Raw genomic sequence first — 72089 nt, 5'->3', positions numbered from 1 at the left:
CAACTCACCATTGCTACATAATAACAATTTGATAATTTCCTTAACATTATGTGAAGGATGGAAAGGAACTAATAGAGTTTCAAATACAGGCAACTTCCAATTGCTCAGTACATTGACTTTCTGATTGAAGAGTCTAATATCAGAAGCACCCCAAATTTGAAGTCATGAAACACAGAATAATGGAGTTGGATGGGACCTTAGGTTGAAGTCTCCATGATTTCTAGTGTAATCCCAAGAATGTCCTCAAAGTCAGTGCCACAGTAAGATGAGTAGTATATAAATTTAATAAAGAAATAAATAATTTAGGCAATCTTATCACTTTAACAATATAAGCAGCTTAATTAATTCATTTCAATCATTGGTTTTAAACTTTTTTTTCTCTATGCCCCACCTAAGCATCTCTAAAATCCTGATGATTGCCCCCCCCCCCCCATTACATATAATTCTTACTCAAAAAGTGAACTCTACTCACATGGAGGAAGCCTAAAAGGCCATTAACTTGGTTTAAACAAAGTTCAAATTGCCCCCATTAAAAATCAAATTACTCCTCTGTGGGGCGTGGGGCCCACATTGGGAGCCCCTGATTTTAACTGAAATATTTGTTGATATCACTCCTCCAATATCTGAGAAGGTTAACATACTTCACACCAATAGTCTTTATTTTTGCAACTTATCTGACCAAATATTTAAAGAGGAAGCAGTGATTTGGTCACAAACCTTCACATTATTGAAAAGTGAATAAAATAAAATAAAAAATGGAATGATATAAGCATGGTTTATTTTAATTTAAATTAGATATTTTTAAATAAAAATCATATTTCCATTTTTAACTTTTATTTCCCAAAGGTAAAAATGTTTTTAAATAATTTACAATTATAAAGAATAGTGTACTCTCTTGGGTTCACCTCTGGAGAAAGAAGCTAATTAGATATTCTTCCATAGGTACTCCTAATATAAAATATAAAGAAAATTTCATATCCAGTTAATTGTTGATGATTCCTGTCTCATTTATTTGTGCTTTGTTTGGAAGGAAAATAAAATTAAATGCAATTTTATTTTTTATTCATTTGTTAGAGAAATTGCTTTATAACTCCAGCTACAATGAAACTTATTCTATAATACAGGAAGAAATGAGATATTGGAAATAAAGATGCCCATAATTGTCTGCTCAGCCTATAAAGTTCCAGGAATGGATGATTCACTTTGAATGGTGTTACATTGAACTGAAAGGAAGAAAAAGCACGATTGCAAATATGACAAAAATTAGATCTGGGCAAGGCAAAATAATGTAACTTAACCATAAATGGATATCATAATAAACCTTAAATGGATTACCTAATTAAAAGAGTTCTGAAGAAATTCTGCCTTAGCTCCTGAAATACTGGACTGGATACAGTATTTGCATTTTTATATTTGTCATGTCTATTCCATTTAAGGTATACACCTTTTTCCCCCTTCCCTACCCTACAAAGCATGCATGATGTTTTCATGTGTCTCCATCTCTCTCCCTCCCTCCCTCTCTCTGTGTATAGTTTTCAGCAAGAACTGTCTGAATATGCAATTAATGGAAATTATAGATTATTTACAGTATATGTAAATTAATTGAATTTCTAAATGGTAGTAAAAATAAATTGAAAGATTAAAAATCTAGCAATAAATACTCGATGAAGAAAAACATTGAGGACAACCATAATTCTCAATTTCATTGAAGAATGAATCAGCATTATGGTTGCCCTCAAAAGGCCATCTGCATGTAAGACTATGTATCATATTAGTTTAGGAGTGCATTATGTCTAAGTCTCAGTAGGAAGTCTGGATTTCTGGGAACATAAGGGGGCTGCGGGACACATGATGGTGTGGTGGTCAGTCTCTCCCAGCAGGCAGGTCATATGATAGGATGGTATTCAGGTGACTGGTCAACTCTTCTTCTGTCTCTCATCCCTCCCCCTCCCCTTTCCCTCTCTCTCTTTAATGAAATAATAATAAAGCCACCTTCTGATTCTTTTGCTGATTTGATGGTTTCTTTTTGCAACTAGAGCAATACATTATCTTTTGCTCTAGAAACAAACTCTCATACAAAGTATGTGTATAATAATTAATTCTTTATGACAATAGCATTACTAATTTTATTCCATATGAATTTGGATAAAGATCACACTAAGTGCTTTGGTTTGTCTTGGTGTGTGTGTGTGTGTGTGTGTGTGTGTGTGTTATCAGTTCATAAAAAATTAAGAAAATCTACAATATGTTGGCATGTAAGTAAAAAAAATTAATAAGGTTGTCTACATTTATTCTTTTAAGAGAATCGTAATAATTTGTTTGGAACAATTTCAGGAGCATATCAATCATGAAAAAAAATAAAAGAAAGATGAGTTAGGAGTCTATATTTGTTTCTTCTATTTTAATGTATTTTGAAAATAAAGGCAATATCAATATGATTTTCCATAGTTCTTTTATTTCAGGAAGAGTTATTTGAAACTACGGCATTAAAAAATGAGACATATATCAATGAATTCATTTTGCTTGGATTTGGAAACCATCAGATGTTAAAGATTTTTCTCTTTCTAGTTTTCCTTCTCATCTACATCGGGACCATGACTGGGAACCTACTCATTATTCTATTAATTGCCCTCGATCAACACCTCCAGACTCCCATGTATTTTTTTCTTGGAAGCCTTTCATGTTTGGAGAGCTGCTGCAGCTCAAATATCTTACCACAGATGTTGTCTAGCTTTCTTACTGGAAACAATATGATTTCATTTAAGGGCTGCTTTGTACAACATTATTTGTTTGGCTCTTTTGTATCTGTGGAATGTTACCTGTTATCTGCAATGTCCTATGATAGATATTTAGCTATATGCAAACCTCTCCATTATGTCACCATGATGAATGGCAGAACTTGTTTCAAATTGATAGCCTTCTCTTGGGTTAATGGTTTCATGGCAACTGCAGTAACCCAGTTTATCATGTCTCAATCAGCTTTATGTGATAATAAAATTGACCATTTCTTTTGTGACACCTTCCCAATCATAGACCTGTTTTGTGGTGACACCCATGCCTTCAAACTCTTTCTTTATACTTTAAGTTCCATATTCACTTTTCCACCATCTATATTAACTCTAACCTCATATGCTTTTATCATTTTAACCATAGTAAGGATGCCATCTAGTAGAGGAAAGCAGAAGGCATTTTCCACTTGTTCTTCTCATCTCTTGGTAGTCACTATTTTTTATGGCACACTGATGAGTATCTATGCAATACCAAATACCATAAAAGTAAGTGGTCTTCATAAAATGTTATCTGTTATCTATACCATCCTAACTCCCATGCTTAATCCTGTAATATATACTTTGAGAAACAAAGAGGTGAAAAATGCCTTCCAAAGATTTATTTCAGTTTTCTTTCTAAGAATTTATAGAAAAATCATATAAGCAAACATTTGAATGTGCCATTTTTATGCCATTCTACAGATGGAATTTCATTTTACATTTTCATAATGTACAAGAACTAGTTTTCATTTTTTGCTTAAAGTTATCCTGCTTTATTATTATTAAAACAGATGATCGGTGATTGTATTTTAGTTATTTTTAATTCTCTGTCTCTCTCTGTCTCTGTCTGTCTGTCTGTCTGTCTGTCTGTCTGTCTGTCTCTTGTGTGTGTGTGTGTGTGTGTGTGTGTGTGTGTGTGTGTGTGTGTGTGTCCACAAGATAACTGATTAGGTGATGACCCATTTTCTTGTTCTCTCATCAATACCAAGGATATGTTAAGAATTTTGGCCACTTTCTATCACCCTTTCAGGAAAATGTAAATATATGTATATAACAATCTGGGATAGACCAGTAGTAAATGTTAATTCACGAGGTTCAAAGAAGAAGCCTTTACCATTCAATGGATTATTTAGGGATGATACTAATTTGTATTTTCTAAAGTTTTAATATGGGAGATTCTTTCTACAAAGATTTTACCTTTCCTCAGTATAAGTACAAATAATATAATGATTTAATTAGGGGTTCAATTGGAGAATATGAAGAACAACAGAAAAACATTGGTCAAATTGATATTGTATATCGTTGCCAAAAATCATTGGAGAAATTGGAGATTTTTTTTGGAAAAAAAAAGATTAATTACTATTGCTGGCATACAGAAAGATTGTTTACTTGGGAGATAAATAAATTATATTATATCCTATTGGATGCCTATATATTTTTCACAAATAATACATTAACACAATTTAACAATAAATTATGAATTTATCCTGCCCCAAAAGAAGATGAAAACTATCTGTCATTCTTATAGCATAAGCCCTGCCCATGTTAATGTTCAAGTTGACATATAACTTATTAATGAGAAGGAGGGAAGAATAATGGATGCATTTGATGAACAATAGATATTGATAGCCACCAACCAAACCACTGGGTAATTCTTATATTCTTTGTCTATTTTAAATGGCACACAGAGCCATGTTGCCTGGCTGGAAATCTGAACAACTGATCTTTTGTTTTCTGGCATGCACATGCACACGACCAGCTGATTGTTGCCCACGCATGTGCACCAAAAACTGTAGGACCAACTGGCCGGTCGCATGCATGGGAAGTTCATTTCCCCACATATGCATGCCCCCTGGCAGCTCCTCTTCCGGGTTGTGTCCCCGACGAGTGCACAAGCACTCCCTTTTCGACACTCAGTGCCAAAAAGTTTTGCCATCACTGATATCTATATTATATCGCTTCTATTATATAATAATGTACAATATAACTAGAGTAGAATTTTATTATGTGTACCACACAGTTAGTGGTGTGTAAGACACTAGACTAGAGAGAGGTAAGCCTTATTTTAGACCTACATCATGAACCAAACGTAGCTTGATGTCTTGGGCTATTCATGCTCAATCCTAAAATGGAAAATTGAAAAGAAACTATGATATATTCCTAAAAATAAAAGCTTGTATTCTTATTAACAATTGTATTAACTATATTTATTTAAAGATTGCATTGCTCATAATACTGGCTGTTAAATTTATGAATTTGATCAGCGACCTTAATAAAAATGTATTTATCTAAGCTTCTAATTGTTCAAGTTTTTTAAATGAATATATTTTTTTCTAATACGAGTGTCCATTCTTGCTATGAAACTGAATAATGAAATATATCATGATATTTAAGTGACAGTTTTCTACTTCAGGTTTGTATTGTAAATGTTTCGAACAAGTCAGAGATAAGGTTTATGCCAAAATATTTCAATGTCAAATGTCATGTTAGGATTTCCCTCACTCCACTCAGTGAATACATTTGTGTGTGCTTGTGTGTGTGTGTGTGTTTTAAAAGGTAGTTTCATATCAGCATATCTACAAGTCCATACAGGCAAATTAATTGTTGCTGTATCCTTATGTATAATAAGCTGCATAATCTCTCTCTCTCTCTCTCTCTCTCTCTCTCTCTCTCTCTCTCTCTCTCTCTCTCTCTCTCTCTCCTTCCCTCCCTCTCTCTTCCTCTTTCCCTCCATCTCTGTTCCTCTTTCCCTCCCTCCCCCTTCCTCTCTCCCCACATTTCTTTTCCCTTCCTCTTTCTCGGGGAGGGGGAGGAGCCTGCCTTTCAAGAAATCCCTGTTATACTGGGGGAAAGAATCAATTTAAAATAGTGTAGTAATTCCTAACAATAGTATGTGCTTTTCTGACAAAACAAAAATATTGGTCTTTTTTTCTTTCTCCTGTAGATATTTACAATAAAATGAAACAGCCATTTCATGCAAGGAATAAGATTTCTGCATTCAAGTAATGACTTTTATTATAAAGCATAGACATGTCCTTGTAAGGTAGTATTAAGCATACAGTACTTTGTGGAATTAAGATGTTTAAGAGATTTCTATCACACATTTCCTTCTTTGAAATATTGTACCACAGAGGACCAAACATTTTCCCATATTAATGTGTAAGCATTAAGAGCTCACAAACTTTTAAGATAGAATAAAGTATAATGTTTTGATCAAATGGATCACTAATTATTCTTAGTTGCTGTTAATTGTTCCTTCTTCAGTAAATTTTCCCTGAGGACAGTTAATCGAAAATACATTAACCATAATGCCAAGTAAACTGGTACTAGATGGATAAATGAATCACTATATATAAAACATACATGTCTGGATCTATATTTTCAAATGTTATAAAAGATGTTTCAGGAGAAAAGAAAGATGAACCTAATTGGCCATTAAAGTTATATGGTGATGCACAATTCTCAAATTTCAAATACCGATAATGGATGAGGTATTTTTGTTTTGCTTTATTTTTTGCTACAGTACTGATCTGAATTAAATAAATGAAATACTGCTTTAATTTGTTCTAAGTTGTTTAGTTTAACCCTAGTCAAATCAATGTAATAAGTCTTAGGGTAAGTAACATTAGAAGAATTGAATAGTGGTTCTTGAAATTAAGGAAGAAATATTTCCCTGTATAAATAAGTAAGTAATGACTACATGATACTTTACTTTTTTTCTTCCTAATTCTGTGATTTAAAAAATTAAGCCTGTGTAACTGATTTCTTTCAGAAACAGTTAGTTGAAACATATATCTTTGAACCTCAAGAGTGAAATCCTTAAAATGGAGCAAAAAAAACAATAAACAAAAAACAGTAGGGCCATTTTGCTGTAAGTTTGAAAACTCAATACCAATGTTAAAAGACTGAAAATAATTGATTTTTAAAAAATAATGTAAACTACATCTTCAACTAATGTACCAATATTTATTCTCCTTTCATATTTCATGATGTATTTTCATGATGCATTTATTTTGTATTCATTTATTCTACCTTTGCTCAAAATATTCTGAAACTTCAAACATTTTCCTAATGCATTGTTAATTACATGTTTATATTGTGCAGAGAAAAATATTATAGAAGGCCATATACAATGGAGTTAGTAGATAGATAGATAGATAGATAGATAGATAGATAGATAGATAGATAGATAGATAGATAGATGATAGATAGATAGATAGATAGATAGATAGATAGATAGATAGATAGATAGATAGATAGAATTGTTATATAGATATATTTTGCTGGGAATCTTAAAAAGAAATTTCCAGCTATCTTGTTTAAAACAACTATAGTTTCTTTACTGTACTCTCTGCATTGGAATTAATGGAAATGAGTTATTATAAATTTGTAAGAGCAAGCACTTTTAAAAGATTTGCAACATTTATGAATGCTACAATAATGGAATTAGTAGCCTTGATGAAATATGAGTTAGACTTCTGTAGATGTTTCTTATTTTCATTATCACATATTTTGAAATCAAAGAAAAAAAATTCAATATAGGTTGTTGGTTTGAACTTTGAGCTTAGCAATTTGGTTGCAAACTTTTCATCACCATTCAAGGAGACATTATAAGTGCATTATGAATTGTTCAAATTCAAAATACAAATTCAAAATGTAGCTGACAATGTTTTCTCGAATGGTGATGAAATGTTTGCAACCAAATCACCAAGCTCAGAACTCAAACTAACAGTCTAATTATCAACCTGAATTATTAATATTCAAATACAATTTAAAATGTCTATATATCTGTTATTTTATTTTCCCAGGGAAAATTTATTACAGAATTCATAAATCAGACTTACAACATTGAATTCATTCTTCTGGGATTTGGAAACCATCAGATATTACATATTCCTCTCTATCTGCTCTTCTTCCTCATCTATATAGGGACCATGGCTGGAAACCTACTTATTATTCTATTGGTTGTTCTTGATCAACACCTCCACACTCCCATGTATATCTTCCTTGGAAATCTGTCATGTTTGGAGACCTGCTGCAGCACAAATATCTTACCACGAATGTTATCCAGCTTCCTTACTGGAAGCAACATGATTTCACTTAGGGCCTGCTTTGTACAACATTATTTCTTTGGTTCTTTGGGAGCTGTGGAGTGTTATCTGTTATCTGCCATGTCCTATGATCGTTATATAGCTATATGCAAACCACTCCATTATGTTATCATGATGAATGATAGGATGTGTTTCAGACTGACAGCCTTCTCTTGGATGAGTGGCTTTCTGGCAACTTCAGTAACGCAGTTTATCATGTCCCAATCAGTTTTTTGTGATAATAAAATAGATCATTTCTTTTGTGACACCTTTCCAATCGTAGACCTGTTTTGTGGTGATACTCATGCCTTCAAAATGTTTCTTTATGTGTTATGCTCAATATTTACTTTTCCACCATCTGTATTAACCCTAACTTCTTATACTTTTATTGTTGTAGCCGTAATGAGAATGCCTTCTACTCTAGGGAAACAGAAGGCATTTTCTACTTGTTCTTCTCATCTCTTGGTAGTGACTATTTTTTATGGCATATTGATGAGTATTTATGTAGTACCAAATGGCAATAAACTGAATGGACTTCGCAAAGTCTTATCTCTTTTTTATACTATCTTGACTCCAATGCTCAATCCTATTATCTATACACTGAGAAATAAAGAGGTGAAAAATGCTTTGAGGAGGTTGTGTTATATTTTTGTTCACATTTCAAGAAACTATTTTTTTAAAAAAGCATAAGCATATTTTATAACAGAAAGTTCAATTGTTGAAATACAATATGTTCAAGATGTTTGATAGGCATGCATTTATTAAATTACTGTTCACTTTAAATACTCTTTGTAAATGTCTGTTTTCATCAGAAAAATAAATGATTATATGTGTGTTAAAATGATTGTATGTATGTATGCATGTATGTATGTATGTATGTATGTATGTATGTATACACACACACACACACAGGTTATGTGGAAAAATTATAAGGAATGCACTTTACATTTTGGCATTAATATTATCTTTCAAACCTAATTGACTAATATGGCTTTGCCAAGCATCCAAAAAAGTTTGGTATAATATTTTCTTACCAAATAAATAATCATAAGGTTTGGTGAATTGCAGCTCATGATCAGATATCAAAGATAACAAAATATTTATCCTTTTAATGATATTGATTAGTTGGAAGAAAAAATATATCATGTTACTTTTGATTTGGGGCTATAGATTAATACATCTTTCATCCTACAATCTGTTTGTTTGTGTGTATGTGTATAGTTGCTTTGAATCACTGTTGACTGTTTGTTGAGTCATATGTTTCTGCAGCTTTCTTGGCAAGATTCAGAATGATTCACCACTGCCTCCTTCCTAGGATGAGGAGAGAGATTGACTAGCCCAAAGACCCATATGGCAGAAGTAAAACTTTTATAGCCTCCTGGTTTGTAGCCTTGTGGCTTAACCACTAAACCAGCCAGCCTCTCACAATGATATTATTTAGGAAATTTTATTTCTTAAAAACCTTTAGATAACTTACTTGATGAATAGAGATGAATCAATCTTTTAAATTTTGAAAACTGTAAAATGACTTATATTTTTAAATGTCAATTTGTTGGGATATTAACCATCTTTGCAATCTGGATTAAAGTAATTAAACATCCACATAGGGATCCCAGAATTGTTTGAGCATGACATGAGAGAAGATCTCTAGCTAGAATTCTCAGTAGAATGATCCCAAATTCCTCAAGAAAGTAGGCAAAATATTATGGACATATTCACTACATGGCAGAACTGTAGCCAGTTTTTTGTGGCCTATTTATTCTCTTGGAGATCATAAAAAAACTCAGATGCCATGGACTGATATATATGTATGCTGAAATGTATGGCTCAGGCTCTGCTAAATATACTTGGACTGAAAAGGAAAGTTGTTATGAAAAAGAAAATGATTATTGTTTTATGGGTATACAATGTACAATAAACAGCCCATTTCAGAAAAAAGAAAAGTTTATTTGGTGATTCTTATCTCCCTACTAACTGTTTGTATTTGAATCTGTACCAAATGGATTTTGGTACGTTTCAGCAAATATCATGTTAAAAGTTGACTTGATTATTATCAGGTTGGCATTCAAGGGAGGATTCCATGCATACCTTTGGCCAGAGTTGGATCTCATATTTCTACAACCTAGTTTGTGAATATGATGTATGACGCATGAAAGAAGGGAGGAGATAGATGAGTAAAATTCAAACACAATTAAGCAAAAGCCAGTTTAGGCTCCACAGAAGATCAAGCCAAGATGTTGATCCTAATAAATGAATGGGTTTTTTGTTTGAAATTTGTTTCGAGGCTCGTAAATTAATTAGGTCATCCTTTGGGAACTTCACAGAGAGCCTAAACTGACTGAAGTGCTTCCAACATTTCTCATTTCTCCTCTGAAAGAGAATGGATTTTTTTTTTCTTCTGCTTTTTGTTGCTTTATTTTTTTTGACTTCTGGATTAAAACCTTCCTTTTATTTTAACAATTCTTCCTATTACTTGTTAATAAATTTCATTAAAAGAAATCTAAAGAACTTTGTTTTCTATAAGCCAGAGATAAATATTAGAAAGTGAAAAGTAGCAACACTGCCACTTGGAGGTCAGAGGCCAGAGTTTTTGAACCAATGTATCTCTTCTCTTTCCTTCTATGATTTCACTGACTTTGTAGCTGAAGGGTTTGCAACTTGTTTATAGAAACTGATAAAGAGCTAAGGGCATGAATTGTTTTCACAGGTGCCTTTGAGAACTATTTTGGCAGGGAAAAGAAAGGGGAAACAACAGAACCCTTCTCCTTTGAAGAGCATGTAAGAACTTGTGTCCAAGTCAAACTAAAATAAAAATATAAAAGAGGTCTGGAAGGCTAGAGTGGCAGTGGCTATTTGTTTTTGTTTTTTTAGTTTATTTCCTCCTTCTTTTTTGGAAACATGGATCAATATTCAGATGAGGTTATACCTTAAAATTCCAAAATATCTTGGATGAAATTCAAAATATATTGGAAAGATATGGGAGCATTAAGAAGAAGATGGAAGACTAGGCTTCCTCACAGCAAAAGATGAAGGGGTTGGAGCCCCAAAAATTAAAGAGGAGAATGAAGACATAGACGATAAAGACAAGACAAAAGATTAATTTATTAATTGAGCAAATGTGGGTGAAAGTGGAAAGAAGGGAATATGGAAAAGGGAATTCGACGAATTGGAGCTCTACCCCAGATTCCAAGATACAGAAAAAAAAGAATTGTAATGATGATGGACTTAAGAAGAGAATTTTTTTCAGAAGCAAGGTTGACAACCAAAGACAAGCTAATTTTAGTAGCAGCTGGAGGGCAACGAGATTACCTGAGAGATCCTTCAAGCAATAAAGTGCGGAGAGAAGTCTATAGAAACCTTATAAAGGAGATAAAAAGAAGACTGACACCACAATTGGCAAGAGAGATATGTTTTGTTACTGGAAAGATACAGGTTGACAATGAAAGTTGATAATTAAAAAATAATTGATTTTGGTGATTAATAAGTAGGAATTTAGTAACTCTTAGATTGTTTTTGTTTTTTATTAAATGTTTATTTGTTAACAAATAATTAACTATAATAACAATAATGAAATGGTAATGGATACAGCTTAATAATACATACATGTACTGGCAAACTAGTAAAAGAAATTTGGATATAAATTGCAAATTGTGACTTGGGAAAAAGACCTATATTTTTTAAAAAATATTTAGAACTTGTCATAAAGGTGTAAGGTTTTTTTTGGGGGGGGGGGTCTGATGAGAGGAGATGGGACATAAATAGTAAATGATTTTTAGCCAATTCTAATAACAACAAGGAAATGTCAATGGACATTTTTAATAATATATACATGCTATGGTATTGGCAAATGTAACTTGGATGTAAATTCAAAACAGTGAGTTGGGGGGAAAGTGGGGGAAAGGTTTAGAAACTTTATTAATTGACTTTTACTTAAAATATGTTATATAGGTGTAATGTTATTGGATGATTTTTTTAAATAGTTAATGAATGCCATTATACTGTTGTGACTTTAAATATGAATGATTTGAGATAAAAGCATGTTCAAATAATTGTAGTCAAATGAAAATTGTGGTACATTGATAGTAACATATACAAAGATTTTTGATTTAAAGTGTATAATCTAATATGAAAATGCATGAAAGTTATCTGTAACCAATCGACACGTTTTCTACAAGATTTGATTTGATTTGATTTGATTTTATTGACATTTGTAGGCCGCCCTTTTCCCTGAGGGGACTCAGGGCGGCTCACATAAAATCAGGGAAGGGGAAATGCAGACAATAACAAAGACACATATAGTAAAAACAGTAACCAACATGCATTCATCATTCGGGAGGGGCAACTATCTTCATCCCCAGGCCTGACGGGCTAGCCAGTTCTTCAAGGCTGTGCGGAAGGCCTGGACGGTGGTGAGGGCACGAATCTCCACGGGGAGTTCGTTCCAAAGGGTCGGGGCGACTACTGAGAAGGCCCTCCTCCTTGTAGTTGCCAGCCGACACTGGCTGGCCGATGGAATACGGAGGAGGCCCAATCTGTGTGATCTTATTGGTCGCAGGGAGGTGATTGGCAGAAGGCGGTCTCTCAAGTATCCAGATCCACTACCATGTAGGGCTTTATGGGTAGATGTAATGAAGGATGATTCTTTTTTGTGTTTTTGTTCAATTAAAATAAAATAAAAACTTTTTTAAAAAAAAAGTCGATAGTGGGCTGTGCACCAACAACATGAGAAAGCCACCAGACCCAAAAGAGAGAGGACAATGTCACCTGAAATGAGCCAGCCAACGGGAACCACAGCATCACAGCAGGCACTGAGACCAGCCCTCCCTCAAAGTCTACTGAAATGGTACAGATGTGGGGGGATGGGCTAATGGCAGCTGAAAGCCCAACCCCAGCCCCCAAACCAAGGCCAAACCTACCGACCAGAGCATGACCAGAACGAGGGCCCAAATGGACCACCAGCATATCCAGGAAAGCCCACCAGGCTGCAGAGGCCCCTTCCCCTCAGGCAAAAGTGGTGGAACCCCAGGCAACCACAACCAGTCGCCAATCATATCACAGTGAGAACAAGTGAGAAAATGACCCAATGGTGAGTGAATCAATTTACCCTTTCCTTTTTCCAATGCATCTCACAGCCCCAAACACAGGAAACCAGGGGGGATTTTCAAGTCCTGATAGATTCAGGCTGGATAAGGTGCTTGATCAACCTAACCACAGTCCTGAAACTGGGGATCAGAGCAAAAAGACTGGCCTCAGTACAAATGAGAACAGGAGCACATAGTGGATGCCATCATTCCCTCTACTCAAACAGCTGCCCAAGTAACCACAAGGTGCAACGCCATGATCAGCAAGACCAACCAGCAAGCAACCTAACCATGAGACTCAAAACTGAACTGCTAACCAACTCCTGGTTCCAAAACAACCAATATATCTTGATGAAAAGAGATGAATTTGCATGGAAGTGGATGAAACGCTACATCCCAGAATCCCTATGTACCCTAGTTCTCCAGAGGAGTCACAATGCCAAACCGGCAAGCCACTTTGGGTTCCTGAAGACTTTACACTTAGCCTGGAGGCAATTCTGGTCGCCTGGCATCAAGAAAAATGTGGATAGTTAGTTGAAAAGTTGCACCATCTGCACCACAATGAAGAGACCACCGGGAAAAGCCCCTGGAGTCTGCAAACAGTAGCAGAGCCAACAAGGCGATGGGAGGAGATTGCAATGGACTTTATAGGAGGGTTGCCAAAAAGTGCGGGAAACACGTTGATTTGGACTGTAATAGATCTGTTCTCCAAACAGGCACACTTCATACTCTGTAGTGGAATACCTTTAGCTCACAAGCTGGCTAAACTGTTTATGAAGCATATCTACTGACTGCATGGAGTACCTCGGAGAATTATCTCAGATAGAGTGGTCCAGTTCATGGCTAAGTTCTAGAGGGAGTTCCTGTGATCCATTGGGTCATCTCAGGGTCTTAGTTCAGCTTTTCATCTGAGCACTAATGGGGCAGCAGAGAGACTGAATGCCATGATAGAGTACTACTTGAGGTGCTACATGAACTATCTGAAGTACAATTGAGCAGACCTTTTATCTTCTGCTGAGGTCATGTACAATAATGCTGTTCACAGTAGCAAAGGACTCATGCTGTTCAAAGTAGTGAGTGGCATGGACTTTGTCCCAATGCCTGAGTATCCAAGAGACTCCCTCCCACCTCAGTCAGCTTGACTGATTGGATGTCAATACTGAAAGCAACTTGGAAAAATGTCAAAAACGCACTGGCTAAAGCGGCATGAACCTATAAAATACAAGCAGATAAATATCAGGCTCTGCAATGGCCATTCCTGGTGGGAGAGAAGGTTTACCTCTCCACAAAATATTTGAGATTAAAACTGCCTAGCAAGAAACTGGGGCCAAAGTTTATGGGATCATTCCCCATAGTAAAGATCATCAACCCAGTCCCAGTGCAATTGAAACTGCCTTGGCATTTCATAGTAGTCTCTTAAAACCGGTGATTGGATCTACTTTGCGACCACTACGCAGGGAGCACCCGGGCCCTATGATCATGGGGGCCAAACCCATTATGAAGTTCAATGAGTCTTTGATTCGAAGTGGCACAGGAGACAACTCCAATACTTAATCAAGTGGAAGGACTACCCCTTAACAGAGGCATCGTGGGTAAAAAGTAGGAATATCCAGGCTGGTCGCCTTATACCAAAATTCCATGTAGAAAATCCAGGCAAGCCTGGGGGAGGAACACACCCCTAAATTATATACCTGTACTCAAATTGTCTTTGTGTCACACAGGTCACTTTTGGAAATGAGGGGAGCAGTATGTCAATTTATAAAGCGTTGTGATGACTATTATCAGGTTGGCATTGGAGGGAGGATTCCATGCATACCTTTGGCCAGAGTTGGATTTCATATTTCTACAACCTATTTCATGAATATGATATATGATGCAGGACAGAAGGGAGAAGATAGAGGAAGATAGAGGAATAAAGTTCAAACGCAATTAAGCGAAAGCCAGTTTAGGCTCCACAGAAGATCAAGCCAAGATGTTGATCCTAATAAATGAATATTTTTGTTTGAACTTTGTCTCGAGGCTCGTAAATTAATTAGGTCATCTCTTCACAGAGAGCCTAAGTTGACTTTTAAAAATCTATCAAGATTTTGGAACTCAGCAACCTAAAGCAGAGGGGCTGTCCCAAAGAAAAAGATCTATTTACCTATTTAAATTATCTCCCTAAGACCTATCAGATCCCACAGATTAGGCCTCCTCCGAATTCCATCTGCCAGCCAGTGCCAACTGGCAACTCCCTGGGGGAGGGCCTTCTCTGTGGCTGCTCCAGCCCTCTGGAACAATCTCCCCATGGAGATCTGGACCCTCACCACCCTCCAGGCTTTCCGCAAAGCCACTAAGACCTGGTTGTTCCGGCAGGCCTAGGGCTGATGAATTTCCAGCCCCATTTGAAGCTGCGACTGTTGTTCTATTTTAATTTGTTTGTCTTTTATTTTCTTATTTGTATCCCCTTCCCTCTTGGTTGTTAGCCGCCCTGAATCTCTTGGGAATAGGGCGGCATACAAATTGAATAAACTACAACTACAACTAACTACTACATCTAGTTTTATGAATTTTTCTTATCAAATGATATTTGCAATTAAGTCTAGGATTCACAATTATAATATAATGCTTTGGGAAAAAAGATGCAACTCAGTAATCCTGCACCAGAGGCCAAAATGCAAAAGATTTCTACAGCAACCATGTATTTCCCTTTGGAGATTAAATAAGTGGGTACAAAGGAGATCCAAACACTGCAAAATACCAACAAGCTGAATGTAATGAATTTGGCCTCATTAACTATGCTGTCATTAGCTAACATTAGCTATCAGGCTATCCTTGCAAGGGAAGCTACAATAAAACTAACGAAGGCTAAGAAGCCCACAATAGGTACCTAAGGACACAATAAAACATGGCAATTGATCCTTCATTTCACTTAACTGTGTCCATTGTCCTCTGGGGCGTGAAATCTAGAAAGGGGGGGGGGACTAATTGATACCCAGGCAACACAGATTACAAACTCTTTTCTTCAGCCAGTTTTTTATCTTGGTTCCTGGCTATATAGCTTTGAAAACTAAAATGACTATGGTAGTTTTGGCCAATACAGAGGAAACGGCAGCAGAAAAGATGAGGCAAACATTATTTGTTAAAGAATACATATCACTCTCCATAGGTGATGTCCTGGTTTTTATTTAGCCATTTACAAACTGCTCTATCATAATGAATGACAAAATGTGTTTCAGAATTATAATCTTCTCTTGAATTAGTGATTTTCTGGCAACTGCAGTAACACAGTTTATCATGTCCCAATCAGAATTGTGGTAATAAAATATACCATTTCTGCAGAATTGGACACTGACAAACAATCTCCTAAGTTTTTGAAATCTTAAATTGAAAATCTTCCTTTTCCCCAGCCTTCCTCACCCTGCTTTTTCCCTAGTGATCTGCATATGTCTTGGGAGTAAAGGAACTTTTTCCTTCTCTGATAAAAAAAAAATCCTTCACAAAACATCAACTATACAATTTCATTTAAAAAATCCAAACAGTCACATGAATGTAATATTAATAAGAAAGCTATTAAAGGAATGCAACAATAAACAAGGCATTAGGATTAAGACTGAATCTCTGTTCAAGTTTCCACCAAATTAGAGACAGTGGTAACTACTTTATTAATAGACAACTTGGTAACATATTCTAATCTCAGTTTTTGTAATATTTAATCATTTTTATGGGGTATATTTCCTTCATTTTAGATATTTGTCATGCTTATTTTAGGTACAGGTTTCATAATAAAACAAAATAAAATGTGAGAATGAATTTATAATATCTTAGTGGGTTTACAAGTACAGCCAAAAGTTCTTACATTTCACAGAGAAAGAGGTTTTAAATTGGAAATAAATATATCCAACTTTCTTTATTATGTTTAATATATTTATATCTAATTTTAAAGATTTCATTTTTTGTGATGGATTTTTTTCTTATTTCATTCTGTTAAAGAAACAATGACATATTGTGAGGTTAAGGCAAAGCAGTAAGAAATTCTCTCTCAGTTCCAGATTATCCATTTTCACATCTGTCATGACTATTCTATTGAAGGTACATAGCTCTTTTGTTTTCTATTAAAACTCAAGTATCTGAAGACTCATGGTATTAATAAATGCTATTAAAAATTAAATTAAATGGGGGGAAATCAAGTCAAGGTTTAAGTGCAAAAGATTCTAAAACACTAAATTTGCTTGAATCAGGAGTGTATAGTAAAAAATATGTTTTTTTTTTAAATTAGCCATTGCCTTTTTGTTATGCCAAATATAAATTTGATTGCTATTTTTAGAAAAAAACAATGATATTTGCAAACAATCTGTCAGGAAACATATTACAAAGTTGAAACAAAAGACTGATGGATCCTTATAGAAATGGCTAGTTTATATTATTATGAAAAAACAAAAAGTTGGGATTTGATGTTAATATTCTATTTTACTCAAATAAAGATAGTCAAAAGTCAATGCTTCTTTTTCTTTTCTAATCCTTCCTCACTTTTCTTCTCCCCTTTCCTCCTCAATGTTTTCCTATTTTTTCTTATTTTGTATCTAATGTTATTTTATAACTCAATAAAAAATGTTAACAAGGAAAAAAAACAAAGTAAAATGAAATATCTTATTAGGCATCTATCATTATCTATCTATCTATCTATCTATCTATCTATCTATCTATCTATCTATCTATCATCTATCTATCTATCTATCTATCTATCTATCTATCTATCTATCTATCTATCTATCTATCTATCTATCTATCTATCTATCATAGGAGAAAAGCCAACAAAAACAATGACATTGATGAGGTAGTGGACATAGACCCCCCCTCCCATTTCAATTTTTTTTTTAAATCAGAGAAAAATGATAATATATTTTGCCATCTTACTTTTCCCAGAGACAGTTATTTGAAACTACCAATATGATAAACCAGACGTTCAATGGTGAATTCATTCTTCTTGGATTTGGAAACAATCAGATACTACATATTCTTCTGTACCTGCTCTTCTTCCTCATCTACATGGGGACCATAGCTGGGAACTTATTTATTATTTTACTGGTTGCTCTCGATCAACACCTCCACATTCCCATGTATTTTTTCCTAGGAAACCTTTCATGCCTGGAGGCCTGTTGCAGTTCAAACATCTTACCACAAATATTATTCAACTTAGTTACTGGAAATAAGGTGATTTCTTACACCACTTGTTTGGTGCAACATTATTTGTTTGGTTCTTTTGTATCTGTGGAATGTTACCTGTTATCTGCAATGTCCTATGATCGATATTTAGCTATATGCAAACCGCTTCATTATGTCACCATGATGAATGACAGAACTTGTTTCAGACTGATAGCCTATTCTTGGATTAGTGGGTTTTTAGCAAACACTATTACACTGATTATCATGTCCAAATTAATTTTCTGCAATAATAGAATTGATCATTTTTTTTGTGACACCTTCCCAATTATAGAATTATTTTGTGGGGACACATATGCTTTAAAAGTTTTTCTTTATGTTTTAAGCTCAATATTTACTTTTCCACCATCTGCATTAACCATAACATCTTACACATTTATCATTGTAGCTATAACGAGAATGCCTTCCACTGTAGGGAAACAAAAAGCATTTTCCACCTGTTGTTCTCATCTCTTGGTAGTGACTATTTTTTATGGGACTCTGATGAGTATCTATGTAGTACCCAATACTAACAAACTGTATGGGCTTCGTAAAGTGTTCTCTGCAATCTACACCATAATAACCCCCATACTTAATCCTATTATATATAGTTTAAGAAATAGAGAAGTGAAGGATTCTTTGAGAAGAATGTTACTTTTTGTTCAAGTTTAGAAAAATATATAAAAAAATCAATGTATATTCCTGTTTTATATTCTTAAATGAAATTATTTTCTTCTGATAGTTTAGATAATGTTTCATTTATTAACTGTTCTGTCTTCAAAACCAGTTCTGTTTAATCAGAAAAAAACTGTTTCATTTTATGTGCATTGAAATATTAAATGTATCATTTTGGGCTAAGTCCATGGAAAAGTCATTAGCATCCTGCTTGAGATTTTCAAGTTATGTGAATTTTTAGAAACTTTTTTACATTTTTTTTATTTTTAAACATTAAAAAAAACATAATTCTCATTCATTACATACAGCATGTCATTTGGTTACAAGTGTTTTTGCATCCATATTCTCAATTACATTTACAATCACAGATTTTCCATCTAATATAACTAAATACGTCACTTTCACTGTACAACGTATATTCAATTACAATTAATATTTTTTTCTTTTCAATAAGCCTAATTCCCTTACCTTCTTGATTGTCTGTTTAATAACAATATACCTTTATATGATCACTTTTCCCATTCTGGGTATTTTTACAATAAAAATGATTTACCAACTATTTATATTTGTATATCACTGTTTTCAATTATGTATAATCCCACCAATCATCTATCAAGTATGCTTATGTTCATTATTGTCCTTGTACATCATACATTCAAACAAAGATGTTATTCCTTCATTTTTCAACAAGATATTCTAAATAGTCACTTCATATATATATATATACCAATTTTTAATTAAAATATTAAAATTATTTATCAATGACAGAATATCTTTATGATATATACTTAGAGTTATACATTATATCACCAATCCTCTATCAAGTATACATAAATTCATTGTTATCCTTGGAAAAGAGATGATGTGGTTCCCATCTTCAAAAAAAAGGGGTGGGGAGAAATGATCCAGGAAACTACAGACCAATCTGCCTAAGATTAATACCTGAAAAGATACTGGAAAAGATAATCAGAAACAAATCTGTAAACATATAGAAACAAATAAAGTCAGCATGGATTTGTTAAAAACAGATCATGCCAAACCAATCTTATTTCATTCTTTGACAAAATGACTAAATTAGTAGAGCAGTGAAATGCTGTGGACATAGTATTCTTACCAAGGCATTCAGCAAGGCATTCAACAAAGTAGAGCACATTATTGGTAAACTAGCAAAACATGGGACAGACAGCATCACCACCAGATAAATTTTTAACTGATTGACAAACCATGCTCAACAAATCATCCTTAATAGTATTACATCAACAAGCAAGCAGTAGGATACAATAAAGTTCTGTCTTAGGCCCAGTATTCTTCAACAACTTCATAAATGACTTAGATGAGGGAATTGAAGAGGAACTCGTCAAATTTGCAGTTGACACTAAATTGGCAGGAATAGCCAACATCCCAGAAAACAGGATCGAAAAAGTTCTTGACAGATTTGAACAAGGGGTCCTATCCAACAACATTTATTTTATTTTTATTTTATTTATTTTATTTTGTCAAGCATGAATTAGATAACAGATATAAGTATAGACATGATTATGAATATATGAAATGAATATGAATACAAGGGAATATTAGGATGGGGACAGTAGGCATGCCTATCTCTTAGGAATGGGGTGAAGTCAACAGTAGACAGTCTAAAGTTAAATTTTTGGGGGCTTGGGGAAGAAACCATAGTGTCAGGTAGTGCATTCCAGGCATTGACAACTCTGTTACTGATGTGGGAGCTCTGTTTTCTGCAATCAAATTTGGAGCAGTTTACCATACATTTGTATCTATTGTGAGTTTGTATATTATTGTGGTTGAAGCTGAAGTATTCATTGACAGGTAGGACATTGTAGCAGATAATTTTATGTACTATGCTTAGGTTGGATTGAAGACAGTGAATTTAATGACATAAAATTTAATGTGGAGCAAAACAAGGTTTTACACTTAGGCAGGAAAAAATAAAGGTACAAGTACAGATTAGGCAAAACCTTGCTCAAAAACAGTAAATGTGAGAGGGACCTTGGACTTCTAGTGAACAATCATTTAAATATGAGCAAGCAGTGTGTGGTAGAAGCTTAAAAAGGTAATAGAATCCTTGATTGTATAAATAGATGCATAGTATCAAAATCACATGAAGCATTGGTCACTAATGCTGATGTTGAGACTTTGGAAAGATGTTGAGACTTTGGAAAAAGTGCAAAGAATAGTAACTCAGGTGATTAAATACCCAGAGACTTTTTCAGGATTTGGGTTTGGCTAGTCTAGAGAAAAGAAGTAGTAGGATTAACATGATAATAGTATTCCAGTATTTGAGAAATTGCCATAAATAGGAGGGGGTCAATTTATTTACCAAAGGATCTGTAGACAGAACAAGAAACATTGGATGGAAACTAGTCAAGGAGAGTAGCTGTCACGCCCGGGCGGGCGACGGACTGCAGAAGACCCTGTGGTTTCCCCGGCGGCTTTTTGGCGGTAGCGCAAACCGGGCAACTGGATACATAAAGTTCAATGTCCTTTTTTAAAGAGGGCCACCAGAATTGTCTCTTCACGAGGTGCAAAGTTTTTACGAACCCAAAATGACCCGCCATCCTGGAGTCATGAGCGCGACGAAGGACAACAAGTCGTAGGGAAGCGGGGATGTATAATTTAGCACCAATCCACGGTAGATCATCCCTCATGGTGCACTCGTCCCGATGGTTCAGGAACCAGTCGTCTTGAGGAAGAGCCGCTTTGAGGTCAGAAAGCAGATCGTGAGGCACGTCTTTTTGAGCTTTGGCCTGATGACGCATGAGTACCGGAGCTGCCAAGAGCGGTTGGACGATACTCAGTTTGGAACAATTATACTGAGGTAACCGGGACAAAGCATCGGCCATGAAGTTCTTTCCGCCCGGGATATACTTTAGAGTGAAATTGAAACGGTTAAAGTATTGGGCCCAACGCATCTGCTTTGGGGAGAGACGGCGAGGTGTGCGCAATGCTTCCAAGTTCTTGTGGTCAGTCCACACTTCAAATGGGTGTTTAGAGCCTTCAAGGAAATGGCGCCAAGTAGCGAGGGCCCAACGGACCGCAAAAGCCTCTTTCTCCCAAACCGCCCAGCGCCGCTCCGTGTCAGTGAGTTTACGTGAGGTGTACGCGCAAGGTTGCAAGTTACCTTGGTCATTGGCTTGTAGCAGAACGGCCCCAACGGCGACATCACTGGCATCAGCCTGGACGACGAACGGCTGGTTGAGATCAGGATGTTTAAGAACTGGTTCAGCGGCAAAAAGGCGTTTAAGCTTTTCGAATGCCGCCTGGCATTCCATGGTCCAGTCCAAAGGCTTATTGGGTTTAGGCTTCGGGTCGCCTTTAGTTTTGAGCAAATTAGTAATAGGGAGAGCAATGTTGGCAAAAGAGGGAATAAATTGACGGTAGAAATTAGCGAAACCCAAAAATTTTTGCAATTGTTTACGAGTTTTGGGAGCGTCCCATTCAGTGACCGCCTTCACTTTTTCAGGGTCCATTTCAACGCCATCAGGAGAGATACGGTAGCCCAGATAGTCAATAGTAGTTTGGTGAAACTCGCACTTAGACAATTTGGCATACAGGTTGGCAGCACGGAGTTTTTTCAAAACAGTGCGCACCAGATTGACGTGGTGGTCGTAAGAGCGGGTATAAATGAGGATATCGTCCAGATATACGATAACGCCCTTATAGAGATGATCGTGTAGGATCTCATTAATAAATTGCATGAAGACAGCAGGAGCTCCCTGTAGGCCAAAAGGCATAACCCGGAACTGGAAACAACCAAGAGGGCAGTTGAATGCGGTCTTCCATTCGTCCCCTTCCTTAATGCGCACTCTATAGTAAGCTTCTCGCAGGTCCAATTTTGTGAAGATGCGGCCCTTCCCCAGTTGAGCCAACAAGTCCTTCATCAAGGGGAGTGGGTAGAGGTTCTGAGTACAGATTGCGTTAAGATTGCGAAAGTCACAACATAAACGAAGAGACCCATCTTTCTTCTCACGAAACAGCACAGGGGCCGCCACCTTGGGTCGGGCCGGTTCAATGAAACCACGTTTCAAATTTTTGTCAATGAAAGAACGCATCTCCTCCATTTCCCTGGGTGACATGGAGTAAATGCGGGGTTTTGGGAGTTTGACTCCGGGCAAAATGTCAATGGAGCAATCAGTAGGCCTGTGGGGGGGTAGAATGTCCGAAGATTGCTCGCTGAAGACTTCCTTAAGATCCAAATATTCTTTCGGGATTTTTTCCTCTCCTGCAATCCTCTCCTGCCCTCTAGCGGCTACTTCAGGAACGCTAGTGACGTCAGGTTGGTTCGGAGAGCCCTCCCCCACTGGAGGCACCTTCGAGCGAACACGCAAGCGGCCTGTCCGCCAATTTATGTGAGGGTTCCACTTCCGGAGCCATGGGATGCCCAAAATAAGTGGCCTGTCCATGCCAGGTGCGACCACAAAAGAGATTAATTCAGTGTGGGTACCCATTTTCATTTCCAAAGGCTCAGTAAAGAAATGGGCGCCCCCCCCCCCCCGCAACCGATCCATCTATCTGGCAAAATACCAGGGGTTTTTTTAAAGTGCGCAATTTGATGCCCAATTTTTCTACCATGGCTGGGTTGATCATGGATCGGGAACAGCCGGAATCAAGTAAAGCTAGGAGGGTGGCCGGCGTCCCCTCAGGAGGAACTTTCAATTCAATAGGGAGTAGAAGGGGCCCCTTGTTTGAACTCACCCAGTGAGGTGATGTGTCGTCATCAGAGTCATCAGAAGAAGAGGAGTTAGCATCCGCGTCATCCTTCAATGGCTGGGCAAGAGGAGGGGGGTTGGTTTCTCCAGCGAAAGCCGTTTCCTTCTTTTTCTTTTCAGAGCCTCTTGCAGGTTTCTCTTCACGTCTGGGAGGGGGTTGGGCAGAGAGGGGCAATTTAGCCCGACAGTCGGGGGCGGTGTGCCCAAGCTTGCCACAGCGAAAACATGTTAAAGGTCTGGAAGAGCCAGAAGGGGGCCCTCTCGCGTTGCCTCGTCGTCTGGAAAGCGATTGAGTAGTAGGAGGGGGGAGGGACTTGGCAGCCCTTTCCTTCCGCTTCCTTCTTTCTTCCGTGGCGTAGCGCAGACGGATTAAGTCAAGCTCGGCGTCTGCAGCATGCTCAAACCAAGTGATTAAACGTCTCGGTAGGTTACGATTGACACATTGTTGATATATGTCTGCGTTCAACCCTTCAGCAAATCTGTCCAGAAGCGCATCCTCCCCCCAGCCTCTCATGTACTGGGAAAGACACTGAAATTCCTGGATGTATTGGGCGACAGGTCTATCGTCTTGGTCAAAGGTTAAAAACTTCAACTTGTTCCGCTTCTCAGTTAATGGGTCATCAAAACGTTGGCGGAAAGCATCCATAAAACGGTTGAAATTCCCCAAGAGGGGCGAGCCAGACATATGCAAAGCAGTCGACCACGTGGCCGCCTCACCATCCAAAGATAAAAGAACCATTCTGACCCTTAAGGTGTCAGATTCAAAGTCCCGGCCATAAATTTCCATGTAGTTAAACACCTGCATAAGAAAGGAGGGGAGGCTAGCAGAAGCCCCATTAAAACGCACAGGCAAGGGAGGGATTTTAGCCATTCGATGTCTTCGGGGGGGAGGCTGGGGGGGAGGTCCTCTTTGATCAGCAAAACCTCTAGCCGCAGGGGGTGACACGGGCCGAGGGGGGGTGGGGGAGAATCCTGGCGTGGGTAACGTTGCCAATTTCTCCAGTCTCTTTCCTCCTCCCCCCTTCTCTCCTCCAAAAACGTTTGACCCCAATAATCAGGTAATTCACTCCGTTGTGGTTTTCTAATGGGCCCCTGGTGCTGATAGCCTCTCCATTCTCCTTCATCGCCCCCTCTTCTTTCCCCACAGTACCTTTGGCTCCAATAGTCAGGGAACTCACTTGCCTGAGGTTTTCTCATGGCACCTGGCTCCAGCGAAGTTTGTTGAGGTGGTCTTTGGGTGAGCCCAGCATTCCAGCTTGTCTCTATTTCTCTTTGCCCCACTGAAGTTGACCAACGGGGTGGGGGAGAAGGTTCAGGCTGACTGGAAATTTGCAGTTGAAATAAATCTTCGTGCAAAGGTCGGTCAGGCGGGCTGGGCTGGTGTAAAGAAAGGTCGGGAGGTCCTAGTTCACTGGAATCCGCCCCTCCAACGGCGCCCTCCTCTTCTCTGGTCGGAGAAGACATTATTTCCCTTCTCGGTAGACGTAAATCTCCTGGAAAGGGATATTTTCAGATTTTGCTTCTTGTCACGCCCCACTCCATTCCATAATTAGGAAAGAAGACTAAGAGACTCCATGAGTTGGAAATCCAAAGTACTTTTACTAATTACAAATGGTAAGCGAGCAGTAGTGAAGCAAAATCTGAATAATATGGCGCGAAAGCAATTGATATATAGCAAAGCCCGTTCCCCCCCCTTAGGATCAAAGCTCCAGTCCAATCATAAGTCCTTCAAATGTCAGGTGTGAGATAACTTCAAAAAGACAGGCCAACGATGGAATGTGAAGGCCGTTGATGCAGGCGGGAAACACGTACGCATGCGCAATCCCAACGACTGGTACATCCTAGAACATTCCTCCAGCAAGCCTCCAGCACATCAATTAAAAACCCCCACATACAGCCCCCCCCCTTCCCGTTTCATGGCAGCTGAAGCACCAGCAAAGCAGAAGCTGACAGTAGCAACCTGGAACTAAGGAGAAACTTAATAATGAGGACAATTAACCGGTGGAACAGCTTGCCTTCAGAAATTGTAGGTACTTCATTACTGGAGGCTTTTAAAAAGTGACTGGAGAGTCACTTGTCTGAAATGGCATAACATCGTTCTTCACTTTCCTTGCTTTTGATCTGATTTAATTAAGCATTCTATGACACTAAACATTCTTATTCTTCTGCTTTTAGCAGTTAAATCAATGACACTCTTTAAGAGAATGTGCAATTTTTAAAAGTTATTGTTCAATTTTAGGGTACAATGATATAGCATTGCTGTATTAAAAAAAACACAAAGACTCCTGTGTAGAGTTTTAATAATACTGTTTCATGAATTAGTTATTATTACAATGTTTTTAGTCACTGACAATAAATAAATTTCACTTATTTCGATGTTGCTTTGGACATTTCCAAATTTTCCCATTAGCATTTCTTCATTCATTTGTTTGCTTAAATATTTTTAATTAATCCCCTAGTGTTAGTATTTCTCATAGGGACTGTTTGAACCTGTATGGAGATCAATACTCACTGCTTCTGAAAATTTTGTCTACTTGAGATGTTTCTTTTATATCTTTAAATATAGGCTTTGAATCTGAGACTGAAAGAAGTGTAGATCAAATTGTAAATTATGTTTTTCTTCAAATGTAATGTGTTATATATTATAGATTCAAGGTGGGAAAAGGGAAAGGGAAATCACAGTTATGATTTCATGGAAAAAGTCTGCATTCTGCACATTTGAATATAAGAATTAAAACATGTTGAATTGACTATACTTGGAAAAACATTTCTAATCAGCCAGACATTTTTAACAGATTTACCATTTCATTTTATTAAACACACATGGAGCTGGATCTCAGGTATTAATTTTTAATCCCTATACTGTTGTATACAATATTAGGATATGAAACAAACACCTTCACGCAATAAGAAAACAGATAATCTTAAAGTTGTCTCACGTACGTGGGAGGATCTAGTTAATAAATTCTGGTGTTTTTTTTTTTTTAATGGGAAAGCACAAGTGAATTCCAGAACTGTCAGGTAGAATGGGAAGTCAAAAATACTCAGTATAAAGCTATGACAACTTATTTTTGAATTGTTGCCAATAAAACTATATGATTATATATATATAGTATTTAACTTTTTACATCTTTAATACACATTATTTGGTTAGTATTACTGAATAAAGCTGATGATAAGAATAAGGATGAAGATGGCTGCTGAGAAGTAAGGGGTTTTCTTTCTTTTATTCACAAGCTGCTGTGTTTGCTGCCACAGCTGGTTCTTTTAAAGTTTTTCCCCCTGGAACTGAAAGATGGGCAATAAATTAGGAATGACCCAGAACAACTTTTGGATGGCTGTGGAACCAGCAGAGAGAGGGAATCTTGAAGATTGCAGCTCCTTGTGGGAACAGCTGAAAAGTCAATTGGCATTTATACTTCTTTCCACTATAACATTATTGTAGGCATGCTTAGGATTTCTTTTTTTTTTTTAAGGATGAAGATGATGAAAACAAAATGTTTTCAACTGGAATTACATCTTAACTTAAATAAGGAACTGCCATATCATTAAATTATGCCATAATTTTATGCCTTAAGTGACAATGTTTCTTATAACCATTGTTAAGCATAGCTAGAATCTGAGGAATTTTTAATTTTAGAAGGAAAGATCCTAGGTATATCAGATGACTGTAATGGAGATTACCATTCAACTGCTGACCAGATATCTTACTTATTATGTTTTATTAAATGTATATATTCTTGCACATTCATATTCTATATTCGTAAGTATATTCTGAATACTTTTAAGTATCGTATCAGTTCTTTATGAGGAATCCTTGTTTTCCATAGGCTCTGCAGCTCCTTGATGTAACCTAGAGAACAACCCATGGAACATAGAAGAGACAATAATCAAACAGTAATAAAAGAATTCATCCTCCTAGGATTTGGAGATATTTCTGAGTTTCAAATCCTTCTTTTTCTGGTGTTTCTAGTTATCTATCTTGTGACAATGCTAGGGAACGTTCTTATTATTGTCTTAACTGTAACTGACTATCACCTTCACACTCCAATGTACTTATTCCTGATAAATTTGTCTTGCTTAGAAATCTGCTATATTTCAACTATTTCCCCCAGAATGCTTGACAGCTTCCTAACTGGAAATCAGTTGATGCAATTAAATTCTTGTTTCACACAGTTATATTTCTTTGGGGGATTGGCTACAGCAGAATGCTATTTACTTTCTGCCATGTCTTATGATCGGTATTTAGCAGTATGCAAACCACTGCATTATGTCACTATTATGAATATGAAAACCTGCTTGCAGTTAGCAGGTTGCTCTTGGATTATTGGGTTTCTTGTGAACTCTATGCCTACATATTTAATAAAACAGTTAGTATTTTGTGGACCTAATGTAATTGATCACTTTTTCTGTGATTTTACACCACTACTGCAAGTATCCTGTAGCAACACCATGAAAATACAGCTTCTAATATTTATTCTGTCAGTTCTCTTTGGATTACTTCCTTTTCTTTTAACCCTTGTCTCCTATGGCTACATAGTAAAAACCATTTTAAGGATTCCATCTACTGTAGGGAGGAAGAAAACATTTTCTACTTGTTCATCCCATCTCACTGTGGTTTCACTCTTTTATGGAACTATAGTTATAGTATATGTGTTGCCAAAAACCAAAACCCTTAGAGATCTTAATAAGATCTGCTCTGTATTCTATACTATTTTGATTCCCTTGGTAAATCCTTTTGTGTACAGCCTGAGGAATAAAGATATAAAGCAAGCTTTGAGAAAAGCTATCAATCATTTTTCTGTTTGACTGTAAGCAACTGTCTATCCCACTTGCCACTCATCATACTATCCTTTCTTTTTTTAATGGTTCAACAGATATAAAAGTGATATATTTATATTTTAATCATCAATAGGTGATACAATTTCCAACTTGGTGGATGCAATCATAGCAAAGATGCAGAATAGCTTTTCACCAAACTTAGTTTGCTATTCTAAATTAGCATAATTAATTAGATCTTAGTGAATCTGGTTTAAGTCCTGAGGCTTGGCAATCTTGGTTCAGTACTTTACCATCTTATCTATGAGTCCATGTATTCATTTTATCCCTGACTGTTCTTCTCAAACTCATTTTTTAATCAATATACCATCTACTCAGGTTGAATTCTGAAAATACATGAGCTTGTTTGCTGATAATTGTCTTAAGAAATGAGTCTGATACTTGGTGAACTTATAGTTGGTGATGAAGAAATGATATGAGGAAGGTTAAGCCTCATTAACTTGAGTCCTGTTGATTGATAGTACCAAGTTTTTTGGTTTGCTTATTTTTGTAAACTATTCTAATAATAAAAATAATAATTCTTCACTAATATTTAGAATATTTTGTGTACATCATTCTGAGTGATTATTCACTAAAAGCACTTCCACTTCACAAGCATTTCTATCAGCTCAGACTCTTGGAAAGCAGTTTGTATCCCATTTGTGAACATCTTCACTTCTATTGAACCCTGAGGGTTCCCACTAATCACAGATCTTCATGATCCCCGAGGAATGATGCCATACACATAGAGTGAATACAACTAAAGACATGATTCCATATTAAGAGATTATACTGTTGCAATAAAGGCAGCAGGGCAAGTTCATCTCTCTGGCTTTATTGCATCTGCAAATATTCACCTGAAGCCCTGCTCAGATTAACTACTCTCTACTAGATAAAGTGGGCAGATTTACTATTCTGTTTTGCTTCTGTGATATATTTATCAAATACAATAAAATAGCAAAATTGGAGGGCACCTTGGAGGTCTTCTAGTCCAACCCCCTGCCTAGGAAGGAAACTCTATACCATTTCAGACAAATGGCTATCCAACATCTTCTTACACATTTCCAGTGTTGGGGCATTCACAACGTCTGGACGCAAGCTGTTCCACTGATTAATTGTTCTAACTGTCAGGAAATTTCTCCTCAGTTCAAAGTTGCTTCTCTCCTTGATTAGTTTCCACCCATTCCTTCTTGTTCTACACAGGTGTCTTGGAGAATAGTTTGACTCCCTCTTCTTTGTGGCAACCCCTGAGATATTGGAATACTGCTATCATGTCTCTCCTAGTCCTTCTTTTCATTAAACTAGACATACCCAGTTCCTGCAACCGTTCTTCACATGTTTTAGTCTCCAGATGATTTAATCTAATCATCTATGTTGCTCTTCTCTGCACTCCTTCTAGAGCCTCCACATCTTTTCTACATTGTGGTGACCAAAACTGAATGCATTATTCCAAGTGTGTCCTTACCAAGGCATTATAAAATGTTATTAACACTTCTAATGATCTTGATTCTATCCCTCTGTTTATGTAGCCTAGAACTTTGCTGGCTTTTTTGGCAGCTGCTGCACACTGCTAGCTCATATTTAAATAATTGTCCACTAGGAGTCCAAGATCCCTCTCACAATTACTACTATTGAGCAAGGTACAACCTACACTATACCTGTGCATTTCATTTTTCTTGCCTAAATGTAGAATGTTACTCTTTTCACCATTGAATTTCATTTTATTAGATAGTGCCCAATGTTCAAGTTTGTCAAGATCCTTCTGTATCTTAAGCCTATCTTCTGGAGTGTTGGCTATTCCTGTCAGTTTGGTGTCATCTGCAAATTTGATGAGTTACCCATTTATTCCATCGTCCAAATCATTGATGAAGATGTTGAAGAGTACTGGGCCTAAAGCAGAGCCTTGGGATACTCCACTGAATACTTTCCTCCAATGAGTTCCATTGAGGACTATATGTTGAGTGCGGTTGGTCAGCCAGTTATGAATCCCTGAGTCCCTCGGGAATAGGGGGGCATACAAGTGAAATAAACATTTCCAATAAATAAATAAACATTTCCAATCCATCTGGTGGTCATGCTGTCTAACCCACATTCTTCTACTTTATCTAGTAGTAGGTTATCAAATGCCTTACTGAAGTCCAAGTAAACTATATTGATGGCATTCTTTGGTCCACTAATTTTGTCACTTTGTCAAAGAATGCAATAAGATTAGTCTGGCATGATCTGTTTTTGACAAACCCATGTTGGCTTTTGGCTATCACTTTGTTTACTTCTAGTGTTTGCTAATTTGTTGCATGATTATCTTTTCCAGAATCTTTCCTGGCATTGAGGTCAGACTGATAGGTCTGTAGTTTCCTGGATCTACTACCTTTTCTGAAGATGTGAACCACATCAGCTCTTTTCCAGGCCTCTGGCAGTTTCCCGGTGCTCCAAGATCTCTGAAAGATATAGTTCAGTGGGTCTGAGATCTCATCTGCCAGTTCCTTCAGAACCCTGGGGTGTAATCCATCTGGTCCTGGTGATTTGAACACATGTAGAGTAGACAGGTGCTCACTTACCATTTTCTTCCCTATTTCAACTTGTGTTCCTAATCTGATTTTTGTAGTGCTGTTCTTGATAGGTTGGACTGTTTTACCCCTTTGTGTACAGACAGATGCAAAAAAAAATGAGTTAAATACTGTATTTTGGAGTATAAGATGAACCAAGGTTTTGAAGAGGCAAATTTTAAAAAAAAGTATATAGGTAGATAGAGAGATAGAGAGGAAGAGAAAGAGAGAGAAATACAGTAGGTAGATAGGGAGAGAGAGTAGTTAGGTAGGTAGATAAAGGGAAAGAGAGGGAGAGAAATAGAACGAGATAGAGAAATACAGTTGGTGGGGAGAGAAAGAGTAGTAGGTAGGTAGGTAGAGGGATAGAGAGAAATAGAAAGAGACAGAAATGGAGTAGATAGATAGGCAGAGAGTAGGTAGGTTGGTAGGTAGGTAGAGGGATAGAGAGAGAGAAAGAAAGAGAGAGAGAAATACAGTAGGTAGGTAGGGAGCGAGAGATAAATAGAGATAGAGAAATACTGTAGGTAGGAAGAGAGAGAGAGAGTAGGTAGTTTGGTAGGTAAAGGGGGAGAGAGATATATACAGTAGATAAGTAGGGACAGAGAGTAGGTAGATAGGTATGTAAATAGATAGAGGGGGAGAGAGAAAAAAACACTAGGTAGGTAGGGAGAGGGATAGAGAGAGAGAAATAGAGAGAGAGAGAAATACAGTAGATTGGTAGGGAGAGAGAGAGTAGGTAGGTCGGTAAGTAGAGGGATAGAGAGAAATAGAGAGAAAAATGCAGTAGGTAGTAGGAGGAGAAAGAGAAAGTAGGTAGATAGGTAGATGTTTCCAGGTGTATTTATCCATGTGCTGGAGAAGGAAATTGCTGGAGCACATAAGACTTTGTTTCTGCTAGCACAGCACTTGAGCAATGTAATTCTCATCAGTTAGTTAAAGTGCTTTCCAAAAGCGGGGGGGAACCCTTTTTGCACTCTGCAAACCTCCCCAAACTGCCAATTTTTCATGAAAACAGGCCCATGTTTTTCAAATAAAAGGCACGAATAGCCTGGGGGGGCTGCAGAGTGCTCCTGAGGTGTGGGGAAGACAAAAACTAGCAAAAAATGGCCCATTTTTCATGAAAACAGACTCATTTTTGGTCAAAACATTGCATGCATAGCCTTATGGAGGTTTATAGAGTGCTGCTGGGGGCTGGGGGGCACAAATGGCTTATTTTTGCTCATTTCTGCCATCCCCAACCCCTAGGATCTCTCTGAAAGCTTCCATAAAGTTATGCGCGGCCATTTTGGTGAAAGGGCGGGGCTTCGGGAGGCAAAAAAATGCTGTATTCAGTGTATAAGATACACCCAGATTTTCAGCCTTTTTTGAGGAAAAAAGGTGCATCTTATATTCTGAAAAATACGGTACTTCTGCTTTCTCCCTGTTGCTTGTCACCTTCTTGCCACTTTCTCCTAGCAATGACCAATTGTTTCCTTAATATTTTTCCTTGTTTTTAACATGTTGGAAGAACCTTTTTTTGTAATTTTTTTTTACTTTCATGGCAAGTCTTTCTTCATTGTGAGCCTTAGCTTTCCTCACTTCATCTTTACAGTCTCGAGGTATTTCCTGATATTCTGCCTTAGTGGCTTCAACACCTATCATTTCTTCTCTGTTAATGAGAATTAAATCGAATATGGTTCCTTTCTCTACTTTTGGGAAACAAAGTTGTCTGCTAGGTTCGTTAGAAACCTGTTGGATCTTCCACTTGGTGCAGAGTTTGTTTCCCATTTGATATCAAGGTAGTTTAAATCCCCCCTTACTATTGTGGTGTGCTAACCTTAGTTAGCTGACTAGCAAAAAATCCATCCACTTCCTCTGCTTGGGTAAACTGTAGTATAGACCTATGGCAATATCATTTTCCCCCCAACTCATCATTGTTGTGCTCTATGTCTGTAGAGATGTAGTTATTTCTTATAGATAGTGCAACTTGACCTCCTCTTTTATTTGGTCTATTTCTTTTAAATAATTTAAATCCTTCCAGCTGTATGTTCCATTTGTGGGTTTCATCCCTCAAGTTTCTGTAATGGCAACAATATCATATATGCCTTCATTTACTTGAATTTCTAATTCACCCTATTTATTCCTCATACTCTGTGCATTGGTGTATAGACATTTGAGTCCATTTTGATTGACCCTGTGTTTACTGTCTACATAACCTATGTTATGCCTGATTGCCCCTATTTTCTTGCCACTTGTATGATTCATGCACATGGTATGGCACTCACTATTAAATGCTTGGTTTTGCTTGACAGCAGGAGTAATAATCTTGCCCGCACAGACATCTATATTACATGCACTGATAACCCTATGAATTTTAGATTGCTGGAGATAGAAATGTTCTGTATCAATTAATTCTCTGTCCCCACTGTCCAGTTTAAATGTTTATACAGAAAACCTGTGAATTTAATGCCAAGTAACTCAGTCCCTTTCTTGCATGGGTGCAAACCATCTCTTTTGTACAGTTTTTCATTGGACCAGCTGCAGGCATAATGACTAATAAAACCGAAGTCTTCCCCTTTACACCACTCCTTTAGCCACACATTAAACTCTGCTACACGCTGGCCCTTCCCTTTTTTTTCCTTATATACTAGTGAAACCTCTGAAAAGATAAGCCTATAACTCAGTGGTGGGTTCCGGATTCCGTTCCAACCTTTGCGGTTGGAACGGCCCTGGTGTCACCCACATGGATGCACATGCACACACACATACATGGTGTGAGCTTGAGTCGTACATGCCTGTGACGCTTCCATAAACCTCCACGATGCTCTATTAAGGTCAGCAAGGATGCTATATCTGTTATGCTGGATCACAGCAAAAGGTTTGTATTTATGGTTCACAGCTCTCACTCTATCAGATCCCACAGTTGTCCAGATTGCTTTTCTCCTGCAGGATCTTTGAGAGAGGACTGATAGTGTGACATCTCCATAGAGCGGAATGGCCAAATTGGACACCTAATTTCTGCTTGGAGAGCACAGTTTAGAGATTTCATACTATTTTTTAAAAAAAATCTGAGATTGTCTAATAGTTTGAGGTGACAAATTTATCATTGGGCTATTGGTGAAGATAGCTCTCATTTACCAATTACACATTTAAAATTACAATAGTGTTGGAAAAGGAGTCTTATGATTGGTCTTTGAAGTTGCAGCCATTGTGATGTCCCTGCTTTTAGTGATCAAGTTTTAGGAACTGGACAATCATTGTGCATTATGCATTTATATTGGCTATAATGTCCCATAGTCATAACATCATCATTTGTGACTTCAATAGCTGACTTCCAACAAGCAAAATAAATAGGGAAGCCAACAGTACTTTACTGGTGATAGTCATGTGACATTGATCTTCATGACTACAGATGATTTGCTAATGTCCATAGCCAGAACTAAATTGGTAACTCAGATAAGGACTCATAATTCTTCATTTTATGATTGCCCACTTAGTGCTAGTTGGTAATACATGTAAGCAAAATTTCCTTATCACTATGTATCATACGAATGTGAATTATCATGGTTGTATTTGAATTCATATCAAAGGGATTTTCTTTATACATTTCAGCAAGTAACATGTTGAAAGTTGACTATACATTTTTTTTTTGTTTTTATAATATATTGCTTTATTTAAAACATGGATATAGGTTGTTTTCAATAGTAAATGAAGAAACTTTACAGATATTTATGAAACATAAGATAAAAACAATACTGAAAAAATAATTCCAAATAAAAAAGGGAAACAAAGAAAAATATGATAAAAGTTTAAAGAACTTTTCTTATCAAGTGGTCTTTGCAATTAAGTCCAGGTTTCACAATTATAATATAACACTTTGGGAAAAAGATGCAACCCAGTAATCCTGCACCAGAGGCCAAGATGCAAAAGATTTCTACAGCAACCATGTATTTCCCTTTGGTGCTTAAATAAGTGGGAACAAAGGAAACCCAAACGCTACAAAACACCAACAAACTGAATGTAATGAATTTGGCCTCATTAAAGCTATCAGGCAGGTTCCTTGCAAAGGAAGCAACAATAAAACTAATAAAGGCTAAGAAGCCCATATAGCTAAGGACACAATAAAACATGGCAACTGATCCCTCATTACACTTAACTATGACCTTTGTCCTCTGGGACGTGAGGTCCAAGTCTGGAAAGGGAGGACTAATTGATAACCAGGCAACACAGATTACAAACTGTCCGAGGAAACAGAGAAGCATAACAGAGTTAGCTACTCTCTTCTTCAGCCAGGTTCTCATCTTGCTTCCTGGCTGTATAGCTTTGAAAACTAAAATGACTGTGATGGTTTTGGCCAACACAGAGGAAACAGCAGCAGAGAAGATGAGGCCAAACATTATTTGTTGGAGAAGACAGGTCACTCTCCTAGGCTTTCCAATAAAAAGCAAGGAGGAAAGGAAACAAAGCAGAAGCAAAAAAAGCAGAGCATACGTGATGTCCCGGTTGTTGGCTTTGACAAGGGGAGTTTTCCTAAGTTTAATAAAGATGATGAGTATCAGAACTGTGATGAAAGACAAAATGATGGAAGAGGAAGCTAGCAGAATTCCCAAAGTTTCAGTATAAGAGAGAAAGTCTATTGATTTTGGAATACATTCATCTTGCCCTTGGCTGGAATGCTCATCATCTGGACATTGGCTGCAGTATTGTGCATCTGTGGTTGAGAAAAAGAGCAAGAGAAAGAAAGGCAGAGGGAAAGGGGAGGAAATGGAACAGACAGAGGGGCAGAGACAGAGAATAGTATTTAAAATTATTTCTCAATCTGTTTCACTAAGATATAGGTATGGAGGACTGTGGATCATATAATTACACATGTTTGTAGTAATTTTCATATTTTTTTTTGAAATTTGAGCTTGAAGCAAGTAGTCAATACATTAATATCTCAATTTCTAATTTCAGTTCTGCCATTTACACTCTAAAATAGAATTCTAACAGAAAATGCACAGTAAAATTATGTGCAAATTGACACAACTTTTAAACTTGTGACTTTAATAATTCAGAACAACTTTATAAAGAAAGTCAGTAGACTAGGGGATAAGCAATATACTGTAGTAGGAACAAAAAAGATACAGACTTAAGTCCACACAGAGTATAGAACTTTTTTTTCTGGCATACACAGGATCTCTCCACTTCTCCTATCTAAGAGACATACTGCAGTGGAAAAAGAATGTGGAGGAAAGCCTTTGTTTAACTCCTGGAGTAATATGTAATATACAAAAAAGAAACAAAACCTACCGACCAACACACTGCAATGAACCTAATGCAGGGCTGTCAAATTTTTGTCCCACAGGCTGGATGAGTCATGCTCTGGTCACACCCATGCCAGTCCCAATATGGCATGTGATGCCACTGTGACAACAGGCGATGGACACCCCTGCCTTAGAATATTCATTCATTTTGCTTCAATTCAAGATAGATTTTTGTGTGCATTTAACTATATTTGTTCTATTCCTAACTGTTTCTGTATCTTCTTTCCATATATACCTGTTGTGTTAGAAATCATGTCTTCAGGGCATGGAATACAATCATAACAGCAAACAGGTTCCCCCTGTCGAAGTTGTCTATAGTATCCAGTTTGGCAATTGTCAGTGCAAAAAGAATGGGGCGTTGTCTAAATAAAAAAAGTAAGCTGTTAATTTTTACTAACAAGTCATTTCAATGTGTTTTGATCTCAAACCAAATTTCCAGATGCCTACAATTCAGATGTAACTATAGGTAGTCCTTGCTTAATGATCAGCATTTTTACACATTATCTTCCCAGAGCTAGTTATAATCTTTTTCACAAATTCCTATAGACACTGTCCCATGATCTTCGTCTTCTTGTGCCATATCTATCATCGGACATTGATGATCATGTCGGCAATCATATTTTTGTCAACAGCCACAATAAAAAGTGCTGCTGAGCACTTTGGTTTGTCCAAACCAGTCCCTTAAGTTTTGTAGCCATGATGTTCTTCTTCTGCCTGGACCTCGTTTGCCTTCAATTTTCCCCTGGAGGACTAAGTGAAGTATGCTGTATTTTTCTGGGTGTAACATCACATGTCCAAAATACTCTAACTTTTGCTTTTAATGGCTTTGATGATTTCTCTTTGCTTTCCCTGGTGGCTTATCACCCCCTCATTTGTGTTTTTGTTAACCCAGTTTATACACAACATTCCCCCAGATTGTGTGATTAGATCACACAATCTAATTTGGACATTTAGCAACCTGATTGTATTTATAATCATTTGCAGCATCCACCAGTCAGATAAGCATTCTAGCTTTTAATTCTGATTTCTGGCAAAAAAAAATCTTTTTGAAAAATGAGTTCAATTAATGATAGCAGTATTCACTAAATGACTATGCCATTTGCTTAATTACTTAAATTGGTTGTAAAATTGGACAAGATCACATGATAACCCACTTAATCATTGTTATGTCTTACAACCATAATTCTAGGCCCTATTACAGTGATACATTAAAAACTACTTTATATAAAGCCAATATATTATTTTACCTTTAGTTCATCTGCTAGTTCATTCTCTTTATAATTAATCATGTAAAGACCATTTTCACCTGACTAATAGAATTATGTTTTTTTTTTCTTTTTAGATTTTGGAAGGTTTATGAAGAAAGATTTATCATTTTAATAATTAACTTACATTTAAAAAAATCCATTATAAAATATTGGTATACTTTGTAATAAGACAAAAACCAAATCTGGTCATTTTCTCTTCTTTGACAAATTTAGGCAACTGGCAGCAGGAAAACAAGCACCAACTCATTTTTTCAACTTCATGGCACTCAGAAAGAGAAGGTTGGAGATCATTTTCAGCCTTTTCTCCATCAACACATGTGTGGATGTAAATGGCAATAAATGTATCAATTTATTATTTACATGTTGCTTTCATGGACTACTTTTCCAATATAAACACAAGGTATATATTGTACCCATGCAATTTTTCCTTCTCAAATTCAGTGAGGTTGCTAAGGCTCAGGCAATAGCACACACAAAGACAGCAGAAGATAGTAAACAAAAAATAATCTCTTGGCCAACACAGTCTTTTCAGAAATGAAAATGAAAAACATATTGCTTAATTATGAAATACAAGACTGAAAATAGTCTCTATAGAATATAAAAAAGTGAAAAAAATTGGGGGGACCTATGGCCCAATGTGCCTGCCTTGATTTAGATATGCCCTGCTAGGTATGTCATTGGATCTGGAGAAACATGTATCCTTTCACACTAGGTAAAAGATCCTTGTGAACCATCTCTGATGTGATCTTTCTTTAACACTTTGGATATCAAGGGGAAAAAGAGTTCTAGTCTTACCTCTTACAAACTGCATAAACCAAATACATTACTTTCCTGTAATTGCACAGCTGCTTTAAGGGAAAATGTATCTGTTTTAAGAATCTCCAACTGGGGCTATAGAAATGCCTTCACGTATATCAATTTTTTTTCATGAAATCATTGACATTGCACAACAAAGATAATAATTCTGTACCAACTGAAATGCATCAATTAGTTGATGTGTATCCAATGGGTTTGTTATATTGACAAATCAGAAAACATTTACTTCTAGAAGCAAGGGCATAGTAATTTTCAACATTTGTGCAAGAAATGCATCTTATTGCTGAACCATATAAAACAAAGAAAGAATTAAAATGTAGTATTTAAACTAAAGGGAGAACTAAAATATCTCACCTGATTGAACCAGTTATTCCACACAACTGCATTATCTTTAAAAGTGAATACCAAGTTTTTCAGACTCTGCTGCTCCACTCTTCCAACTTTTACCTGAGAAAAAGACTCATTTGGGAAGATGATGCAATTCACAATGTCATAGCCATCTGTAGATTCTTGGTCCTCATTAAAATAAATTTTATCTCCAGCACTATTGTTAAACCCAATAGCTTTCAAAACACGATGAAGCTAGATGAATACAGATTTAGATATACTTAAACTATGAGATAGCTCTTAGCAAGAGAGACAGATTATGCATATTCATTAACCCATGTAATATGATGACAGAACAGAAAATTAATCCTACATTGGCTCAGTCAACTCTCAGGCCAATGGGGACTGAGTCAAATATTAGACTTCCTGAGCATCTGTCAACAAGTGGACAGTGGATTAATGACCATGACTGGGTAACAAGAACTGTGGACCTCTAGAATACTGGAAAAACAAAAAAGACTAAACTACACAGTTTTTTAAATAGTTGAACTATTGAATCATTGAACCATTATATCCTACAATTATAAATCAGAACCAACAAAATGGGAATACTTAAACTTAATATAAGAACATTGGAAAATATTTTAACCAGACTCAGATATTGCTGAACAATGATTAGCTGATAAAAAACATTAATTACCACAAATTAGATATTCAGGAATGCAGGCCTGGAAGAGAGACAGAAAAATCACCACAATACAAAAATCATCATGAAACCAAAAGATGCTGAGACATTAGAAAGAGGGCAGAGATGAGCAACAAAAATTGAGGTCTGGGAACTAAATTATATAATGAACAGTGACGGGAACTGGGCAAGAAAAGGTTTAAGGATGAAAGGAGGAGCAGGAAAAGCCATCATCTTAGAGTTTTTATGTTCCCATGACCTGTCTAAATCCAAATCTTCTTGAATTACATTGGTCCTTATCTTGCACCAATTTAGTATTGAACTTGATTGACTAGATTCTTGTGTATAGCTTTGAACATATGGTACTGATCTTTTGTGCCTGAGAATTGCAGTCTTGAAATTCTTGAAAAGTTGTCACAGGAAAAAAAATCATTGATTTATTCTCCATAGGACCTAAGGGAAGGACAAGAAACAATGGTGGGAAGCTTGTCAGAAAGAGACAAGTTTCTGGAAAAAGTTCCCTGCTTTTTAAAACAATTTTATATATGCTGTTATTATTAATGCTCACTTCTAAAAATCTAAGAAATAGAAAAAGGAGCCTAGAACATTTGAAATAAATATTTATACCTTATGCTGAATTCCTTTAATTATTTTTATTTAAATTGTTTAACTGCCAAACTCAAAAAAGTGACTATGGGCAGCAAGCAAACATTAAAATACAAGCATTTTTTAAGTTAAATATGATTTTAGAATTTTTTAAATTATATGCACATATTCTCCAAAATTGCCCTTATTTCATATGTTCTTCCTTGGGACACAGAAACACACTGGTATTTAAAATGAATTTTTTGGGTGGGTGGGTGGGTGGGTGGGTGGGTTAGAGAGGATAATTGCGTCGGGCTAACTGCTTTTTTAACAACAATTGTAAAATTGTAAAATTTCAGTACTTTGAAGAATAAAAATGATTAAAGAATGACTTACCTATTCTATCTTTTCCAAAAATGCACTTATTTCATATGCTTTTCCTTAGAATACACAATATTTTGGTGTGTGTGCATACATAATTTCACTGGCTCTTTGGTTTCATAACATCAATTTCAGTATTGGAGAAAATACCTGCCACTGTTGCATGTTCAGAAAACTTGATTCACCCCATTTTTTCAGATGTCTGTACTTGGAACCATAGGAATATATTGCATTGAAAGCTTGGGCTAGTAAATGTACAGAATTATAGGTACTGTAACTTTGGCCTGACAAGACCCTTTCAAAAACAGCTCCAGGCAGCGACTTCATTTTTTCTTTTCCTCTGCCGTTTATTTCATATTTGACAGAATTCATATCATCATTATAGTATCCCTGTTTAAAGGCAGAGAGACAAAATTCCTGAATGAAGATATCACCTTTAGGATAAAGGCAATCCAGCGTATCAAGGAAATCCTGGAATCCCGGCACATTGTTTGTGTGAATTGTAAAAGACAAAGCACCATGGAAAGGTTTCAGAAACCAGAGCCCTTTGGAATTGACAGCAGTAAAATCCCACTGAGCAGTCATGATCAAAACCTTCGTTACAAAAGGTATTTCTTTATAATAGGCATTACAATCCATCCATATTGTGAACATGAGGAGGTCCCGGGAATCTCCACTTGCAACTACCACATTGGCACTGGTTTGAGAATATATAGTCTCAATTTTATCTAATTCAGTTTTAATTTCTGTTTCAGAGGCAGTTTTTGTTGCCAAAGTCTGAGTAAATGACACACAAATATCATGCTTTGAGAGCATTATGGTTAGGAACCTCAAAAACTTTTCTCCCCCATTATTATCTGGTGCCATTATACCTATCCACTTCCATGAGAAATGAAGAAGTAACTGAATTATTCCTTTAAATTGTAATGATTCATTAGGGATCATCCTGTAGAAGAATGGGAACCGGATTTTATCACTCAGCACAGCATCAAAAGAACCATAACTGATCTAGAGAAAAATACATGAGACATCTAAGAAGTATTAGTGACAATTCTAAGTACTTTCTTCACTATAACATTTACTCAATTAAATAAAATAATTATATTAAATATTAAGCTAAATATTAAGCTAAATATTAAGCTAAATATTAAACTAAATATTAAATACAATCATTTGTAAAATAAATGAATAACATTTCATCACTGTCATTTCTATATTTGTAAGATATATTGTGAAATACGTTGTCACAGTAAAAATAAAAATCCATTTAATTGTTCATGGATAGCATTATGGACATTATTAATGTCACTCAAGACATAGATAAAAATCAATTATGCTGGTTAATGGTCACTTTTAATATTGAAAAAAATAAATTTATATATATATTTACATCTGTTGTTTATATCTTTGTGAGATATATATCACTATAAGGCTCAGAGAAGAGAATGTGTAAGAAGAAAGTGCTGTTAATCTATTGGCACTGATGATGTTGCCTAGCTGGGTTATGAAATGTCTGTAACAAAATAAGCAGGCTGACAGAGTACCAAAGACACTTCGTCCTCCAATACTAATCTAATTAGAATGTTATGTAGTATCATCTGTTAACTGAATATTCATAGAACGTAGACACAACTTATCTTTCAAAGTAGTTATACCTGTGGTATCTTGTAAATGCCTACAATATTTGAAATTTGGATAGAATTTTCAGAGTCAAGTCCCCCAACTATGGCCAAGAGTTGTGCATCACATCTATAATTATAGATTCCTCTTTCTTGTGTAGTAAGCAGTTGCAATGTATACAGATAAGTCATAATTCCCATGTAATAGTTATCAACTATTCGGAAACCCAGAGTGATATTTGATAGAAGCATAGGATCCTTGTTGATCTCATGAACAGCAAACACAGCAGCCAAGACATGCTGATAATTCTTTGGGTGCATTCTGAAAGTTTAATTGCATTATGATCTTATGAAAGTGGAATGTAATAATTTTATTAATAAAATCTGACAATGACAATATTGCTATTATATATCACATGATAGAATTCCTTGGTGGCAATCAGCTTATATTTGATTCAGATTCAAATGGAAGCAAATACCTTAATTTCAGAACAGTTGGGAAACATCTAAGAAGTGAAATAAAAGGACAACTGTTTCTTTTCTATAGGATTTTGTTGAAAGTTTGGAAATGCATAAGGATTGGTTGTTTGACATTAAGTATCTAACATCACAGTAATGCAAGTGCTATACCCAGAAAACTCTGCAGATAATTACACTTGCTATATCTATGTTGCTTCATTTTGATTATTATTAGAATGATGTTATTATAATTATTAATCTTGTGAGCTAAAACCAATATCCTGAAAGCTGTATAATGAGAATCCATTTGAGAATTCATTTTGAAGACTAAACTCTTCTGCAATAGTAGCTTTGTGCTCAATTGACTGAAGATTGTTCAGTTTAATTTGAGCTGCTTATTCTTTATGCTGAAATTAGATCAGTTTGAGAGACAGTCAACTAATCGTACAATGTATCACTGGAAAATACAGTTTCAAAAAATGCCATGCTTATGAAAACTATTATGACTTGAAACTATGTATTTATGACTGGTTCTAACTATTTAAAATTGCTTGCTCAAAGGGAAAACTTTCAAATTTTATAAAAGGAAAAGAAATGATAATAAACCTTACCTCTTTGTAATCAAATTAAAGAACAAAGGAGGTTTTTCAAATGTTCCCTGACCATAAAAAGCAGAATGCAAAGAAAAAATCCCACCAAAAATATAGTCCCCCATGAAGTAATATTCAGGAAGGTGATTGTTTGCATGATAACTAATTGTTAGATTCCTGGAGATAGTATCAGATGGTAACAGTACCAACAGAAACAGAAGCATATTCATTATGTGAACAAGCAATATATATTTAACTAGTTATAATTAATATCCAAATTTTTACTGTTAAAAAGATTTAATAGGGAAAGATAAAGGTATCAATGTACCAATATTTTATAGTACTTTAACTTTTAGACATTATATTTTAGCTGTAGGCTGTTCAATAGGAGTAACGTTTAATTGTCATCCTGTGCAAAATGATCTTCATTTCTCTAAATCCATCTAATAAATATTAGATTTATAACAGGCTTCAGTTCTATTGCTGCAGTTGTAATTTTGAAATTCTTAAATTGTATGTTAAAGCCAAATAATCACTGTAATGAATCCGCATAATTCAACATACTTGCATTTGCAAGTAATGTTGTTAATCTACAGGGACATTGCAAACACTAAAGTAAATCACTGTGATTTCAATAATTGTAGCTGTCCAAATACCAATCTGTCCCAAGTGTACAAATTTTGTGAAGGAAAGGGAAAGTCTTCATAACTTTCCAACAGGAAAACTAGAAATATTTACTACAAGGTAACTCTAGGTGACACCACAGATTAACTATTTTTTATAAAGTTTTTTATTTTTTTTTCATTTTCATAACAAATAACCAAATGTATACTGTTACATAATCAACATTATTTTGTATTATTAAATATTAACATCACTTTGTCTTACCATCAAACAATTATTGGCTCCTCTGCTCTCCATACACCATATTTGTATCCTATCTATCATTTTCTCCTCCTTCTCTCCTCCTCCTCTTACCTCCCTTTTTCCCTCTGTCATCCTTCTCTTCTCTACTTCCCCTTCCCCTCTTCTCCTCCTCTCTCCCCTTTCCACTCTTCCTTTCTCCCCTCCTCTTCCCCCCTACCCTCTCTTCTTATCCTCTCTTCTTCCCTTACTTCTCTCCTCTCTTCCACACTCTTCATCTCATTTACTTGGTGTATTTCAGTCTCTGAGCAAGCTCCATTTTATGTTGATGGTATTTATAATTTCATTTCAACAAACATCTTCAATTTTAACATTTAAAAAAAAATGAAGAAAAAAGTATACATATATAGCAATGGTATTTTTAACCCCCTCCCACCACAACTTATTTTTGGCCGGATGTGGACCTGATTACAATTCCCAGCCATTCTCATCATAATATTGTATATTTATACAACATTACCCACCCCAAATTTTTAATTTGTCTTTATAATGTCATTATAAGTATATTTCATGTTCCTCTTCCATTTTTCCATATGTTAATTTAGCTTACATTTAATTGTCTTTAAATAACAATCCTTGCTGCACAATGTTTATTACAATTCCATTGAACTAATATGTAAAATAACAAGCAACACACACCTCACTTTGTTCATCATCTTAAGAATTCTATATGCATCCATACTTCATTTTTTTTCAATTTTTATTTATTTTTGAACAAAGACAAACATAAAAAAACATCTTCCATTACAAATTGTAGAAAGTAATATAATACAATAGCAGAGTTGGAAGGGACCTTGAAGGTCTTCTAGTCCAACCCCCTCCCTAGGCAGGAAACCATACACCATTTCAGACAGATGTCCATCCAACATCTTCTTAAAGACTTGCACTGTTGGGGCATTCACAACTTCTGGAGGCAAGCTGTTCCACTGATTAATTGTTCTAACTGTCAGGAAATTTTTCCTCAGTTCTAAGTTGCTTCTCTCCTTGATTAGTTTCCACCTATTGCTTCTTGTTCTATACTGTGGTGCCTTGGAGAATATTTTGACTCCCTGTTTCAGTTGGTTACAGTATTTTCATGCATCTCTTCCATAGTCATCACCTGCTTTTCATATAAAATCACATATTTTAAATTCACATATATTCATGTATATCACAATTATTATATCTCTACCTTAATTTGACTATAATTGTTTTTACATCCTTTTATATATAATATTCAAAATCTAGAATAGGATTATATGATAACATTCTATTAAATCATCCTAAAATTGTCCAATCGCAATACATCTTCATAACATATTCTAGATAAAGTTTTTAAACCTCCTCTCATATTCTCCATGGTTGTTTATATAAAATTTCATATTATCAAACTAATATATCTACATGTATTGTTATCATTATTAATCATTATTTAACTATCACTTTGTCACTTCATTTTATACATCCTACTAGTAAATAAAATTTAGCTTAGTTTTTATTATACATTTTCATTGCATCAACCTGTATCTTTCCAGTAATAGTGTAATCTTATATCTCTTGCCATTTGTAGCATTAATATTCTAATTACTTTCTTAATAAATCTTGTATGAACTTCTCTTCGCAACATGTTGTTCCTTTTGTATCTCATAAAAGCTCAAAACCTAGCATCTAGTCTTTCCATCAGCTTATATTTGGTTATCACTGGTGCTTCTGTCAAGATTTCTCTCCTTATCTCCATCAGTTTTTCTCTCTTTTCTTCTTCTGTGCTTTGAAGTCTGAGATAGAGTTCCAATCCATCTATCTCCCCTTTCCATATTCCGCTCTTGCCATTATTAGCCACACTTACTTTGTTGTCAGTATCCACAGTTTTCTTATCTCTTTGCTCATTTTTTCTTCAATTTTTTGAACTCTGTCTTCTACATTCTTCATTTGATAAGCATCCTAAGTTTTTCCATCAAATTTTTCTGTTTTGTATTCCATATTTTCCAATATATTTTCAATTCTCTCTGTCACAACTAATAGATTTTGAATTTCAAACATAATCATTTGCAATGTTACAGTTTCTTTTTTCCTGCTGTGCCATTCTTCCAATTTTGCAAGCACTACCACCATAGGATTCGAGGCTATTTTAATAAACTTCAAACAGGTTTGTTTATTATCTTTCAAGTCCAAATGTTGTCTTCCCTCCAATAACTAGTGATAGAAATAGCAATAGCAATAGCAGTTAGACTTATATACCACTTCATAGGGCTTTCAGCCCTCTCTAAGCGGTTTACAGAGTCAGCATATTGCCCCCGACAACAATCCGGGTCCTCATTTTACCCACCTCGGAAGGATGGAAGGCTGAGTCAACCTTGAGCCAGTGAGATTAGAACCGCTGAACTGCAGATAACACTCAGCTGAAGTGGCCTGCAGTACTGCACCCTAACCATTGCGCCACCTCAGCTCTCGGTGGCACCTCGGAAATCCCAAAAAGCACCTGTATAAACAACTTGTGTTCTTCCTGTCAGTAAACAAACTAAAAAACCCTTGAATCTCAAGTGATCAAAGAGAAAGAAGAAAAAAACAATGTATCCAGCCTCCAGCCTCTAAGTGGCAGTGTAACTGCTTTTCCTCCTGTTGTACAACCCTCTTCATAATCCTTCTTATTATCTTCTTTATATTCCAAGCTTAAGAAAGAAAAAAACCCTTAAACAATCCAAACAAAAACAATCCAATCAATCCAATCAAGCATTATAAAAAAGAAGGAAACTTTTAATCCATAGTTGTAAGCAAAAGTGAAAAAAGAAGAAAAAATTAATTCATTCAGCTTAAAAAATGAGTATTTGCAAAAATTCCATCCATAAAAAAAATAGAAACAGCATAACATACTAAGTTTAATGTAAATTAATTTTGCTGCTTACAATCTTATATTTTCAATTTCAATTTAACTTAATTTTTTTGGGTAGTCTCTTTTTCTAATAATAAAATTTCCTCACCAATTCGACACACTTTCTCTTTTCACTTTCTTCCCATTCCAGAGTTGTCCCAACTTCAGTAGCTTGATTAGCTGTGTTTCTGTTGCTGGAAAAAAAGCTATTCCTGGATCTTTCAGGGACTATGCAATGTCCCTGAGATCAGCAGGAGATGCCTTCTCAATCACTATCTCTTTGGGACGGTTTAGGTCTGAATGGACCGTCCAGCGGCAGAAATATCGACTGCGATCTCAGAGCACCAAGATGGCATGTCATGCCATCGTGACGTCAGCCCCTGTCCATACTTCATATATTTTAACCCATATTTAATTGTCTTTCCATTATCATATTCAATCGCTTAATAACTCAGTTTAATTATTGTGTAGAATAATATTTCATATATTTTAACCTTTATTTAATTATCTTTCCATTATCCTGTTCAATCAGTTAGCAACTCAGTTTAATTATCATGTAAAAAGAGTAAATCACATGCCTCAACTTTATATTTTCCACATAACAATTTCTAAATATCTGATTTTCCCCTAATAATTCTTTTGTCCCAATTCTCTATTCCTGTCGCCTTCCTTTTCTTTGTTAGGATATATCCCCCCTCTTCAGTTTTTCCTATGTCACTGTCAAGTGAAATCTTTTATTTGCTTTTTATTTCCCACTATTTCTACAATTTCATTACCTTCCCCCTATTCTTCCTTCATTTCCTGCTTCTCAGATTCTGGCTTCAAAATTCTGTTTAAACTTAATTTTAATGATTTATGCATATTTTTAATAATTTCATGCAGTTCTTCAAATTCCCACCTTTCCATAATGTCCAGTTCCAAAGTTACAGTTAATTATACAGTTAATTATAATTTAAGTTCCAAATTTTCCGGTCCAACTTATATTTTAGTTCAGTTAAAACAGAGAGGCTCTGATCCAGCTATATATTTTGGTTCAGCTAACATGGAGAGGAAGAGAAGGGGGAAACATTTTAATCACTTTGCTTTCTTTATTCTTTCCTTCGACAAATGGTTCACCAAGTTTCCAGCAATACAGCTTGATATTTTAAATCCAGTTTTAAATCCAGGCTAGTGCTTTTTCTTAATTTTTTTCCTTGTTACATTCCACCTTTAATTGATTAGAATATGTTTTATGATTAAAATATATTTGCTTAAAATATTTTTTAATTAGAACAAACTTGGACAGACTCAGACAAAGCAAGTCTCCTTGATATGCTTTTAATTTTCATTTCTCCTCCTCCTCCTGCTTTTCCAAATTCTGATTTATGTCAGTTGGTTAATTAAGTCTTCTTTCCAAGCTTTACATTCCAATCATTGCTCAGACAAGATTGGATTATAAGGAAGAAAATAGTTGTTTAAGATATGTTAATTAGGACAAAACCTGAACAAAGCAAATCTCCTTGGTATTTTTTTAACTTTTGTCTTCTATTCGTTTATAGAGTTCTCCATTGTCAATTAATCTCTTTTAAAGACATAATCTTTTCAAGTCCAAACTCAAAGTTTGTGTTTTAATGGGTTAGTCAATTCTCTGTATTCCTCATTTCTGTCACCAAGTTGTTTAAAACAAGCAGTTCTTTTTCGGCTTAATTATTTTTAACTGCCATTATTTTCCCCTTCTTTCTTTTCTTTCTGCCAAATCCCAATAATTAATATTATTTATACTCACAAGGTTCTTTGCCTTTTCCAAATTCTGATTTATGTCAGTTGGTTAATTAAATCTTCTTATCAGGTTTCATATTTTTGTACACCACTCCTGCTTAGATGCTTTGGCTAGCAGCCCTCAGCTTGATGGTAGCCATGTTGCTATGCTGCCTCCCCTGATGCCAATACAAAGAACTACCTATGATGAACCTGCTACATTCCTCTAGGTCTAATGAGACACAGCTCCCTCTTCACTCCCCCCACAGTGAAGTTCTGATCCAAAAGGCATTCGTTTGTCAGACATAATTTATTTGTGGCTCTTTAGAACCACTTGTTTCTCTCTGTCTCCCAGATATATTCCCGCCCATTCACTACCGATTAACTATTGTAATATAGCATACATGAAATTTGTATAATTTAGGAGTTTCTAGAAGCTGCAACTAGTGATGTCTGGCAGATTGTCTACTGACTATGCTATCCATATCATAATCAAAAGAACTACATTATTTGGCATTTGATATACAAAGACTAGGTAGGGCAATAAATTATATATTCTAAACCGATATTGTCTTACTAGCTGAAGGGCTAAATAGCTCATTCAGAAACAATTGGGTCAATGGAAAATATCATCTTAAAGATTCCCAACTATCACAGGATAGTTAGTAGACTGTTAATAGACTGTTGCTAGAATTATCCACAATAATCAATGCATGGTCTCACAACATTTAAGATAATCAAAATATGGTTCTGTTGTGAGTTTGCTTTCCATTTTGAAAATGGAACTCACTTTTTAATTAGTAGATACACTTAAGCTTCAAATTTTTCATTGAGCTGTCCACTGTCACTTTCAAATCCCCCCCTCTCTCCCACACAGTATTTTCTAAAATATTTATGGCTTATTTTTTCTTGGGCACTGGGGGAAAAAGCTATTATATTTATATTCCCTTTGTAGATGATTTTTTTTAGCACTGCATTGAACAAATGATTTATTCCAAGAAGAGCAATTAATGTGTTGTTTATTTCCCCTTGAAATGACTTGATGCAGAGGGACTAAAATAAATAAAGGAGAATATCTTGGTAAGTACAGTGTTTGTGATCTGCTGTGCTGTTTTCCACTTGACTCCCTTAAAGTGTCATATAGAATGTTGGAAAGAATTCAGAGATAACTGTATAAATGCAAGTATGAAAGCATATATGTATTAGTGACTTTTCTTAACTAGTATGGTAACTATACTTTTCTTTTGTCATGAATACAACAATCTTCCAATGACTGCTACTTGCTCTTTGAGCAGGAGTAATGAATCCAGAAGAACCCCCAAGTTGTGACCAGGTCTGTCTAGAGTAATGCCATCCCATCCAGAACTAACAGTGCTAAAATCATGCACCCAAAGCCACCCTGTCTTGCCATGGTTCAACCAAAACATGTTGTCCTCCATCCAGGACTCCACAACCTCCAGGTACTACAAGAGGGCAGTCTAATCACTTAGACTACAGGGGGTGAAGATATAGATCTCAGTATCATCAGTATACTGATGATATTTCAATGCATGGTGATGGATGATCTTACCAGTAGCTTCCTGTCGATGTTAAAGAGGAGTGGGGAGAGTTGTAAGCCCCATGGCATGCCATAAAATAGCACCTAAAGGCTGAATATCTCACTTCTTATTAACATCAATTGGGGCCATCCTTGGAGAAAGATGTTGAACCAGAGCAAGACTGTGCTGCCCAACCCCATATCCCATAGCCAGCTCAAAAGAATGACATCAAGGACTGCTGAACGGTCAAGGAGAGAAGCAATGGTTGCACTATCCCCATTCTACTCTTGCCAGAGATCATCAACAGGTGTATTCAATGTCATTTCCATCCTATAATCAGGCTTGAAATCCAGACTGAAAGGGGTCCATATCATTTGTTTCATCCAGGACACTCTGAAACTATTATAGCTGCTATTGTTCAGAGAACCGGAATTTAAAGTTTAATCTATATTGCAATATTCTCTGACAACATGTTTGTATAAATAGGGTTTCTTTTTCTCCTTCCAGAAAAATGTGCTTTCTCTTTATCAGTGCAAGCTTATTTACATATCAATCTATAATATTTCAATTTTAACTGAAACACTTAACTGGAAATAAAGGGGGAAGGAAAGGCCAGCTAAGGATTTTAGAATGACTTTGCTACTCCCTAAATAAAGTATTTATAATGTTCGTTAGAAATATATGCTATATTTCTGCCCCTTTCCTCCCTTTCTCCCTCTCTTCATTTCTTTCTTTGAATATACTATATATTATCATATTATTCTGAAATAGATAATGCATGGCATTTTTGTTTCAAGGTATTACCTCACAACTATCACATGTCCCAGCACAACAGCACGTCATAGAAATCAGTAAAGTTCTGAAATTTTATGAAATATTTCTCTGGACTTTCAGATCAGTAACAGCCATTTTAGTGAGAGTTGGATTTATCAGTTTAATAGAGCTTCTTTCCACAAGGGACAGATTCATTCCTAGTTACAACTGTCCTCTGCAAAAAGCAAAAGTATCTTATGACAGCCATTCAGAAAGTGAATCCTGAGGTCTATTTTCGTATGGCAACCTTACTGTCGGATCTTTGGTGCTCTCTGAGGTTGGTTGTTTTCTTTCAGGAGTTTAATTTCTCAAACTTGTGTATTGATGATGTTACCTAGTTTGGGGAATGAAATGTCTGCAAACAAAAAGAAAAAAAAACCAAGCTAAGGGAGCACCAAAAACCCCTCATTTCAACCTTGAGCTACAAATATTCTTTTTAATTGATGCAACCTTACTGTGTAATAAGAAGTAAATATTTTATGTCTTCACTTGCTTTTACATCCATGGCATTCAATTATGTAAGATCATGTTTACAATGGCACAGTAATCACTTCTTGTTGCTGATATTAGGGGAGAAATAACAAAAAAAAAATCGGTTATGAAAACTGAGAATTATTTACACTTGTCCTAATTCTATATTGATCCTGGATTATATCTGAATGTGTTTTAAACAATTATAATTATGTAAGAATTATTTGCCTTTTTAAAAAATATGTTTACTCTGATTGATATCCAAAATGTCTAATGAAATGAAGAAATAGGATTTCAAGTAAGAAGTTTAATTATAGTTAAAAAGTAAACAAGATAAATATAATCATTTCTCCAGACAGCCAATTAGCCATTTGTTTTCTAAGTAAAGAAACTCTCACATGACTCCTGAACTAGGAAATATTCCAAGATTTAAATTACCTCCGTGTGTGTGTGTGTGTGTGTGTGTGTGTGTGTGTGTGTGTGTGTTTGTGTGTATGTGTGTGTACACATATATACCCTTCCCCCTGATAGTTTAAACCATAATGTGTTATGGTTTAAACTGTCAGCAATATTAATAATGCAATGCTTTTAAACAGTACAGAGAACATACAGTTCTGATTCCTTTTAACTTCAGCAATATAATAGAAACAACAATGTCTCATTGTTATTCTCTGAATACACTAATTGTATCAGTTGCACATGATGAATGAATTTAAAAAATGCAATCTATCCAGGTATGAACTTTAGGAGCCAATAATATTTTACTTAAGGCTGCTTATAACTCCTTTTTCTCAATGTGAAGATTTACACATTTCATTTTATATGATCCACATACTCATTGTTGTCTTTTCTCTTATCTCATATTGCAGAAAGAAAGGAATCATAAGCTGAAATCTTATATTGACCACTTAGAGGAAGAAAATCATGTAGGAGTAGAAACCTCAGTTTAGATTTTGTAGAGTACAAGTAACCCAGAATGTGAGGAAATATGCATGCTTGCATGCATGCATGCATACATACATACATATATACATACACATACGTGTGTCTCTGTGTGTGTAATTTCACTTGATAAACTTGCATAAAACAGTGGAGAATCAGAAAAACAGGTAATGATAAGCATAAGCTTGGGGATATAGAAAGAATTTGAACTGATGAAGTCCACCACTTTCTGATGTGCTCTTTACCAAAAATACAGAAAATGATGGACATTTTATAAACATTTAATGACATTATTGTAGTTTGACTAGTACATTTCAAATGAGCAGAATTAAAAGTGGACAAACATTTGTAGACAGCCAGTTTGATGTAGTGTTAAGGCATTAGATTAGAAACCAGGAAATTGTGAATTCTGGTCCTGCCTAAAGCAGAAGGCTGGCTAACCTTGAGCCGATCACTCATTTTTAGTTTTATGAATGAATTATTGTAATATTATACATTGTGCCTCCCTTGAAGATGTTCTGGAAGTTACAGGTGGTCCAGAATGCAGCAGCATAAGCAGTAATGAAAGGTTTTCACTTCTGAAATCTTACTAAGAAAAGTGCAGTGACTAATCCAGGCACTTGCCAGAAATGAACAGGAATTTGAATACATCATCATCATCATCACCACCATCACCACCATCACCACCACCACCACCACCACCACCACCACCACCACCACCACCACCGATGCTGGCAACAACCTGTATCAATCATTAGTGCCAGTTAATAATATTTGTGATACATTTTTAAATGTTCTGTTGACTGAGTTTCATGTTTAATGAATAAAGTATATAATAATAATATAAATAAACATGCAAACAAATGGAGGATTGCAAGCATTCATCCTGCTTACACAAAACCATCTCCCTTAGGTATGATTTCAGTTCTGTCTAATGAGAGCATTCTATTTATATTAGTTGAAGTTATCGCTACATAAATATTAATAATATTTATTATTAGCAATAATTAAGCTAAGAGAAAGAGTTTAAAGGCCTTATACCCATCACAACACAGCCAATTTCTTTAAAAGTGTCTTATTCTGATATGGAACTATTTTCCAATATTAATGCTTGTTTTTATTTATTTATTTATACAGAAATGAAAAATTGGACGGAAGTGCCAGAATTCATTCTTCTAGGTTTAACAAATGACCATACACAGCAACACATTCTCTTCACAGTTTTCCTACTGCTGTACCAGGCTTGCTTGCTTGGAAATGGAGCCATCTTGGTAGTTATCTTTGTTGTACCACGGCTACACACCCCCATGTATTTTTTCCTAGGGCATCTTTCATTTTTGGATATGTGTTGCTCTACAGTAATTGTGCCCAAAATGTTAACTGGGTTCATAACAGAGCAACAAACTATTTCCTTTGTTGGTTGCCTCACTCAGATGCATTTCTTTCATTTCCTGGGTAGCAGTGAGGGCATGCTTCTGGGTGTCATGGCATTTGACCGTTATGTAGCCATATGCAATCCTTTGCGTTATACCATTATCATGAACAAATGGACTTGTGTTACACTAGCTGGGGCCACTTGGGCTGCTGGCTTCTTTCATGCCCTGATGCATACAGTAGTGACTTCTCAGCTATGGTTTTGTGGTCCTAATCTTATCCAGCACTTTTTTTGTGACATCAAACCTCTCCTCCTGTTGGCTTGCAGCAGCACAGTCCTAAACCTCACACTTCTTAATATTGTCACTAGTGGTATTGCTCTGACCTCTTTCTTCCTTACTCTCTTGTCCTATATTTACATTGTTACATTCCTCTTTTTCAAAAGTGGCTCATGGCAGAACCATTGGAAAGCTTTCTCCACCTGTGCATGTCATCTGACTGTTGTTGCTCTTTTGTACATCCCTGTTATTTTTAATTATATTCTTAGTTCTGCTGCTGAATCCACTGAAAGGGAGATGAGCATGACTCTGTTGTATAGTGTCATCACTCCAGTTTTAAATCCTTTAATTTATACTTTGAGAAACCAAGAAGTCAAATCTGCCTTGAGAAAAATCCTATTCAGAAAAGCTCTTTCTAGAGGGATATGAACACATACAGGAGTGTTACAGAGGTCACATTAGAATTTCTTTGTATGGGAAAACTCAATTTTTGGAAGTCATTGGTTTCCAAAGTCCCCAAAGCTGTTTGGGCCTTTTCCACACCAATCTCCTATCACCAATCACTTTCAAAGATCTTCAGAGCTCAATATGTCAAAAAAGGAGAAGTAGCTGGGTCATGTGGCAGAAAAATGGCTGTCTTTTTTTCAGATGCCATTTTCCTTTGGTTTTTAGATCCTAGCCTCCCCGAACCCCCCGATCATTAGCTCCCCTGGACTTACACAAGGGAAGTGTGCATAAGAACACATGGCAGCCAACTGGAAGTTTGGAAATGTTTTCTCTCCAGCTTTCAGAGGGTCTACCAGAAGGGCCGGGGAGAGGCGGTTTTTATCCTCTCCAGGTTTCAGGAAACCTCCAGAGCCTGGGGGGTCATGCACACATGCACAGGAGGGTTACACATGCATGTGCAAGTGGCCAGGAAGGATTGAATTGGGGTGGGCATGAGGGCACATGCAAAATGCACGTACACACAATTTTGGCATGCCATAAGAAAAAGGTTCACCATCACTGCCCTATACTATGTCACACAAGTGGCTGTCTAGTCTCTCTTCAAAACTCACAACTTCTGAAGGTAAGCCATTCCACTATTAATTGTGCTAATTGTTAGGAAGTTTGTTCTTAATTGATCAATTTCCATTCATTTTTTCTTGTCTTGCCTTCTAGTGCTTTAGAAAATAGGTTGACATATTGTGCAAGTTATAAGTTGACATAGGTTACAATTTTGTATACTATAAAATTTTGCAACCCTTTGAAGAGAATTGTAAACCAGAACCTAAATTATTTTGAAACAGCATGGGGTCCACCATTGAACCCCTCAATACTTAATCAGGCTACTTGTCTTAATTCTAACTCAAAAGCTTAAAAATTGAAACTCTGCTTATGCTCCTTCACCTAAAGAGAAGAAATAAGGAACCTATTTCTTTCTGTTTGAAAACAGGAAAATAGTTTTTGCAAGTAGGAAAGACTGGGTGGGCAGCTAACCACATTACCTTAGTCATAGAGCACAGTTTATGATAACCAGAGTTCAACTTGTAAACAAGCTATAGGTTAGCCATATTTTTAGCAATATATCTGAGTGGCGTTCTGACCTTTCCTCTTTCTGCATGAATAACCAAGATTCACTTCTCTATTAGTTTCACTTTACTTCCCTATTGTGGTTTGGGAATCATGTATTGTAATTTTCCTTAAATATTTGTAATCTACCCAAAATAACCTTGTGCTGACTTAGGTGAGAAGTTATGACCTGGAGAAGTGCACGCCTATATGACGTCTATATGATTTGTAATAACCATTTCAAAGGTATAAAAACTCTGTCAAAATGTACCTAAATCAGATCAGTTAGGTGAAAATCTACTGGTCTCTTGAATGCATTCAATAATAAACAAATCCCTCTCCTCTGGAAAGGTGTCGTCTCCTATTCTTACGTAAGTAGAAAGGCAGACCCTGATTTTGCCATTACAATTTTAAAATTGTATAAAATCACAGATAGTAAATAGGATTGCTTCTAATTTGTATTATATTTTTATACATTAATCATATTAAAATCATTTGGGGTAATTCTGCTGGGATTTTTTGTTTATTTTGTCTTATCTTAGTTTATCTTAGCTTATCTCATCTTACTTTAGTTAATTTATATAATATAATTTATATAATATAATCATCTAAAATCATGGCAACTCTGGACAGATTACAAAAAAAATGCTACAATAGACTGCCTTATGCCACTGGGCTTGAAATTTTGGGCTTTGGGCAGATATTAGAACTATGTCAACTAATGTCTGACCTAAGTGTAGTACATAAAATTGTCTACTACAATGTCCTACTTGTCAATAACTACTTCAGCTTCAACTACAATAGTACAAGGTCAAACAATAGATGCAGACTAAAGGTAATCTGCTCCAAACTCAATTGCAGAAAATATGACTTCAGCAACAGTAGTCAATCCCTGGAATTCATTATCCAACTCTGTTATTACATCCTGAAACCCCTATAACTTTAACTAAATTGTCTAGCATGGACCTCACACTTTCCTAAGGTGGGGGGGTGCATAAGCACACCAGCGTGCATACCATCCCTGTCCTATTGTTCCCATTTATTCAAACCCATTTCTTGTGTTCATGTCCATGTTTATGCTTATACATATTATCTTGTACATGTTTGACAAATAAATAAATAAGCTAAATAAATTAACTAAACTAACAAATGTAAGGAAAGTAGAACAGAGCTGTCCAGAAGAACAAAATCAAATATTAAAGCAGAAGAAATCAAATTAAACTAAAAGTGGCTCCAGAATTACATTTTTTCTAAGACCTGGGTAATTTTTAGTAATTTATTGAGTCCTGTAAAGATGAAGAGTAAAAATTTGGAGGGAATCTTGTTCCTGACAGATAACACCACAACCAAATAGGCATCCTTCTGGATTTCACAACATGACACTGTTTAAGGGGGAAGACCCAGATCACAACTGCTCTGATTGATTTCTCTGTCTTTGAAGCTGTTCCATCACATGCTTCTCTCTCCCACATCCACATAAAAGAAAAAAGAGAGATGGAAAACAAATGAAAAACACACTGAAAATCCCTTTAAAATACCCGCATATATAAACCTATATATCCACTGAAGTCTGACAGCAGTTCTATGATATATTAAAAACTAACTTTTTTTCAATTACATTTTTATGGAGTATATTCTATTAGAGTAAGATGACCAGACGTCCCGCATCTGGTGGGACAGGCATGCCTTTCAATAATTTTTCCTGTTCTCCAAAAACCCCGCTTTATTTTGGAGCTCGGAGCTTGCTCGCTCCCCCCGCCCATCAGCTGGTAGCTCATTCCGTTCTGCACTAAAAATCTAAGCCAGCCCAGCCTGCCGCTCACTGATTGGCCTGGACTCCAGCCAATCAGTGAGCTGGCTGGGATGGAAAACTTTAAGCACGTGGCATGCGTGCTTGAAGTTTTCCATCCCAGCCAGCTCACTGATTGGCTGGAGTCCGCTTAGCTTAGCATGCCGCGTGAGTCTCCATTTCATTTCGTCTTTTGCTTGCTGCTTAACTGGTGAGTAATGGTACCGGTGGGAATCGGGAGGCACTGGGGGCTGTTGCTCCGAGTAGAAGTTCTCTGTGCGAGGTGAAACAGCCGCCGTCGCCCCCCTCCCCTGTATGCGAGAAAGCCGTCCAGGGCGGCTTTCCCAGCCTCCTTTCTCTGCCCCCGCTCCAGTTCCACCTCCTCCAGCTGGCGGCCAACGGGAGGGAAAGGCAGGAGAAAGAGCAAAGGCGACGATGGCGCTGCTCTTCTCCACCCTCCACGTGGTGTTGGGCCTTTTTTTCGCTGTCATTGGGGCGGTCAAGCTCACTGATCTGATCGCCGGAGACACCCATCGGCAGATGATGAGTGGGGCACCTCCGAGGTGGGAGGGGAAGATAGTCCATAACACCGCTGGGCGAGGCAAGCAAGCCGCAAGTCGGGGCTGCAACCGTCTGGGCCACCCGTGCCTCCGTGCCCACCCCAGCCTCCTGTTCACCCTGGATCCAGCCACCTAACTCAAGAAGTTCTTGCTTGTCCGGGTTCTCCACAGAGAAAATGATGGGTCTGGGCAGACAGGCGACCTAGTTAGAACTTATTTGGAGTCTGGCAGCGCGTGGCTGTATTGTCAGAATGGCACAAGGACAGGTTGGTTTTTGCTCTTTCTCCTTCACACATTTGCCCGCATTCCCCTTCTTTCTTTGCAGGCGTTCCAGGCATGCATGGCAGTAAATTTAGCTTTTTAATCTTTCGCATGCAAAAAAGGTCAGAGGAAGAGCTCATTGTCCATGGGAAAAACTTCGGGGCAAATTCTGTTTACACGGTGGTCTGGAGATGTGCAGAAGTAGGGAAGGGAGGGAGGGCAGCGCTAATGGATGCTCTTTCTCCATCGCGATCTCCTCTTTTGATCTGTGACCATGAGATGTTCCTTTTGGCCGTTTCCCTTGTGACATCTGGGGACTGCAGTTGTCCTAGGTATCAGGCACCGGGCTTAGTTTGAGTATCTTAAGAGAGACCGGTGATCGTGGGGTTTCTTGTATGCTGCAGGGAGAGAAGCCAAGAAGAGATGGGCCTGCCTCTCGCTACCCCCACTCCACCCCGGTCACCGGGGATGGGGACAGCTCTCCGCTAGACTTGCTGCCAAACTGGACAGGGAAAGGGAAAAGCTGTTCCCACCAGCCGAAGTGAGAACCATGCTGTGACCAAAGTTGGAGTCTGAAGTGATCCCTCGCTGAGCGGCTCTTGCAGGAGATCCTCTAAGGAAAGACTTGGCTCGCAAACTGTCTTCAGGAGCTGCGCAGGGCGAGTCCAGTTCTCGCCCTTACTTAAGACAGCGGGCCCTTCCTCGCTTGTGGGGAGCCGCCTTTTCGGGCCTAAATCTTGGTGACCGGACGGACAGGCGGCAGAGCTTCCCGGGCCAGTTGTGTCGTGCACTTGCAAAAGAAAAGGCGCGCAGCTTCCTTGGGAAAGCAGCGCTCACTGCCTCCTGCCCGCAAAGGGCTTGTTTGCTCTCTTCAGAGGATGCTCCCTTTTCAGGACAGGGATTCCTCCCCCCACCTCTCTCTCACACACACTCACTCTTCCTCTCTCTCACACACACACAAACACACACTCAATCATACTCTCTTTCACACATACAAACACCCCACTCACGCTCAACTTCCTTTCTCTCTCTCACACACAAACACACTCAGTCATTCTCTGTCTCACATACACACACCACTCACAATCACTCTCACTCTTCCTTTCTCTCTATCCTTCACACACCCACCCCATTCACACTCTCTTCTTGGGTCTTAAGACCTTTGTCCAGTGTATCTCAATTAGGGGTGGGGATGTTTTAAAGCTGGTTACAGTCTGATCATATTTAATGGGTTTTGTTTTGTGTGTGTGTGTGTGTGTGTGTCCTTTTCTGGCCATCTAGTTTATTGCAGACTTTCTGCCCTCAGTTTAGGGAATTAGTTGGAGAGAGGGAAGAGAGTCTGAGCCCACAGGACTGCCCTGCCCTCTGTGTAAACAGCCTGGGTTTGTACTCAGGTATTTCCAAATCTGGGAGTTTCTCTGACCTTTGGCCAGCTTTCCATTTGTAGAAGCATTTTGGTGCCTAAGGCTGATGTTTGAATGTTTGTTGCTGGGGATGGGAGAGAGCCTGTTGCAAGATTTTTTTTGGGGGGGGGGACAAAGAACTGCCTGAATACAATCTGTATCATTCACTGGAACCAGAGGTTTACTCTTCCAAGCTTTGGGACTTGTGCTGGAGAGCCCATCCTTAGGGAACTTCTCTCTATTTGAATGTGTGTATTGAGACAGAGGGCTGTCTGTTTTCTTTTTTCCACTGAATTGGTGAAAATTACTTTGTAAACTTAAAAAAAGAAAAGAAAAATGGACTGGAAGGAAGAGAGAACACCGCTTCCTCCACTTCTTCTTCCCTGTCTGCGGTTTCGATTGCAGTTGCAAGGAGTGGGAAGGAGAGGAAGGAAAGATGGAGGGGGGAAGGAAAAGAAGAAGGGTGGGGGGAGAAGATGGAAGGAGAAAAGATGGATGGAAGGAGAAAGAATGGAAGGAGAAGGAGGAAGATGGAAGAAGAAAGGAAGAAAAAGAAGAAGGGAGGGAGAAAAGAGGGAAGGAGGTAGGAAGAAAAGGGGTAGAGAGGGAAGAGAGGGAAAGAGCAGAAAGACAAAGAGGATGAAGTTGATAGGCAAGAGGAAGGAGGAAGGAAGGAAGAAAAAGGGAGGGAGAGAGGAAAGAAGAAAAGATGGAACTAGAAAGGAAAGAAGGGAGGAAGGAAAGGGGAAGACAGGGAAAGAGCAGAAAGACAGAGAAGGTGAAGTTAGATAGGCAGAAGGAAGGAAGAAGGAAGAAATAGGAAGGAGGGAGGTGAAAGGATGGAAGGAGGAAGGAACAGAAGCGAAGAGGAAGAGAGAAATGGAAAGAGCAGAAATACAGAGAAGGTAGATAGGCAAAAGAAATGAAGCTGAAAGAAGGAGGAAGGAAGAGAAAAGGAGGAAGGGAGTGAGTGCGGAAAGAATAGCAATAAAGCAATAGTAGTAGACTTATATACCGCTTCATAGGGCTTTCAGCCCTCTCTAAGCGGTTTACAGAGAGTCAGCATATTGCCCCCAACAATCCGGGTCCTCATTTTACCCACCTCGGAAGGATGGAAGGCTGAGTCAACCCTGAGCCGGTGAGATTTGAACCGCTGAACTGCTGTTCTAGCAGTAGCCTGCAGTGCTGCATTTAACCACTGCGCCACCTTGGCTCAGAGGATAGAAGGAGAAAGGAAGGAAGAGAGGGAAAGAGCAGAAGACGGATAAGGTGAAGGTAGACAAGCAAGAGGAATGAAGGAAGAAGTGAGGTGTCTCGAGGAGGGGAAAAACATTTAGTGACCAAAGTTACAATGGCATTGAAAAAAGTGACTGATGACCATTTTTCACACTTAGCAACCGTTGCGACCATTTTTCACACTTAGCGACCATTGCAGCATCCTCATGGTCACGTGATCAAAATTTTGTTTGGCAACAGGTTTGTATTTATGCTGGTTTCAGTGTCCTGGGGTGATCTTTTGACAAAATATAAAATTTTTAATCAAGCCCCCCCCCCCCCCATCAATGGTGTCCCTCTTTACCAATCTGAAAATCTGGTCACCTTATATAGAGGCTATTATCCCTGAAATAAATTTTGTATATAACTTGTCCTATTTCACTGTGCCCTTCCAATTATTTCTCAAACGTTTGCGCAGAGAATGGAATGCTTTCAGAAAGCATCCATATTTCACCCATGCCTATCTTGGAAAATGCAGTAATTTGTTTCTATTCAGATCCTTGGCAATTTTCCTTTATTTATCATATTGGAGTACTTTAATCATCATTTTCTCCCCTGAGTGTATATATGTCCCAAGATTCAAAAGCTCTGCTAAATTAGTGTTGTTAAAAGATATTGGGGAGAATGATGGTAGCATTTGTGGGGGGTATATGAGCAGAAGAAAACATTTTGATCCTGCTTATCTGCATACATGGGAATGGCTACATTCAAAAGACCATGGCCTATCCCAGTAAAAGTTGAAAATTCTACCTATTCTTCATGTTCATAGAATCAAAGTTCCCTCAAGCATGACTGGTATGTAGACTATTTGGAACTGCTAAGACAGAGAATATCTTTAGAATCATGTATGTTGCCATGTGTCCTCAAGGGAAAAATGGGACATGATTATTATAAGTTAGTAGATAAATATTCTTTCCTTTAAATTTCATCTGATAATTCATCCATAGTATAGTATCTGCTGAAAATTGTTGGAAGAATATAGCTTCATAATATGCAATAGCTGTTACCAAGAAACCGAGTGTTATCCTTTATTATCCTTGAACCAAAATTGCTAAAGAAAAATGCAGAAAAAAGTTGAGGTTAGTACATCTATCTAGATGAACTTAACTCCTGTATTTTAAAGGTTTGCAAATAGTAACATATAACTTTTGTTATTTGCATCTCAGTTCCCATTTACAGTGTAATCTTCAAATCCTTGAAATAAGATAAAATATTTTTGTATAAAAATAATTGATATTACTGCATTTCATCATTTGTTCTAAATCTGCTTTAAAATACATTTTTATTTATTTCTATGTTATGAATTAAATTCTTTTTTTTTCTGTTGTCACACCATTGCTTTCCCACCTTCAAATACAATCACTTTCTTTCTTTACTTCTTTTTTGCTTCTACTTCCTTTTATTTCATAATCTTAATATCTTAATAAAAATGAAGTGCTGATCTTCTGTCTGTTGCACTATATATCACTCCATCCAATTTCATTACTTGATATAGTAGAGGGACACAAAATCTACAGTACAAGTCTTATTGCATTAAATCAACACACACAGGCAGAACAAATCTAACAGTAAATGTATGAAGCTATAAACCTTTGTACAGAGTGAATTTGAATCTCTCATGGTCTTAGCTTCCTTTAATTTGTTTCCATTAAAATTAATTTAATCTTAATTTTAATGATGAAACAAATCTGAATAAAATGAAATCTTCCATGATCTGTATTCTGCACTTGTAAGAAAAAGGAGAAAAAGACAAATGCAAGCTGGTCACTTTCTCCAATTTCATTGTAAAGTATAGATAAACAAACAAACAAGAATCTAATACCAAAACAAAATAAATCTAATATATGAAAATGTAAACTTTTTGAAGACTGAATTTTAATAAGGTGCCTCATAACTAAATGTCAAACACTATTTAGAAAATAGTTTTACAATGCCATATCTAGCACTGTGATGCTTTCTCAAATCACTATTTTCCCCCCTATTTATAGACATGAAAAACTGGACAGAAATGTCTGAATTTATTCTCCTGGGTCTAACAAAGGATCACAGACTGCAACAGGTCCTTTTCACACTTTTCATGCTTCTTTCCGTAGCCTGTTTATTAGGAAATGGTGCCATCCTGGGAGTTACCCTAGCTGAGCCTCAGCTCCACACCCCCATGTATTTTTTTCTGGGAAATCTTTCTTGCTTGGATATATGCTACTCTACAGTGACTGTGCCAACAATCCTAAGTGGTTTTCTTAGAAAGCTTCAGTCAATCTCCTTTACTGGCTGCCTCACTCAGCTGCACTTCTTCCACTTCCTGGGCTCTAGCGAGGGTATGCTTCTGGGCATCATGGCATGTGATCGCTATGTGGCTATCTGTAATCCATTGTGTTATACTCTCCTAATGAATAAATTGACTTGTCTTACATTAATTGGTGCCATGTGGGCAGCTGGTTTCTCTTATGCCTTGATGCATACAGTGGTGACTTCTCAACTATGTTTCTGTGGATCTAAACTAGTCCCACACCTTTTTTGTGACATTAAACCACTCCTTACCTTAGCCTGCAGTAGTACAGCACTCAATTATATTTTGCTGAATTTTGTAACTGGTTCTTTTGCTTTCTGTTTGCTCTTTTTCACTCTTCTCTCCTATTTTTACATCATCTCCTTCCTCTTTCTCAAAGTCCAGTCATGGCAGAATCGTTGGAAAGCCTTCTCCACTTGTGCATCTCACTTGACAGTTGTTGCAATTTTCTACATTCCAGTATTGTCTAACTACATGCTTGCTTCCTCCAGTGGATCTTCTGAGAAAGACCTTATCATCTCTTTGTTATACACAGTACTTACACCAGTTTTAAACCCTCTGATTTACTGTTTGAGGAATCAAGAAGTCAAATCTGCTATAAGGAAGATTCTATCTCAAAACACCCTATTTAAAAGGATCTGAATATTTCTACTTTTTTAAAAGTTTTTTTTATTCTCTATATACAATTAAAAGTATACATTCACGGAGGGAGTGGCCAATGTCGTGATGAGACGATGTGGATCTCAAAGCTCTGAGATCGCAGTCGATACTTTTATTCCTGGGGGGGTTCCAACAGACCTAAATCATCCCGAAGAGATGGTGAACAGGAAGATTACATCTTGATGATCTCGGGGATATCGCAAAATCTCCGAGAAAGGCAAGGGAAAGTCTTTTGCTGGTAATAAAAATTCCAGTCTGTCAAGACTGACAAAGTCAGGACGGCCTCAGAAAGGAACGGAACAATGTGGAAAGTCAAAGTGTTTTTAGTTGATGAGAAACTTTTATTGTTTTTAAAAAACAGACTGCCTATAAAATCTAAAAACTAATTTAAATCAAAGAATAGAAGAACTTAGCGGTGAATTTGATTTTTGCAACGGTTCTGGACAGTGGTTATCTTACTTTTTAAATGCTATTTAGCAATAGCAGTAGACTTATATACCGCTTCATAGGCCTTTCAGGCCTCTCTAAGCGGTTTACAGAGAGTCAGCATATTGCCCCCAACAATCTGGGTTCTCATTTTACCCACCTCGGAAGGATGGAAGGCTGAGTCAACCCTGAGCCGGTGAGATTTGAACCGCTGACCTGCTGATCTAGCAGTAGCCTGCAGTGCTGCTTTTAACCACTGCGCCACCTTGGCTCTTGGATTGATTCTAAGCAAAACCTTTTCAAATGGATGGATTATTTTTTTAACATTGCTTTGTGACTCTCTGTAAGCTACAGAGAGCTGTAAGCTTTTATTCTAAGCTTTTATTACTTGGCTGTATGGCTTAAGATCTGATAAGATTTTACAGCTGTCCCCTTGAAGTCTGTTTTCACTTGCAGAGAGTTTGTGAGTGAGTATTTCAATCTCTAAGCTTCTAAGAAAAAATACAGCTGCATATGAACATGGCGTCTCTCCAAAAAGTACTCTTATCTCTGCAGAGGGTGTTGGAGACAGGAAAGAATTGAGAGAAAATTGAATTATTTGATGCATTTGGCAACGAAATGTGACGAAAAAACTGAAAATGTTCTTCAAACACAAAATAAGATTGAAATTCAAAAAATTGAAATGGAAGATGAATATAAAGAGATTGAGCCTGTTGATATTCGTGACAATTGGTTTATTTCTGAGGGAGAAAAGAGTGGAATATTCAGAATTAAATGGAGAGAAAATTGATTTCAAAAGACAGGACATAGAAGAAGAAGAAAGCATTAAAGAATTTATGGACTATGAAATACTATTTGCAAAATCTTTGATAACACTGCTGATAATTAAAGATAAGCTGAAAAAGCAAACAGAAGGAGGGCATCAATATTATATGAGAGATACTATAAACAAGGAGTTGCTAAGAGGAGTCCATACAGATTTGTTTAAGAAGATGTTTGAAGGACTGGATCCACAAATGGCAGAAGACATAGGATTGTTTTGCTATTGGAGAGATACAGGTTGATAGGTGGAAGAGTATAATTTAAAACTAGCTAAACTTAGTTAAATTCAGTGATAATAGGTATAGTTAAATAAAAATTGATAATGATAGTAATGTATACAATGTTGAGCTTTTATGATGTAATAATTGGATATGAATATTGAATGTTACCTGTGAAGGGAAGGTTAGAAATATTTTTGGACTATATATAAAGGTTATTAATAACAATAACAATAAAAAAGAACAAAATTGGACACAGCTAAGTTTTAACTAATAGGGGGAAAATGTTATGATATAGGACATAGTTAAATAATGAAAGGATAATGATAATAAATTATATACATGGAGGATTAGAAAATTTTGGTACTAAATATTATGGATGTTTTGCTAAAACAGGATATGAGGATTTTATGTCAAGGGAGGATTTTATAAATAAGCAAATGAAATGCCAGCATGTGGTTATGTATTAAATCTTGGTATATTTTATGATGAAGGACGTCTAAATAATTATAGTCAAATAGAAGTGGAGATATGATGATGGTAATATAATAAATATCTGAGTTGAGATATTAGACTTGATACGAATTATATTTGATGACGGTGGAAGAGATGCACAAAAGCCTTTTGTAACCAGCTGATACATTTTCTACAGTATGTAAAGAAGGAGGATTTGTATGTTTGTTTTGGATATATATATTCAAAACAATACTTTTCAACACATAAACACACACACATATATTTATACTTTATTTATTTATCAGCACAAATATAACATATATATATATATATATATATATATATATATATATATATATATATATATATATATATATATATATATATATATATATATATATATATATATATATATATATATATATATATATATATATATATATATATATATATATATATATATATATATATATATATATATATATATATATATATATATATATATATATATATATATGTTATATATATATGGGACACAGGTTCAAATCCCAGTAAGGGTATGGCTAGCTGATGAGAGCTAAATAGCTTGAAATAGATCTATACTAGTCTCCCTTTATTTATTTATCAGCACAAATAAACACACACACACACACACACACACACACACACACACACACACATATATATATATATAGATATAGATATAGATATAGATATATAGATATATAGATAGATAGATAGATAGATAGATAGATAGATAGATAGATATAGATAGATAGATAGAGATAGATAGATAGATAGATAGAGATAGAGATAGAGATAGAGATAGAGATAGAGATAGAGATAGAGATAGAGATAGAGATAGAGATAGAGAGAGATAGAGAGAGATAGAGAGAGATAGAGAGAGATAGAGAGAGATAGAGAGAGAGAGAGAGAGAGAGAGAGAGAGAGAGAGAGAGAGAGAGAGAGAGAGAGAGAGAGAGAGAGAGATTTTACAACCCCCGGTATGGCCAAATATGGGAGGAAGATCACTACTTCCATTCTCTGTCCTTCGGCTTGTCACAAGAGACCATCCAGACAGAATGGTGGCTCAGTGGTTAACACATCTGCCTTAGAGGCATTACAGCACAGGCTCGATTCCCAGGAAGGGTATGGCTAGCTGATGAGAGCTAAATAGCTTGAAATAGATCTATACTAGTCTCCCTTTATTTATTTATCAGCACAAATACTACACATACTAAAATATTGGGCTTTCTGTCTGGATGGTCTCTTGTGACGAGCCGATGGACAGAGAATTGAAGCAGTTAGCTTCCTCCCATAATTGGGACATACCAGGGGTTGTGACTTTATATATATATATAAGCTAACTGGTTTTGTTTACCGTCCCTCACCTATTTTGACACCACATTCTTCTCCCTTTCTTTTCTCCCTCCCTCCCTTCTCTACTTCCTTCCTTCCTCCTTTCCCTTCCTTCTTCCCTTACCTCTCTCTTCCTACTCTCTTCCTCTTCCCCTTCCTACCTTCTCTCCTTCTCTGCTTCTCTTATTCTCTCTTCCATCTTCCTCTCCTCCTCCCTATCTTCCTCCCCTCCTCTTCCTCTCATCTCCTCTCCTCACTTCCTTTCTCTCCTTTCTCCTCTTCTTCCTTCCTTCTCTTCTTTCCCTTCCTTCTTCCCTTACCTCTCCCCTACTTCTCTCTACCCCTACCCCTTGCTACCCTCTCTCTTTCTCAATTTCAATTTCAATTTATTGAGTTTGTATGCCGCCCTACTCCCATGAGACTTGGGGCGGCTCACAATAAAAAAGGGAGGGGATACAAAAAATAAAATAAAAACAACAATTTAAAATTCTACAACAGCCATAACCTCGGATGGGGCTGGATAGTTCAACTGCCCGAGGCCTGCGGGAACAGCCAGGTCTTAACTGCTTTGCGGAAGGCCATAAGGGTAGTAAGGATCCGGATCTCCACAGGGAGATCATTCCAGAGGGCCGGAGCAGCCACAGAGAAGGCCCTCCCCCCAGGAGTCGCCAGCTGACATTGGCCGGCAGCTGGGATTCGGAGGAGGCCTAATCTGTGGGATCTAATAGGTCTTTGGGAGGTAACTGGCAGGAGGCGGTCTCTCAAGTACCCAGGTCCAATACCATGTAGAGCTTTAAAAGTAATGACTAGCACCTTGAAGCGTGTCCGGAGACCAATAGGCAGCCAGTGCAGCTCGCGGAGGATAGATGTAACATGGGTGTACCGAGGTGCACCCACAGTCGCTTGTGTGGCTGCGTTCTGGATAAGCTGAAGTCTTCGAACACTCGTGAAGGGCAGCCCCATGTAGAGCGCGTTACAGTAATCCAGTCTTGAAGTGACGAGGGCATGAGTGACTATCCGAAGGGCCTCTCGGTCCAGGTAGGGCTGCAATTGGTGCACCAGGTGAACCTGGGCAAAGGTCCCCCTGGTCACAGCTGACATATGATGTTCTAGAGTCAGCTGAGGATAAAGGAGGACTCCCAAATTGCGAGCCCTCTCTGAGGGGCATATAATTTCACCCCCCCCCGGCTGAGAGATGGAATAGCTGGACCATCTTTGGGAGGGAGCATCAATAGCCACTCGGTCTTGTCGGGGTTGAGCGCCAGCTTGTTCATTCCCATCCAGACCCTAACAGCCTCCAGGCACTGGCTCATCACTTCTACCGCTTCACTGAGTTGGCATGGGCGAACAGATACAGCTGTCCGCATATTGATGGTATTTAATCCCGTGCCGGCGTATGATCTCACCCAGCGGCTTCATGTAGTTGTTAAATAGGAGGGGGGACAGGACCGAACCCTGTGGCACCCCAAAGTTGAGGAGCCTAGGGGTCGATCTCTGTCCTCTGACCAACACCGACTGCGACCTGTCCGAGAGATAGGAGGAGAACCACCGAAGAACAGTGCCTCCCACTCCCACCTCCCGCAACCGTCGCAGAAGTATACCATGGTCGATGGTATTGAAGGCCGCTGAGAGGTCAAGAAGCACCAGGATAGAGGAATGACCCCTATCCCTGGCTCGCCAGAGATCATCGATCAGCGCGACCAAAGCTGTAGCCAGGCCTGAAACCGGACTGAAAGGGATCCAGATAATTCTCCCCTTCACCCTTCCATTTTCCTCTCCTCACCTTCTCTCTTCCTTCCCTCCTTTTCCTCTAATTTCCGCTCTTCCTTTCTTTTTCTATTGCTGCAGGTGTCTTCCACCTCTTAATATCTATTTTCTTGGGGTGGTATTTCCGCAAACTCAAAAATCTCTGTACATCATTTCTTATTCCCTTTCCTTCTCTCTGTCTCCCTCCCTCCCCCCTCCCCCCTCTCTCTCTTTAAAAAGAATATTTTTTCTCTTTTGGTTGAACAAAGACAGACAATACATAACACATAGAACCTTCTTCAGTCATGTATAGCATGTTGTTTGGTTGCAAAGTTTTTGTGCATCACTTCCATAGTCCTCACTTTCAAATGTATGTAAGATCACAAATTATCAATCTAGTATAAATGTATGCATTATTATTGTACATCATTTATTTGACTATAATTATTATTCCTTCATTTTAAATGAAATATTTCTACTTTTGAAGAACATAAAAAATGATAATGACCATCTTCAGAATTGTTTAATTGATTTGTGTGGCTCCTTTTTATAAAACCAATTCCAATCAATGTTAATAAGTGATACATCCAGTTCAGTATTTTCCTGCTCTTTTTACATCTACATGAAATCATAAGATCATTTGACACAATGAGATGATGACACACAGCTTTACATCTTCATCCCAGGTAAACCTAATAATGCTGTGGCTGCCCTTTCTGAAATGAGTAAGGGTGTAGATGGGAGAAAACAGACTTAAGCGGAACCCTTCCAAGAAAGTGGTGCAAGGCCCAGTGTATAACTAGATTCACAACTTGTATACAATTTAAATTCCTTATAGAGTTGGAATGAACCTTGGAGGACTTCTAATCCAACCCCCTGCTTAAGCAAGAGACCCTATGTCATTTCAGACATGTGGCCATCCAGTCTCTTCTTAAAAACTTCCAGTGATGAAGCACCCACTTCATCACTTAAATTTGAAGGGAAGCTGTTTGACTAGTTAATTCAGGGGTGGGTTGCTGCCAATTCTAATCTCTTCTATAGAAGAGGTTCCACAAATCTACCGTGCCATTTAGAACCGGTTCCAGATCCATCCTCCCACCCATCCCCACCATGCTTGCCCCACCTGCAGGTCAATGATTGGCTGGCTCACCAATCACCCTGCCCATCTCTAAGAGTCCTATCTAAACCTTAAAGTCTTAAAGCTGTCAAGTTTGAACACCCCTGGGTTTTTTTTCTAAAGGGTTAGGGGTGCAAGGTTCTTGTAACTTTACAGCTTTAAGACTTGTGTGCTTCAAATACCAGCATTTCTGAGCCAACATTTTGGTTGCTAAGCAAGAGTGTTGTTAAGTGAGTTTCACCATTTACAAGTCGGCCACGCCCACCCAATCACATGACTGCCAAGCCATTCCCACCCAGTCACATGGCTGGCAAGCCACTCCCACCCAGTCACATGGTTGACAGGCCACTCCCACAAAGCAGGCCACACCTACAGAAGAGGTTCTGAAAATTTTTGAAACCCACCACTGAGTTCCATCCATCTCTGTCCTGATTTTTGTTCATATTATATATATATATATATATATATATATATATATATATATATATATATATATATATATATATATATATATATATATATATATATATATATATATATATATATATATATATATATATATATATATAGCATATATATATGCTTTCTAAGGAAGCCACTTAACTGCAGATGAATTATCACATCAAATATATATATATATATATATATATATATATATATATATATATATATATATATATATATATATATATATATATATATATATATATATATATATATATATATATATATATATATATATATATATATATATATATATATATATATATATATATATATATATATATATATATATATATATATATATAAAATATATATATTTGATGTGATAATTCATCTGCAGTTAAGTGGCTTCCTTAGAAAGCATCAGTTGATCTCCTTGACTAGCTGCCTCACTCAGCTGCACTTCTTCCACTTCCTGGGCAGTAGTGAGATTGTACTGCTGGGTGTCATGCATATGATCAATATATAGCTATTTGTCATCCTCTGCATTGTGTAACTCTAGCTGGGGCCATGTAGGCTGTTGGCTTCTTTCATGCCTTAATGTATATAGTAGTGACCTCTGAGTTATGGTTCTGTGTCCCTAATCCTATTACACACTTTTTCTGTGACAAGTAATAGGTCATAGATTATAAATCACATTTATAATCATAGATTATAAATCATCATTCAAACAACAATTAATATCCTAGATAATACAATAAATTGCTTCCATTCATCACAATTTCCTTTTATCTCCCATATTTAAACTGTTTAATCATCAGTACCTCCCCTGAGGTTTAATCAGTAATATTTTCAACATCATTATAGTATGCCTATGTCCCAAGATTCACATCTCCTGAATCATTTTCAACATAAAATAATCTGTTAAAAAATAGGTGGCTCTGCTAAATGAGTGTAGTTAACAAGAATTTATAAAGAATGACTGTGGCATATTCTGGTGGTATATAACTGAAGGGAAACATTTTGATCCTGCTTAACTGATGATCTGGTAATGGCTGCATACAGAAGATCATAACCTATCCAGGTAGGACATGAAGGGAACATTTCAAAATTGTACCTGTTCTTCATGTGCATAGAATCATAGTTGCTTTCCCATTTACATACTGTACCCAGTATACAGACTGTCTGGTACAGCTAAGAAAGATAACAGTTGCAGAATAATTTATGTTGCCTTGTATCTATGAGAGAATGATAGCATATGGATATTATAAACAAATACATAAATGAACATCATTATTTGAATTTCATCTAATAAATCATACACAATATCTATTGAAAATTGAGAAATTGAATCTCACCATTTTTACTACCAGAGCTGAAAGATAACTTGTGAAGAACAGTTGCAAAAATAGTTACCTAACCCTAAATGCCTGAATTTTAAAGATTTCTAATGCAGATACTACCATCCATCAGACAACATAGAACTAATAAGCCTGTGATATAGTTGTTGGTATTTGCACCTCAATTTTCCATTCAAGCTGAATCTTCTGATCCTTAAAATGAATTACAAGAATAGTAACAACATTTAGACTTATATCACAGTACTTTACAGCAGTCTCTAAATGGTTTACAGAGTCAGCATATTGCACTCAACAATCCGGGTCCTCATTCTATCCACCTTGGAACGATGGAAGGCTAAGTCAACATTGAACCTATGCCAAATTGCAGGCAGCAGAAGTAGCCTGCAGTACTGCATTCTAACCACTGTGCCACCACAGCTCAATAACAAAATAATTATTTTGTATTACTACATTTGATCACTCATAGAAAATTCACTTTAAAAATTCTTTTGTATGCCAAGGGCAGGGAAGGCGGACTTATGT

At 36.8% G+C, this 72089-nt stretch overlaps 7 protein-coding genes across 7 annotated transcripts; 6 read left to right on the top strand and 1 right to left on the bottom strand.

The window, feature by feature from the left end:
• Positions 1 to 2594: 2594 nt before the first annotated feature.
• On the top strand, positions 2595 to 3431 carry LOC106537666 (olfactory receptor 2AP1-like). The gene has a single exon (XM_014051858.2). It carries the CDS (start codon positions 2595 to 2597, stop codon positions 3429 to 3431), a length of 837 nt encoding a protein of 278 aa, XP_013907333.2.
• A 4271-nt stretch (positions 3432 to 7702) lies between these two features.
• Positions 7703 to 8548, top strand: LOC106537664 (olfactory receptor 10A2-like). Its single transcript, XM_014051856.2, has one exon. The coding sequence runs from the start codon at positions 7703 to 7705 to the stop codon at positions 8546 to 8548; it is 846 nt and encodes a 281-aa protein (XP_013907331.2).
• A 9665-nt stretch (positions 8549 to 18213) lies between these two features.
• LOC106537663 (olfactory receptor 11H6-like) lies at positions 18214 to 18792 on the top strand. The gene has a single exon (XM_014051855.2). The coding sequence runs from the start codon at positions 18214 to 18216 to the stop codon at positions 18790 to 18792; it is 579 nt and encodes a 192-aa protein (XP_013907330.2).
• Positions 18793 to 27368: 8576 nt separating this feature from the next.
• Positions 27369 to 28331, top strand: LOC106537662 (olfactory receptor 11L1-like). The gene has a single exon (XM_014051853.2). The coding sequence runs from the start codon at positions 27390 to 27392 to the stop codon at positions 28329 to 28331; it is 942 nt and encodes a 313-aa protein (XP_013907328.1). The 5' UTR covers positions 27369 to 27389.
• An 8028-nt stretch (positions 28332 to 36359) lies between these two features.
• Positions 36360 to 42176, bottom strand: LOC106537661 (vomeronasal type-2 receptor 26-like). The gene is made up of 4 exons (XM_014051852.2): positions 41892 to 42176; positions 40387 to 41244; positions 38613 to 38840; positions 36360 to 36536 (listed from the first exon to the last, which is right to left on the bottom strand). The coding sequence occupies exons 1-4, from the start codon at positions 42174 to 42176 to the stop codon at positions 36360 to 36362; spliced, it is 1548 nt and encodes a 515-aa protein (XP_013907327.2).
• An 11140-nt stretch (positions 42177 to 53316) lies between these two features.
• On the top strand, positions 53317 to 54258 carry LOC106537660 (olfactory receptor 12D2-like). Its single transcript, XM_014051851.2, has one exon. The coding sequence runs from the start codon at positions 53317 to 53319 to the stop codon at positions 54256 to 54258; it is 942 nt and encodes a 313-aa protein (XP_013907326.2).
• Positions 54259 to 62658: 8400 nt separating this feature from the next.
• On the top strand, positions 62659 to 63600 carry LOC106537658 (olfactory receptor 12D1-like). Its single transcript, XM_014051850.2, has one exon. The coding sequence runs from the start codon at positions 62659 to 62661 to the stop codon at positions 63598 to 63600; it is 942 nt and encodes a 313-aa protein (XP_013907325.2).
• Positions 63601 to 72089: the final 8489 nt, after the last annotated feature.

This window comes from Thamnophis sirtalis, unplaced genomic scaffold, assembly GCF_051295495.1.
Source record: "Thamnophis sirtalis isolate CommonGarterSnake01/CBP01778 unplaced genomic scaffold, rThaSir2_p1.2 scaffold_4, whole genome shotgun sequence".
NCBI classification, from domain to species: Eukaryota; Metazoa; Chordata; class Lepidosauria; order Squamata; family Natricidae; genus Thamnophis; species Thamnophis sirtalis.
This window is presented reverse-complemented; position numbering and strand designations above follow the sequence as displayed.

Coding starts and splice junctions, on each gene's coding strand:
- LOC106537666 (XM_014051858.2), top strand. CDS start 2,595: ATGACTGGGAACCTACTCATTATTCTATTAATTGCCCTCGATCAACAC.
- LOC106537664 (XM_014051856.2), top strand. CDS start 7,703: ATGGCTGGAAACCTACTTATTATTCTATTGGTTGTTCTTGATCAACAC.
- LOC106537663 (XM_014051855.2), top strand. CDS start 18,214: ATGTCCTATGATCGATATTTAGCTATATGCAAACCGCTTCATTATGTC.
- LOC106537662 (XM_014051853.2), top strand. CDS start 27,390: ATGGAACATAGAAGAGACAATAATCAAACAGTAATAAAAGAATTCATC.
- LOC106537661 (XM_014051852.2), bottom strand. CDS start 42,176: ATGCACCCAAAGAATTATCAGCATGTCTTGGCTGCTGTGTTTGCTGTT. Junction 38,841..40,386: donor TGAACATGCAACAGTGGCAG/GTATTTTCTCCA, acceptor GTATTCATCTAG/CTTCATCGTGTTTTGAAAGC. Junction 36,537..38,612: donor GGAATAACTGGTTCAATCAG/GTGAGATATTTT, acceptor TTTTTTATTTAG/ACAACGCCCCATTCTTTTTG.
- LOC106537660 (XM_014051851.2), top strand. CDS start 53,317: ATGAAAAATTGGACGGAAGTGCCAGAATTCATTCTTCTAGGTTTAACA.
- LOC106537658 (XM_014051850.2), top strand. CDS start 62,659: ATGAAAAACTGGACAGAAATGTCTGAATTTATTCTCCTGGGTCTAACA.